This window comes from Labeo rohita, unplaced genomic scaffold, assembly GCF_022985175.1.
Source record: "Labeo rohita strain BAU-BD-2019 unplaced genomic scaffold, IGBB_LRoh.1.0 scaffold_275, whole genome shotgun sequence".
Classification (NCBI taxonomy): Eukaryota; Metazoa; Chordata; class Actinopteri; order Cypriniformes; family Cyprinidae; genus Labeo; species Labeo rohita.
Window position 1 is genome coordinate 54 of NW_026129045.1, and position 72,089 is coordinate 72,142.

Here is a 72,089-nt window from a genome sequence, read left to right on the forward strand (position 1 = left end):
CCACCTACTGTTCAGAAATTATGAAAATTAACATTTTATGATCTTACTTTTTTTCGTGTTGTTGGTTTAAACAATGCTGATTCAGTTCTGGCTTCCTCTTGTGTCTGAACTGCATTAACACACATGTTAAAACAACAGTTTTAATAATATTATATCAAAATTTCTGTCTTACAAAAAGATCAATTTGTATAGATTAATTGTTTGTTCTGCTGACCTGTTTTTCTACATTTCCAGCTGATGCAGCAGTACATCACAACTGTAGCTAAAATCAACAGAGACCCAGCAGCAGTAGAAATCAGCACTATGTAAAATAAAGGTAGACCCTCATCTGTAATGAGCAAAATGAACCATTAGACTGATCGAATCTGTTTGCCTGTCAAGAAACACTATGAAACAATGACTTGATAGATCAGCTTAATTGCTGATAAAATCAATACCAGCATACCTGGACATGGCTGACAGAGTTCAGTGATGTTGAAATGTTGAGTCTGGTTGCTGATGGGATTGTTGATCACACAGCTGTAGGTGTTTTTATCCTGATATTCCACCTCCAGAGGTAGAGAGAGACTGATGCTGAGATCAGACACACTGATGCTGGACAATAAACTGTTTCCTTTGTACCAGGAGAGACTCACATCACTCACATTCACCACTGAACACAACAATGAACAATTCTGCTGTGATGATGATGATGAACAGTCTCTGTTAATGTTAGGAACAGGCAGATGAGCTGGAAAACAGATAATGAACAGAAATATGGATAAATGTAAACAACAGTGTTATTTACAGTGAGAGCATGTCATCTAAAACTATAAAATGATTAAACATTTCAATATGATTATTCATAGTTCTGTAGACATTCTCAACATTTGTGTGTGTTAATCAACCTCAAACCACAAACACAGTCAAAATGTTAAACCCCAAATATTCCTTTAATAAAACAATCTTGAACAAATGGTCTGTACTCACCATAAACATAAACATTGAATGTTTTTGATGACAGTTTTTCTCCACTTATCTTTACTTCATAGAGTCCAGCATGTTCAGTTGTGATGTTTGTGATGGTCAGAGATCCAGTTTGTTTGTCCAATTTCAATCTGAATCTGAATCTCTCATCAGTACCATTATATGTAAAGAAGATGCCAACATCTCTACTGATTTCAGCTAGCAGAGACTTTTCAGCTATAAAATTCCATAGTATATCATCGTCTTCATGTATTTCAGCAACATTAGTTTTTAGAGTGACAGAATCTCCCTCCATCACTGACACTGGTACTGACTCACCAAACACACCTAAAGAACATGTTTATTCACAGATTAGGGCTCCTGATGGTTTACAAAGCCTAAAATCAGATGTTGTCTGTAACCTTTAAATATGAACTCAAGTATAGGATGCAAAAGAAAGGTGATATTCATGTACAGAGAATGTGAACCAGTAATTTGATCTTTAACATAAACATCTGCAGTTACAAGACAAGTCAATTAGTCAATTGACATTTTCAATAGTTTCATATTTTTGTATTTAGCTTATTAAAACAGGCTCACTGAAAACAGTAGCAGAAGTGTTATTACTGTAAAACAGGAAGAAATTAAATCATAAAAATGTGTTTGTAACTTACCAATTAGATGGCAACTACACAAACAGAACAAACCAATTGTCTGAAACATTGTCTTCAATTGTTCTGTGAAAAGTCTGATGTAATAATATGACTATCTGCTGATAAAAAAAGCCTGATGTGTATCCTCCCATGACCCAGTTTAGCCCTCCTAGTTCATACACACTCTCTGATATGTTTAAAAAATAAATAAATGAATAAATAAAGAAATTAATTAATTAATTAAAAAATTAAATTTAAAGTATAAATAAATTAAGTATATTGTATTAGACAACCTGAGTTAAAGATTTTAAAATGGTTTTATAACCATTCAGTTGTTGCAAATGACAAAGATCATCTGATATTATTGCCATTCTTACTTCTTACTGAAGAATGGCACGAGCAGCTCAACATCTGAGTCAAACTGAAAGCTGCTGTGGTTGTATTTCTTCAGAAATCTGATTTGATCTGTTAGATGGACAAATATCTTGTGCATCAATAGCCTTTTTTTTTTTCAGCCGGGTTTATTTTGTAGGTGAAGGGCTTCTTCCTGTGCTGTGGTTATGAGCCTCACAGGCACAGTCTGACTTCCCTCCTGCACAGAATAGATTTACAATCAAATTAAATTAATTGCTGAAAAGTCAGGTCAATTTTTGCTAATCATTAATTACTGAAGCCCTTTTATTGAAAATCTGTATGACTTTGAAAAGTCAAAGACACAAGCAATAGCTATTCAATTTACTCTTTAACATTCATGCAGCAACGCAGACACAAATAAAGCCACAAGCAGTGCTGAAATGACCCGGGCTCACCACAACCTGGTGGCTTTAGGAAAACAGCAAACAGTGAGCAATATGCATTTAAAGCGGTATATAGGAGGAATACATCAAATAAATTATATGTGCCTAACTTCCTGCTGCCAACTGGTGGTGCTATGATTATAAGTGAATTTTGACCTTTAGATGTCTTCAGGTCAGGACTAAAAATCTGAAGTTTGGTGCAGACTGGACTTTGTATGTTTAAGTTTGTGTAAAACAAGTAATTTCCTGTTGCCAGCAGGTGGCACTATGATTATAATGGATATTGGCCTTTAGATGTGTTCAGACCAGGACTCATCAAACATGTGAAGTTTGGGGCAGATCGGACATTGTATGGCTGAGTTACAAAAACCTTTTCCATGGTGAAACATCGAAATTTGTTAAGCCGCTACACCCTTTAATGAAAACTCAAGATGTTCACAATTTAACATCACTAGTTTGTTACAGTGTACAACATGTCACTTCCTGTTGCCAGCAGGTGGTGCTATGACTATAATTACATATGGGCATGTAGATCTCTTCACTTCAGGACCCTTATTAAATGTGAAATTTGGGGCAGATCGGACATTGTATGCCTGAATTATAACAACTTCCTTTTTCGTGGCAAAACATAAAAAATCTTTGCAATTTAACATCACAAAGAGCTTTAGAATACACTGGGGTACTTTTTTGTAGGTACTGGTGTGTTACATGTGTCTACCGAATTTCATGCATGTATGTTTAACGCAGCTCAAGGGGCACTTCTTTGAAATGTTATAGGTGGTGCTATCGAGCCATTTTGCAACACCCACTTCTGAAACCTGTATTAAATGTACATTTTTGCCACTTCTAGGCCGTGCACAAAGTTTCATTCATTTTCGAGCATGTTCAAAAATGTGACGAAGAAGAAACAGCAATTGCAATAGGGATCCTTGGATCGTAATGATGCAGTAATAACCGTCTCATTACATCACAGGTGTACTTTGCAATGTCTTTGATTGCTCCATTATGTGATTAAAATGACAAATAGCACCTAATAAACTTCTGATTGATTAGCTGGGCCCGAGCAGCAATGGTGCGAGAACCCTATTGGAATAGTTTAGATTCTTCTTCTTCTTTTGAATCACATTTTTGAGGGACCCTCTAACGAACTCCTCATAGAGATTTAATGAAATCAACATTATATTTGGTCAGTCTACTCTAAATGTCTTTGCAATGGTAAATTGTGAAGATCTTGAGTTTTCGTTGAAGGGCGTGTCCGTGGCGGCCTGTCAAAGTTTGATGTTTCGCAATGGGAATAGAAGGTGTTGTAACTCAGCCATACAATGTCCAATTCTCCCTAAACTTCAAATGTTTGATAAGAGTCCTGGCCTGAACACATCTAAAGGCCAAAATTCAGTTATATTCATAGCAACAGGAAACATCATGCTTTGCACTAACTCAAACATGCCATGTTCAATCTGCACTGAACTTCATAATGTTTGGTGAAAGTGCTGGCCTCAAGACATGCCAATATCCAATTATAGTCATAGTGCCACCACCTGGTAGCAGGAAGTTTGGTAAATATAAATGACTTAGACATATTCCTTCTATATTTACCAATTTAAATGCATATTGCCCACCGTTTTCCTAAAGTCACCGGGTGGTGCAACACTTTTTCTACATACAATGGACGAAAAAGAGCTTTTAACAACACCTTTCACATTGAAGGATTTTTTTCTTTTTGGAGTTGTTTGTTTAGTTAGTCTAAACTTTAAACTTTATCAATCCATTGGGACGTCACACCTCACTCTGCACAGACATGTTAATCAGGTTTTTAGAACATCTGAGAATTTACATACTGCACTTGTCAGCTGTTGGTGTTGGTCCGTGTCTGTCGGCACAGTGTGAATTGTCCTTTTAGTGACAAAACACTTTTTATTTTCTACATCATCTGCATTCTGTCAGAATGAAGGTCTTTATTTTGTGCACCATATTGTGTGCATACTTCGTGCCTGGTAAGACACATATTTGTACCACTCTTTCTAATAGTAGCTATAAAGTATAGTACAGTAGCTATAAAATATACTTTAATATACAGTAAATAAGTACAGAAATGTATTGTTTCTAACTGTTTTAATTAGCTATAGGCTATTTTTAGACAATACAGTGTGTTTTGTGTGAAGACAAGTAGTGGCATCTTAAGTTTAAAGTTTGAGGAAGCCAATTAAAGTGATAATATTCATAATTAATAATACTCAAACATTAATCTCTGCATGGGTGTATAGTATGTTTATTAAAAGTTCATCCATCACTCACACGTTTGTCTGAGTGAATGTGTAAATCAGTGTTCTTATTCTGTTTTATTTTGCATGTGTCATACATTTTGAGACATATTTTTCTACTTACAATCTGTTATTTATCCTTCAGTTTCATCTGATGTTGGTTCAGATGTAGTGCCATTGTCAGTGATAGAAGGAGATTCAGTCACTCTATACACTGGACTTATTAAATCCCAGCAAGAAAGAATGAAATGGTATTTTCATGTTGATCGCATTGCTGAAATCACTGGAGATCAGAGTAAGATCTGTACAGATGAACAGTGTAAAAGAGATTCGGAGACAGACTGAAGCTGGACAATCAGACTGGATCTCTGACTATCACAAACATAAGAATCACAGACACTGGACTTTATAAACTACTAATTAATAGCCATAACACTGAAATAATCTTTGGTGTTTCTGTCAGCGGTAAGTCTTTAAGTGAATGTAAAAAACAAACAAACAAACAAACAAACAAACAAACAGTTTGTAGAGTTAAAATCTGAAACATTAAACACTTCAGTTAAATCATTCCCATTGGTGAACTGTTAGTTTTGACAGCCTCATGCTGGTTTGTATTTCAGATGCTGAACTAGATAAAATAAAGAAAAGGGAGGGAGAATCCATCACTTTAGATCCTGGTATAATAAAACACCCAAATGATGTGATAATGTGGTTTTTTAATCACACTATCATCACTGAAATCACTGGAAATCACAGTAAGATCTGTACAGATGATCAGTGTCCTGACAGATTGAGAGACAGACTGGAAGTGGATTATCAGACTGGATCTCTGATCATCACAAACACCAGAACCACAGACTCTGGACAATATAAACTACAGATCAACAGCAGCAAATTCAACATCAGTAGGAGTTTCAGCGTTACTGTCACTGGTTAGTGTCATTTAGTACATGTACTATTGCAGATTTAGAATATAATTCGATATTTTGAAGTTGCTTTGAGCTATATCATAATTGAGATCATTTTTAGCAACTTAATGCACACTAAAGTAAATGAACATGAACATTTTAATGATCAAGCCCAATGGCTAATGGGTGTGAAAGTTCCACACATTTTTGGCAAAAGTGCTGCTCCACCCGTTTCCTCTGTATTTTAGTCATGTAGCACTGATTTAAAGTATGCACTGTGGCTTAATATAGCTTGAACCATCCACAAAAGGTTGGGAAGGAACTTTATTTGATTACTTCTGTAATAAAGAGACAGAGGCCCAGAAAATAATGAACAGAGAAAATAGAACTTAAATGCAAATGATGAAGTTAGTGACAAAAAAATAGCAAAATAGCAAATCAAACAAAACTGACTGCAACTATGACAGTTTCTACAGCACTCTTCCAAAAATGGCTTATAATAAGCTGTATGTTTCTTTTTTCAGATGCATTTGGTGTTGATACACATGGTGTGTCAGTGATGGAGCAAGATTCAGTCACTCTGCACACTGATGTTAAAATTAATCAACAAGACAGAATTAGATGGTACTTTTATGATATCCGAATAGCTGAAATCATTTATAACCACAGTAAGATCTGTACAGATGAACTATGTAAAGAGATATTCAGAGACAAACTGAAGCTGGACAGTCACACAGGTGATCTCACCATCACAAACATTAGAAAAAGAAGATGGCGTTTATAAACTTTTGATGAACAGCCGTAACAGTTACAAGATCTTCAATGTTGCTGTCAGAGGTGAGTCATATGTGTTTTATACTTAACTTACATTATGTTTGTATAGAAATGGAATTGAGATTGACAAATCATAATTGTGCATTATGCCTGACATTTTCCAAACACACATTTAAAACGGTTGACCAATCACAACACCCTGGTACTGCTGGCCAATCAGAGAATACTGCACTTTTCAAAAGACGGGGCTTCATAGATACAGGAGCTAAGAGACCAAATATGTGAAAAAATAAGCCTATTCTAGTAGACCCAAATAGAAAATCAAGACTTGGACATAAAAGGACATAATAGGTCCCTCATAAAATAACCTTAATCAACAAGATTTACTACAAATGAAAAAAAAAAAAAAAAAAAAATAAAAAAAAGTTTCTTAATTAATTAATTGCTTATGTATGTATCAGTACATCAAAACAGTGACATTGCACAGTCATTGCAATGGATTGATAATTTACATTCTGGAATGCATTTGTGCCAGCTGTCAAAGATGAGCCATATGAAAGCATCTCAAACAGCACAAGAATTTGGTTAAGGTGTGCCTTGGTTTCTTACTTCATTGCCCTGCCAAAACAGAAAGCATTGTTTTTAGCACTTATATGCAGACTTTGCAATCTTTTAAGAGAGCATTTGTAAATCAGTGAATGTACAATGAACAAAACTCTTATGAGCAGTTTAAACGCATCTGATCTGCAATGAAAATACATCTAAATAGCCATAATTATAACTATTACAGGTAGGATAAGTGATTTCTGGTAGCCAGTGTTTATATTTGAAATCACCAAAACAAACACGCCCCTACCCCAAAAGGGTCTCACCCCTATTTTAATAGCTCTGTCCCACACATACGTACGCAACCCAGGCAGCGATCATGGTGGAATCTGCTGTGCAATCACCAATTGCATATGAACAAACGAGTGAACTGACACACGAGCATATTGAAGCAAAAGGCAACATATATTAGTTATGTGAACCAAAGCAACATATATTAGTTATCACCCATCAACAAGAAACAAAGCAACCTCGTCGCCTGATCGCAGGATTTCCAGCCCCTTTAGTTCTCTCCAGCGCAGGAAAGATGATCCACGGGTCCTACTTCTTGCCTTATCACAACATTTCCCAATCCCAGTCCTCTGCATATTTCTTATGTATCTCACAAACGACGTTTGTTCTATTCATCTGTAAATCTCCTGCAAAGTGGACATCAAATGATATTCCACCATTCAGTTCGAAACGAGTGTATATGTTCCATTCAGAGGGCAGCGTGCAAGACGTGAAATTTTATTTGTATTTGTTTACAGAGGCATATGCTGTCACACTTCTCTAATAGCCTAAGTTTGGTCTGTGTGTGAAGACGCCGCATGAATGAATGTTCCGAAGTGATGTAAAATTCACCGGATTTCCCCTGCTCAGAGAGTAGGGAGCAATGCACACTGTGTAGGGACCATGTCAACAGGAATACAGTTAATGCTCGGAGCTCACTTCTAACGAGCTGGTGATCTAAATCAGGTGTGTTAACTAAAAAAGACATGCAAAATATGCAGGGGGGCGAGGACTGGAATTGAGAATCGCTGCCTTGGCGTAGACTTTTTTGTTTTTTTTAATTCGCCATCTCTGCCTTTCTGTCGTGACTCGGCACAGCTATGACGTTTTGTGCACTGAGCTCTCTCTCCTCCCCATCATGAGTAGACATGCCCCTTACTGATGATTGGCTACAATTTTGTTTTGGTAATCGGCCAACTTTTATTCACACTTATCTTTTTTAAAAAAAAACATTTGCTGTTAAAGTGGAATTTGGAGAGCTGTCTCAGTTTTAATTAAACTGAATAAACAATTTCAACTGCTGATTTGTTAATTCTAAAAGTTTTGGTTCCTGAGATTATGACTTTTAATTTCTATTTCTGATCTTTTTACCTACAGCGTATTATCTGTTTAAATGAGGATTTGATGTAAAATGCAAAAACATGGATAAATGTTGCTTTTCAGACTTATAGTAATCACTTTCTTGTCTAAAGTGTAGTTTTGTTTGTTTGTTTGTTTTTGAACACAAAAAGATCTTCCTCCAGCTGTTTGTTTGTGTTTCAGGTATTTCTTCTGATGAACGAGATGAAATGAAGAGAAAGTCAGTGGAGGAGGGAGAATCTGTTACTTTAGATCCTAGTGTAATAAACCCAAATGGTGTGATGAAATGGTATGTTAATGACATTCCCATTGTTGAAATCACCGGAGATCAGAGTAAGATCTGTACAGATGAACAGTGCAATGAGAGATTAAGAGACAGACTGGAGCTGGATCATCAGACTGGATCTCTGATCATCATGAACACCAGAACCACAGACTCTGGACTATATAAACTACAGATCAGCAGCAGCAGATTCAGCATCATTAGGAGCTTCAGTGTTACTGTGACTGGTGAGTGTCATTTTAGTCATTCAGTGCCTTAACAGTTTTAAATACTTAAATCGTCCAGGAAAATGTTTTTATTGTGGATCATCGCTCATCTTTAAACATGTTTACAATTTTGAAGCCTATTGTTAATAAGAAAAATGCATATTACTCAGTTTTCCTATGAAAGTCTATGTTGCTGAAAAAACCCCAAAAAAAAAAAAAAAGACAAAAAAACAGCACCATGATATCTATATCTATATCTACTAAAATTATTATTATTATTACCTTTTACTAAAATTATTATTATTATAATGAATGTGACAATGTTTACATGTAACAAATGTCTACTGAAATTATTGGTTATCAGTTGATCTCTAGTAATAATGGCTTTCTGTCTTTAGCTTTTCCAGTTTCAAGAGTACGTTCAGATGCTGCAGCAGCAAGTGCTTCTGTTATTGGTGGTATTATTGATTTTATTGTTGTTCTCCTGATTATAGCTGTAGCAACTTAGTGCTTAACAAAAGCAAGTATGCAAGTATTACATAGAAGTGATTGTACAAAATGTAAATATAACATTTGTTGTGCAAAAAGAAATGTACAAATGTTCAAGTTTGTATTTTTATTCTATTAAAAAAAACGTGTGAGATTTTTTACTTTTTCATTGGATTTTTTTCATTCTGATTAATTGATGTATTCACATGAAGGTTTTACAATCCAATTGAGCCGTCAGTAATCTCCATGTAAAACTGACCGTGCAGACCAAACCATAGAGCAGGGGTGGGGAACCTTGATTCTGGAGGACTGGTGTCCCTGCAGAGTTTAGCTCCAACCCCGAAAATCTGTATTCTGAAGACCTTGGTTAGCTTGTTCAGATGTGTTTGTTTAGGATTGGAGCTAAACTCTGCAGGGACACCGGCCCTCGAGGATCAATGTTCCCCACCCCTGGCGTAGTGACTTGAAACATGGAGGGATGGTAGTACTCACAACGCTGACAACGTGACCAAGTCTCACCCTAATTGGCTGGACGGGGGCGCTACAGCAACAAAAGTACAAAATCACTCATAACTCCTAAACTGTCAGTCACAGTCAGATCCAGGCTATGTGAAGTTAATATCATCTTTATCGCCTTCACACGCATGTCAATGTGACCCACTTTTAGCATTATGTGTCAGTGTCATCACATTCTGTTTAAAAATCAGTCTTATTTATATGAAATGTGTGCTGGTGTTTCCAGTGTTGTGATGCTGTTTTAACTTCAAACTCCACCAGATGGTGCCATTTATCAGTTAAATAAATATCATAAGGCAGAGGTCTCAAACTCAGTTCCTGGAGGGCCACAGCTCTGCACAGTTTAACTCCAACCAGCTCCATTTCACACCTACTTGGAAGTTTCTAGTAATCCTGAAGACCTTGATTATCTGGATCAGGTGTGTTTGATTAGGGTTGGAGCTAAACTGTGCAGAGCTGTGGCCCTCCAGGAATTGAGTTTGAAACCAGTGTCATAAGGTGTAAACATCAGTCAAAGTTATCAGTTGCTCTCCAGTAATAATAATGTCTATATGTATCACTGCAAAGTCTTCAGGTCCTATAGCAGGAATACAGTGCATGTTGCTTCTGTTCTGCTCGTGGCTGCAGTTGTTGGTGTTCCTTTATTGATGCAAGTCCTAAATTTCACAGAACAGATCACAAAAGTAGACTGCTTAAAGAAAATGATATAGGATGAACCATGATTTTTGCCAAAGATCTGAAATGAAACTGTTAATTTAACAGATGTGATAACAGAAAAAATTGATATGGAAAAAGCTGTGTTAACATACCTGAAATGATACAGGTTTTATTGTTTAAAGGTTTGTCTACAAATAATGTGTCTAGCCCAAAAAGAACTCATATTTTCATTAATGGAATGTCTCATTATAATAATATGGACAATATTATAACCTACCACACTTGCACACAATAGATGAAAAGACGTGCACGGTATTCCAGAAATACATGCAAGAAATGCACAAAATACATAAGTGCAAATGACAACACATGCTGGTCATACTGTAAATGCAATGAATATACATGCCAAGCAAAGCATGCAAGATAGGAAGAACGAAAGACGGAGCAAGAAGTTTGAAGGAATGAGAGTCGAGTTGAGCAGGATGAATAAACATCATTAAATAACTTTGGACTGTAAAAAAAAAAAAAAAAAAACTAGTGCTAAAGAGGCATGTGTGTCATGTGGTAGTGTAGAAGACTTGGACTACACCATCATATGCAGGGAACTAGGCCAAACTAAAATAACACCTTAAATATGAGTAAAAATACAATTTATGACAGAAACTACATGTTAAATAATTTTATCTCACATGGTTTATTCAAACATGAATGAGGTGGTACTACACCTGGTTAATTAATACAGAACTCAGTGTGAGAAGCAAAAACATCTGTATGCTAATATGCTAATATACCATCCCAGATAGCACCTGTACATCTGCAAGATGTCTGTTAAAGATCTCTTGATATGGAAAGCATCTGCTGTGTACAAACATCTGGCAGACGTCTGTAAGATGTCAGTTTTTCATACATTCTAAATCACAAACATCTTAAAGACATCTAATATACGTATATTTGAAATCTGATAGGAGACATCCAATAGACATATTGCAAATTACAGACACAAAATACATCTTGCAGATGTAAATGCAGACATCAAATAGACATCTCTGTGATGTGCATGTGGTATCAGAGATGGGACCCTGTCTATTTGACGTCTGGAAGACATATTTTTTTTTTAATTGTTTGCTCATCGTCTATAGGATGTTTCCTATCAGATGTCAAATAGTTGTCTATTAAAGGAAAGAAAAATAAAGGACGTGACATGTTGCCAAGTATGGTGACCCATACACGGAATTTGTGACCCATTCAAGTGCACACATACAGCAGTGAGTAGTGAACAAACATGCATACATGTGATTTAGTATGTATGTAAAACAGACATCTTACAGATGTACGTGTGCTATCTGGGGAAAGTCCTCAAATAAATGGAGCAGCAGATTGAAACAGACACTGAAAACCCAGATAGCACATGTACGTCTGCAAGATGTCTGTTAAAGATCACTTGATCTGGAAAGCATCTGCTGTGTACAAACATCTGACAGACATCTGTAAGACGTCAGTTTTACATACATTCTAAATCATAAACATCTTAAAGACATCTAATAGACGTCTATTTGACATCTTATAGGAAACATCTAATAGACGTATTGCAGATGAGCAAACACTCTAAAAAATGTGTTTGCTGAACTGCAATACGACTGTTGGGCACTTCCTATGAATGTATGTAGAATGTATGTAAAAGTGACATCTTACAGATGTCTGTCAGATGTTTGTACTCAGCAGATGCTTTTCAGATTAAATGATCTTTAACAGACATCTGGTTTAGGTCATTTACTGCAATTCATTTGTTTAACAATGAATGTTTTCCAGAAAATGTATTATTGTGGCTTTTCTGTTTAATGACTAAATTTCCTGCACTTTTGTTAGAAGTTTTCACACAATTTTTGAGGAAAATCTATCCTTTTTCTCTGTTTGAGATTATAGAACAAATGTAGGACAGAATGGGGGACAGAATATTTAGTTTGGTAATGCGAAAGCTTTATATTTAATTTTCTAAACTGTTTTAGCAGTGTTTATTGGTTTACCAGTGTCTATCATTGGCTTATTGGCTGCTCTGCTGTGAGATCTGTTTGTAGAGACAAAATGTGCAAAAATTGTACATTTAGGGCAGCGGTTGTTTTAACCGAAAATTGTCTGTCACTGAAGGAAAAATCTGAAGGTCGTCCGTCACTTTGACAGATGACACTGAGGGTGATCTATTGTAAACTGTAGCTGTAATACCCACTCCTGTCCAGTTGGTGGCGAGTGCACTCCCGTGTGGCAGCAGAGCACTCAATCCTGTCATGAAATGGACAGAATTTGAAGTCTGATACTTTGTTTCTTATCAAAAGTAACAAAGCACAGAGCTCAGCCTATTGCGATTTATTGGATGGGAGGCAAACTATGTACTGTTCATTCAACTGAAAACAGCATAAACCAAAAGATCAAAAGGGATTTAAAAATCTATATTGGTTCATTAAATTAGGAATTTATTAAAATTGAGAAATCAAATTTTTTTTTTTTACCAGTACTAGAGTATTTGAGTATTTTGTTGTTTTTAAACACTGCACTATCACCCGGTAGGTTCAAAACAAAAATAAAAGCAATTAAATGTGTTATTATAATTAAAATATGAAAATTAAAATGACTGGTAATAATAGATTATGACAAATTTTTTACAACCATGTCCGTTAAAGTCTAGCATATATAGTCATATTAGAATGATTTCTGAAGGATCATGTGACACTTAAGACTGGAGTAACAGCTGATAAAAATTCAGCTTTTCATCACAGGAATAAATTCTATTTTAAAGTATGTTAAAATAAAAAACATTATTTTATTTTGTAAAAACATTTTGCAATATTACTGTTTTTCTATATTTTTTATCAAATAAATGCAGCCTTGATGACCATAAGAGACTTCTTTAAAGACTATTACAAGTCTTACTGACCCCAAACTTTTGAACAGTAGTGTATAATATATATATATATATATATATATACATATATAATTTTATTTTACTTTTTTTTTATTTTTTCTGAGTGTTGCACATCCTATTGATCAAACGTAGGGTTAATCCATGAGAAGTGAATTACGATTTTACATTCCTTATTCTGAAATTAGAATAAGGATTTAGGTGGTTTGCATAGCCTCAGTAGTCCCTGCTATGATTGATTACACCATTCTGTAGGCAAAAATATCTCTCTCCAATAATGTTTCACCAGTGATTTATTTATTAGTTCCAAAGGTTCAGCGATTCATTTAATAGTTCAAAACAGATGAGACCTACCAGTGAACATCTGCATCACTTCACAGTGCAAAAAGTAAACTTTTACAAGCATTGAAACATACTCACACACAACATGAGTTTTTAATGTCTTCTACAAGAAGGTCCTCTTCAGGATGTGGGATCTAGGTGTGATAACACGCTTCTTAGAAGTGACCTTTGCTAAGTTCTACTGAAATACCACACTGTTATACAATGTGAAATTCATGGATAACAAGGTTAATCTTAATCCAAAGCATGACATTTTATTATTTCACAAAGAAATGTGCTTTTAAATGTCGAACTTTACTTTAATGGTTCATTGTTGCATAGTTAAACTGTTTTGTTAGCTTCATATAAGCAGGAACCAAGAAGAAAACAAAAGGCCCAGATGCAATTTTCACACCTACAGTCATCACATGCACATGCACATGCTGCTTGTCCAGCAGAATCTACAGTTTCATCATCAAACCACATTGTTTTCCAGATCGGACGTTAAATAACAAGTTTCATTTTGACTCCCAACTGGGTTCAAGCATTGCTTGCATTCAATCACAGTCTCAGCAAAAGCACATTTGGACTTCCCATTTGGAGTTTCCCACTTGTTCCTCACACAAGCTTCATTATCACATTAAAATGAGATAAACTGCAGACTTTAATGGAAAGATCAACTTTTCAGAATAAACAGAATCAACGTGGATGAGTATAAAAGAAATCTCGTTGTTATCATAATAATCAGCACTCTTCATGTTTACACAAGCATCAACAATAAATGTCTGAACACAAGGCATATTGTTTAGCTGAGATTGGTGTAAATGCACTTACGCCACTAAGCCAATAAACCAGTCTGTGAGCCAGTCTGACGAACTGTAAATGTAACCGTTTGTGGTGTTTGTGCTTTGACCAGTAAAACTGTCTTTTTTGTAACTCTCTATGAATGTAGATGATAATATACGAAATCATTTCAGCTGGCTTTGTCTGTTTGTTTGTTTGTTTGTTTTTTGTTTTTTGTCAGTAAGAAAGTTCTCATGTCAGTCATTTTGTATGTTCAGGTTAGATCTCGTATCTGTGGAGGGAGGAGGGAAAGAAGCAGTGGAGGAGATCGAACGGTTTCATTGTCTGCAAAACCACAGGCTTTCAGTGTTTTAATCCTAAGCACCTTGAGTGATATTGTTTCAGGGCGCTGAACTGTTGAGGAAAATGTTCGACAAATTAGTTTTGTTCTGTTTGTGCTGTTACTGTCTGGATGGTAAGTTAGACATTTTATGCTTTATGGTAGTAGATTATTTAGTACAAATTAATAATGCTCAACTAAAATCAAACAGATGTCCTGTGACTTATATTCTTAAAGGAAAAGTGCTTTTAAATTTAGTTAAGATGTTACTATGAGATACGATTTTGTAATTTAAAAAAGGTCTCTTCTTATTAAGGCATGTTGGAAAAAAATACGGTAATACATTGTTTGAAAAGAAAGTTCAAAAGAACAGCATTTATTTGAAATATGAATGTTCTGTACCATTAAAAACTAATTTAATGCATCCTTGTAATAGATTCAGGTCTGTTGTCTAACAACGAGTAAAACTTTTGGGGTTTTGCTTACTCTTACTTAATTTGTGTGGAAATCATTTCTCCTTCAATACATAAATAAATAACTTGTTCTCCAGGTGTGTTTGGTGATTCAGATGCGGTGAAGTCAGTGGCAGTGACGGAGGGAGATTCAATCACTCTAAACCCTGATCTTACAAAAAACAATCTGACAATCTGATCATGTGGAACTTTAAAACTAACGGGCCTCTTATTGCGAAACTCAATCAGGCGACCAACGATATCTCGATAATAGATGACGGTCCCGATAACAGATTCAGGAACAGATTGAAGCTGGATCATCGGACTGGATCTCTGACCATCATGAACGTCACAACTGAACATGCTGCAGTTTATCAAGTAACCATCAGCAGCAAGACAAAGACTACATATAGATTTAGTGTTACTGTCTATAGTGAGTAGAGGTTTACAGTTTGCTCTGTTTAATTAAAGCATTTTTTCATATATAATTGATACTTACTGGTTCTTCTCTCCAGCTCGTCTGCACGTTCCTGTTATATTAAGTGACTCCCCACAAAATTCATCATCATCATATTGTTCATTGGTGTGTTCAGCATTTAATGTGAGTCATGTGACTCTCTCCTGGTACAAAGGAAACAGTTTATTGTCCAGCATTAGCATGTCTGATCTCAACAACAGTCTGACTTTACGTCTGGAGTGTCTGGATGATTCCTACAGCTGTGTGGTGAGCAATCCCATCAGCAACCAGACTAAATATGCCAACATCACTGATTTCTGTCAGCCATGTTCAGGTATGTTAGTTATAAGTATCTTTTGGCTGTGAAATAACTTTTAACATTTTTATTTTATTTTATTTTTTGCACTGTTTTCATGTTTTCTCAGACTGCACATTCTGTTGTCATGCATCTGAAGCTGTCACCCGATTGGCCGCCTCTGTTCTGGTGGGCGTGGCTATGGTTGTTATTGTAGTTTATGACATCATCACATCCAGGAAAGGTGTAAAAGAGAGACAACCACCTCATTAGTTAAAGTGATGACATGATTTGTGCTTCTGTATATTATTACGAACAAAAGCAACAAATAAAATGTTAGCTTGGTAAAAAAAAGGTAATTTTTTTAAAAGGGGTCATCGGATGCCCATTTTCCACAAGATGAGTCTTTAGGGTCTTAATGAAAAGTCTCTAACATACTTTGATTAAAAATTCTCAATGGTTTTGTAAAACAACACCCTTTTTACCTGGTCAAAATGAGCTCTACAAATATCATCTCATTCTAAGGGGTTGTTCCTTTAAATGCAAATGAGCTCTGTTCGCCCCGCCCCTCTCTTCTCTCTGTGGAGTGACGAGTTTGTTTACTTTAGCCCCATTTAGCCTCTAAACTTCCAAACTACCACATTATAAGGAAAGGCGATCACAAAGATTCATAAAAAAACCCTTATACTCACTTCTGCTGTAAGTGAAGCTGGATCACAAATGATTCGTGTGAACATAGACGGACATATGTAGATCGGGAGGTGCATTCTCTTTACAAACAAACGTAATCTACTGCATCTTCAGCGGCTCAGATGTCGGGAGTAAATAACAACCACTATGTTCATTATTACATCCAGCAACACAACACCTCAGTCGCTCAATCGGAGATATTCTTGTCTAACTCAACTATCATGGGAGCGGCCTCTGTTGGTGTGACGATTTGAAAAAGGGGATATTAATTTTACAGATTAATTAAAACCACTGCATGGATTTTTATCATTGTAGGGTAGATTTGTACATACACTGCCAACACATGTTAATGTTCAAACAACATGAAAAAGTTTGCATCCGATGACCCCTTTAAAAGTATTATTTTAGTTGATGGGTTTTCATTTATTTATTTATTTTTTATTATTTTTAAATTTTCCTTATATTCATTGTGAACAACGCAAAAAATAACCACGTTTTTAGAATAAGTTGCTCCTCGTTGACTGTTATTTAATAAGATTTTTATTCCCTAAACCACTTTTACATATTTTCATATTTGTTTTTTAGCATATGAAAAAAATGAAAGACATATAGAAAATTGTTCAAATAAACAAATTAATGAATTAATAAAATAAATGGGGAAAACCCTAAAGTTCATGGTGATTGTTACTGGACTAAAACTGTGGAAATTTGTCATTACCATATGGTTACCATGCTAAATTGCTTTATGGCTTATTAATGCACCATTTTTAATAAGTGGTATACCACAGTAACCCTAATACAAGCAATAGTACCATATATTATATTTATTGAAATTATGACGCATCCCATAGTGAACTAGCATGTGGAATTGCAGATCAGGTTATATGTTTACAGTACAGAATAATTAGGTGTAATTATGTGGAATAAATTGGTTGAAGGTCTCACTATGGTAGTCATGGGAGAAACGAAGCTTGTCGAAGCTCCGAATCAATTGCTTCGTAAAATGATGCAATGTTCTGAAATGCTCCAAACGTCTCAGGTGGGCGGCATCTGCTGGTAAAAAAAATCTTTCATGTTGAGTAAAAGGTGATTAGACTTACACATTCTGAATGATAAGACACGAAAAAGAAGATCCACCAGGACCCAACCAATATGGAAACATAAGAAGATCAAATACATTTAAGTGCGAAGTATTTGACAAGTGAAAAACCACCTCGCACCACCACATAGCATGGTAAACTAAATCACATTTCCTATTTTAGTATTAATACCACTTAAGACTTCATCGCCTGTTTGTTTCAGAATATTTTTCCTCAAGTGGCCGTTCAGATATCATCACCACTACCTCTACCGCGAAACACCCTGTCAAGCCAGCCGCCACCTGGCTTTTCTTGCACGTCTCTCTGTGGAATTACGGTGGTGTGATACGTGGAGCTTCCAAACAACGTCTTCTCGGCTTTCAGGCCGAGCCCCGCATTCTTACCGTAATTCCAAAATAGACGAGCATCCAAATTCAAATGGTGGCTGGCTTGACCGAGTGTTCGCAGAACACCACTGAGTTTGAACATGGGCTTTGTGGGCACCATCAGGTTTCCTTTAGGTGAGATTTTCAGTTTATATATTTCTTTGACTCAATGAACTTTAGCCTTTAACAATTTTGCCTTTGCCAAAGGCTAGGTGTTCAATTGCTGACCATGGTTAATGATGGTTAATGTCAGTGAAAAACGTGTTGGAGCACGTTCTTGTGTCTGTTTTCTTCTGTTTGGTGTTACAAAAGAACAATTTGCTTTAATTCATTGTAAGAATTATTGTACATAAGACTTTCTGGACAGTAACATATTACAAAGAAATCAATTTTGCTTGTGTTTCATGAAGGAGGCCCTGTCTGTTAGTTTGTAAACTGGGTAACAGTGATGACTGCAAATCATATTCTGTCGCCAGTAAATTCAGTTCTTGACCACTAGGGGGCCTCATTAAACTTCCAAGAGTGAATTTCTGAAGTTCAAAAGGTTTAGAAATGACTCCAAGGTGCCCTTTGTCCAAGGCTATATTCAAGTATTCAAGGCAGGGGCGTAGCACCAAATTCTGGGCCCTATGCACAAGCAGTGGCCATGGGCCCCCGTACTTCATGGTATTGAAGTGTTTTGTAACCACAGCAGGAGTTCATTTGTAGACTATTTGCTCTCACATTTTGGGCTCACCTTTCTTGGGAAAGAAGTCTGTTAGCAGTTGCTTTCCCTCATTTCTTTTTTTATCCCTTTCTTGCCTCTCTTTTCTTTTCTGAGAACCAGATTTAGCTTTCTTAGACATCATCTTCCATAGCACAGTTATGCACTGCCGTCTGCCACTTCAGCAGGATGAACGCTACTTCAAATGCGCCTAGTCATAAAGCCCGGTGAAGGTGGACTAAACCATTTCGTGCAAGGGAGAGGGTGCCTGTCCTCAGACACTATATGTACTTGGACACCATTTAATACATCAATCCACTGATGCATTTTCCCAAAATATTAGCATTTACATTAGTTAACAACATTTATTGTGATCTTAAAATTATATTTAAAGGAAATGCCCAAGAGAAGGATGCAAAATGCAATACTAGAATTTGCAAAGTTAAGGCATGACCATTGGACAGAGAAATGCTCGATGGGTTAATGCTTTAATGAAAACCTAATTTTGACTAAAAAATTACATTCAACCTATTTTTCGAATTTCCTGAAAAGGTCCCAGTGCAACATCCGAAGGGTTTTCCCAGATCGCATTATGACTTTATTCATGCTTTCAGTATTTCACAGTAAAGTTGTCTGTATAGAGCAATGTTGAACTGAGCTTTATTTAAGCAGGAATGGAAAAACTGACATTGACCACAAACATCCTGTTCAAGCTGATTTTCTACCCAACAGCTCCAACCACATCTTTTATAGGTGTAAACAAATTACATCAGAGCAGGTTTTATTTTGACTTACAAACTAAACTACTAGTATTTTATCTGCATTTGGTTCAGTGGCCTTCAAAGCTTTCAAATCCTCAGGCTTGGTTTGTACAGGAAGAAGTTTAATCAAACTAATTTTTGAATATGTAAGTATGTACAGAAATATCTGTGCTCTAACATCAGTCCCAATGAGGAAACAGTTATGTGTTTTTTTTTTTTTTTTTTTTTTTTTTTTGGTATTTTTCATTCATTACATATTTATTGATAAAATTACATGTATGTCACTCAAATATTTACAATATTTTCTTTTTTAAGTAGTACTACAATCAACAGTGCTATATGGTTACACTATACATTATGCTCCCTTCAGTTATGAAACTGATGCACTGTTCTGAATTATGTTAATATTGTATTAGAAATATACTTACAGAAGTTAGCTATATAATGCTGCAGTGATGATGCGTTTTTGTAGACCAAACCAAATGTTAGCATCACTGTGGCTATAAATAAACTACACCACAGCCACAATAGTTTCTGTCTCTGTTTGTCTTTTTGCATTATTGGAGAATGTGCCATTATGTGTGTTCCATTATTTTAGAGAAAATTAAATTTGTTTATACAATCATCTCTTTTGGCTATTTTTTTCTTTGTGACCTAAAGATGCATTATTTGGCTTCAGCTTTTATAAAAGTTTAAAGAATTTATTTGTTAAATGTGCTTCCAGGAACTTTAAAACCCTACAAATATAAATTAATACTAGCAATAAGGCAGACTTAAAACAACTCAGCTCAAAACAACTGCAATATCAGATTACAAAACTGAATATATAAATAAGCCAGCATATAATAATGACAGACTAGTGAGTAGATGAGTTTATTTGGTCAAGTAACAAAGTAACAATCAAATGAGGCAAATCCAAATTCCACTGTAAAGCAGCTCTAACAAGACAATAGTGTCATTAGAAGACAATAGTGTTAGTACCACTCTTCTAACAAATGCTTAAAAGTGTACATCTTTAGACTGGGTGGTGCAATGCTGACAAAACATCTTTCTGAAGAAAACAAACTTTCAGCAAACAAAAACTCTGAAAAAAACTCAACCTCATTTTTGTCCATGTTAAATTCAGTATGGCATCTAGGCTGACTATCTATAATGAGATTTATTTTAAGTAAACTGAAAAATAAAGTGCAATCCCTATGTCCCTGAAGTTGCTCGTGCGGAGTATAACCAGCATTACAGTAGGTAACAGAAATATTACTGGTGTGTTATTAGATGATGATTTTGGAGGCTGTTAAGTATATATCTCCACCCTCTCATAGCATTAGACAGTTTTACTGCTGCTACTTCCTTTCTTGTCAACACTCTTGGAACTTATGGGAATAAAAAAAAATCATTCTGTCAAAATTTAATGCAACAAAATTCTGGTCCTGATGTAAGATCACAGCTGGATCTTGTACATAGATTGAAGGTCATATTCAAATGACGACAGATGCATACACTACATTATCTTTCTTTAACTTTCTGTAAAAAACAAACAAACAAAAATACAAGAATGTCATAAAATATAATTTTTTTTTTTTTTTTTTTTTTGAAGTTTGGGGTATGTTTTGGAAGCAGCATCCATCATAAACTTCATCTATATCAAAGATATTGTTTTACATTGGACTTAAAATTTTAGCAAATTGTCCTTTTAAAGGTAAAGCCATTTCTTTAAAACCAAATACTGACATTTTGTAATAACACAATGAACATAGGCTTTACTGTAAACTAAATTATTACATATCACAAACTGAACAGAAAAACTGACAATTATATCAATGCATATATGACAAACTTTGGCCCAATACAGTATTAATATAATATTATTATTTCTTAAATTGTGCAGCAGCAGCTGAGAACCACCGGTCTTTAATGTGGCTTTCTGACACAATATGTCAAACTTGTCACATTTTCATTTCACACAGACTGTTTTCAGTCAGCATTGTTTTTCTCTTAGCATAAGAGAGAATCCCGGGCACGTGTTGTCAAAAATATGATTTATTGCCCGTCATAAAAATTCCTTCCCCCCTCCCACCACTGGACACCTGTTTGGACACCTGTTCTTGTACACCCCCACCCCCCCGAACTGGCCACCTGTTTGTACATCTGTTTATTCACCTCAGTGATTCAAAGGAATTTATGACCGTTATCTTATTGTTTGGGAAAGTGTTTTTGAAGTGGGGGCATTGTAAAATGTTCAAAACTATGTGCTTTAAACTTTAAAGTGTGAAACGGTTGGGTAAAACGGGTTCAAGGGGATAGTTTTTATTAAAGTTTTCACATTCAATAGAAACACTGTGACGACTGTGTTTTCCAGAAAAACAGTCAAAGGAGTCAAGATGAGCATTTATGTATTGTTAAACAATTTTTGTGATACATTTAAAACAAAATGAATAAGTACTAGTATCTAATAAATAAGTACTAGTACTTAAGGGAAAAGATACTAGTATCTAAAAAATAAGTACCAGTAACATGAAAATAGATACTAGTACGGGAAATAGATTAAATGTTAAAACGGCTTGCCATAGAGGATGTATTGTCGCGGGACACTGTGTAAGATGCTCGACTCTTTATTTTCTAACTTGTAACAAACACTACCTTTTAAAATTGTAATTCTAGACTACAACATAGATTTTGACAAGTATCTTATGCTGTTGCTTAACGATCACGTCTTATACTTTTTTTTGTTTTGTTTTGTTTTAAATCAACGTAAGATGCACAACTCTTTTTTTTCTAACTTGTAAAAAAACTACCTTTTTTAAAAACATTTAATTTTGCAATATTTTGACAACTATCATATGCTTTTGTTTTACACAGACGTGTCTCGCTGCTTTTTGTTACTGGTTAACGATCGTATTTCATACATTTTGTTTTAAATGTATCACCAAAATTGTTTAACAATACATAAATGCTCATCTTGACTCCTTTTTAAACATTTTACAATGCCCCCACTTCAAAAATACTTTCCCAAACAATAAGATAACGGTCATAAATTCCTTTGAATCACTGAGGTGAATAAACAGATGTACAAACAGGTGGCCAGTTCGGGGGTGGGGGTGTACAAGAACAGGTGTCCAAACAGGTGTCCAGTGGTGGGAGGGGGGAAGGAATTTTTATGACGGGCAATAAATCATATTTTTGACAACACGTGCCCGGGATTCTCTCTAGCATAGCTTGTTATTATGGACACTCATTAGTTTCAGATGTGCACTCTCAATTATCTCCTTATCACCTCATTTGATTAAGTTCCTCTGTTTCAGTTCTTGTTTGTCTTTTCTCGTATCGACAGTGTGTTGCGGTGCTTACTTCTCTGTTGGATTCACCTTGTTTGGGTTATTATTACACTGACATTTGCTAATTTTGTACAGTAATTTAAAGTGCCCCTATTATGCCATTTTAAAGGTTGCTAATATTGTTTTAATAGACTCCCAAAACAGGTTTACATGTATGCAAGGTCAAAAAACACTTCAGTTTTCTCCAAAAATAGATTTAATTTTACCCCATTTCTAAATGATTTCTGAACGACTCGTGTGAAGCAGTTCGAAGAATCAGTCTCTCTAAACCCCTCCTTTCCTTGAGCCCTCACTGCTGTGATTGGTCAGTCCTTTATGATTGGTCTACCGCATACGGCGTGTCGGAGAACGAAACGCCCATTGCCATAACTGACTGACAGCCCTGGATACTTGTCAATACATAGAAAAGATGGCATCGATTTTGCCATAACAATTCCAGCCAGAGTCTGATGATGAAACGGCTGAAGTGGCTCGACATGTTAACACGGTCTACCGTGGAAAGTGCTCATAATTTGCTTATGTAACCGAACCGGGCACACCTCTATGTTGTAAACTTCAGCAATGTATAATGCATTAAGCGGTTTCACACCGAACGCGGAAAGAGCGCAGCGGCAAAAGTTTATTTGAACAACTTATTTGAACTTTGTCCGCGGCGTGCGCGCTCCGCTGCGGGTCCGCTTTGGTCGAGACTGAAACAAGCCGTCCTCGCAGGGCGGAAGGCACTGAAATTAAGGGGTTTCATAGCACAACTCTTTCCGCATTCGGTGTGAAAGCCGCTGCTTGCGCCATCCTTACTTAAACTAATAAGACAGACAGACAGTCAAGCTGCATCAATCACAAATTGTCACACTACAGTGGGTCCACAGCTGAACAACAGAACTACACAAGCGTGATTTGGCTGGTTATGCAGGGTTGTTACACAACATAACACAACTACGTATTTTGAACGATCGCCAGAAAATACAATCTTTGTAGATTCATCATCTTTTGGAAGTGAATATAAAACAGTTTTACTCACAGCGTAGGATACAGCGTCTTCCGTATATTGTACGTGTAAATTTCCATGTGAACTAAACCCCATGGAAATGTATGGGCGGGCAAGTTGTTCGCGATGTAGAACGTGGGCGGACATTATGCAAATCTGTTACTTCGTGACGTGTGGCCGTAACAGAAAAAGATTCGAAATCCTGACGACTCGTTTAGGCAAATGTGAGTCAACTCTTTTTTTTTTTTTGATAGACAATAACTTAATGTATCGTGCACTGTCGGCTTCACAACTTTGCAGATCGTTTATGTTCATATACAGCTACATGACACACTGCATGAAAGGACATATTTGAAAAGGCATAATAGGGGCACTTCAAAGAAATAACTCTTGCATGGTGTCCACTAAATTGGCCTAGAATGTATCAAATGATCCATAAGTCAATGAGTTCAAAACGAATATTGCTCTCTACCCATCTAAAGCATTTGAACAGTGATGTAATTAGTTGATACAGGAAATATATGCCAAAATGCCTCATGCTGAGCAGTATGGGAGATCATGACAAATGTCCTTTCAGTAGACACGGGCATTATGGGATATGAGGCACTTGCTCTCTGATTGATGGTGTTAAGGCTTTTATAAATGTTTGTGTGTGTAATAGTGTGTGATGTATGCAATCAATTATTATACAGACATAACACACAAGTGCAGGCAAATCTAACTCCCTGATGAAATGATACACAGACACAACATATAAAGCCCTCTACACACTGCACGATTTCCGGCTGTCCCAGACAAAAAAAATGGCATCGTGAAACAATCGTGGTGATTTCTGTGATTGTGGCTCATAATCTGTGGTCTTGTGTCTTACATTAGGTGCATTTCCATTACCCTTCAAGATGCTCAAATTTAAATTGCGAATTGCAAATACGCCTAATGGAAACGCGTCAATTTCGCAAAAACTCCCGTATATTCACAAAAAAAGTTTTCACGCTCATATGAGGTGGTTTTTCAGGCAATTCGAAAAAGGAATATTCCGCAAAACTGCAATGGAAACAGCTTTTTCGCATTTACAGGTCACATGGCACATGTATAAAAGTCATATGATTATTCTTCAACGTACTATAATGCTGTGTTCACGCCATAACGTAGCTAATCACCGTAATTTCGAGATGAACCATGTTTCATATACTGCTTAATACAGTGCCATCTGAACAAGAATAATGATAAACATAAACATATGCTATTTAAATACTACTAAAGTGGGGTTATATATGCTTTTGTCAGTGTTTTGTGAATAAATGTGACTCAATATAACATTGCGACTACAGTAAAAACACTCTTAATGTTCTAAAAACACAGATTTGTCAGTATTATCAGACTTGAGGATGTTTAGAATAAACCCAAAACACACGTGATTGTTGTCATGCGGTGAATCTGGCCAATTGTGAAACAGCCATGTGGTCATCAGAGCTCCTGCAGCCGCTCTGAAGAAACTGCGCCGGCTCAGTCAGCCGGCTGCTCTCCAATCCCTATCGCGGTACTTTGATGGCACACGTGACAGTCACGAGGCTTCGGCGCCTCCTCAAGTCGCACAGAATTTCTAACCGGCATGCACTGCTTCAAGTCAGAATTTGATCGAGCTGCGCAGCGCTGCGTTAAGTCGAACACACCTATAAACTCCAAGAAACACTTCATATGTAGCCGTTCTCAAGTATAAGGGGCTTTCCCTGATATTAATGCTTAGACTGTGTACGCTGCACGCATCTGCGGCGTGTAACGGCTCCGATGCGGTCACCGGAGCTGATGTTATGTTAAAGTGCATATTGCAGGTTAAAAATGTTTTTCAAATAAACATATATCCTTGTATAAAAATACCATATGAATCGTTAATGCAGGATATGAAAATGTTTTACGAGACGCAAGGGCACAATTTTAGAAGAAAAAGTGACGATTTCCTTGACCGTTCTCAAAAAGCGCTTTTTTTTTTTAACATCGCGTCATATGACGTCACAAGAGGGAGTCGTTTGCTGTTGTCTATTGGTTTTCAGTAGGAGCGGTCTTGAGTCAGTGTGTTTTCTGTAGTTATTTCCTTATTTCAATTGATTATCGTCATGGTAAATTATTGTGTTTTTGGAGGTTGCACAAACTCCAACCTGTCAGGACAATTAGTCCACAGGTTTGCTAACAAGAAAAAGGACGGCGCTATTTTCCATGCCTGCGTGCGTTTGTGCAGCTGAAGAGACGCGCCTTTACTAATGGATTTGCTTTGAAAAACGCGGTGGTGTGTAGCATTCAATTTACACCGGAGGATTATTGTCCCGGCGATATGATGGAGTTCAACATGGGATGCCGAAGCAGCTCGGAGCTGGTGCGGTTCGTTCAGTGCACACAGCGCCTTCACCAGGTCCACCGTCAGCCAGAGATGCAGCTCGACAAAACGTGAACTGTGCACCGTAAGTCTTGTTTTATTATTATTATTTATTAGTATTCTTATAACATGTATTAACTACCAAATCAGTGGACATAATTATTTAATGATGAGACGCAACGAGATGTGTATACGTTGTTGTATAGCACCGTGGCTAGCTTGTAAGCATTAGCAATATAATAAAACCGTGTAAAAACGTTACCATTTGAGAAGGCAAAACTGGTAAGTTAACCTCAGTTTGTTAATATTGTAATCATCAGGTCTAGTTTCAGCTTAGTGACATTGTTTGCACAACTAATTGGTAATTTATTGTCATGTGGTGTGTTTATAAGGCTTTGGGAGACATTGCAAGACATGGGGGTGTGTGAAGATCTGAAGCAGTAGAGGCCAGCTGTTATTAACCACCTCTGGACTTCAGCTTTCACGCCTAATGGAGATGCAGATGTGATGGAGGCCAAGTGGAAAAGCATGGTCAGCAATGAATGATAGTGGAATACTGCAGGTCACGAAAGGCTCTATGAGAACGCAACACTTTCTTGTCTTCCTCTACACCTGCTCCCTGTTCCAGATCCCTCCAGAGGATCAACAAGATGAAGCTGTTGGCGTGTATCTAGCACAGCATTCACATTTTAACATGTTAACAACACATTAGTGTGATACCCACACTGAAAGATTGTTAAATGTTTTTTAAGGGTTAAGATGGTATATTTTTGATTCAGTAGTATATGTTTGGTACATCTACATTTGTTATATATGTGTGTGTGTGTGTGCAGGCCCGGTTCCAGAACCAAATCACTGAGGGTGCTTCTGAAAACTGTGAGGGTGCTCACAAAAAATATGCATGGAACTGTATGAAAACGGTACCACCAAATAGGACTGAGTAATATAAATCGTCTACACTAGTATCGTAATTGTAGTTTCAACAAATGCCATCTAACATCAAGAATACACTGTGAAGGTTATTACTGCATGCTCATCTAGGAGCAGTTCACATGTCGCGCCTAAAAACGCGTTCTTTCCAAAGCGCTAAGTTACGCTCCCATGGCGTCTGTCGTTACTAGGCAACCATGGCCTACGCTCTCCATGAAGACAAGTTAGTTTCAGCAAATGATAAATGGCTTTCTAGCACTGCCCTGCTACAAAATGTATTTTAAAAATGTCTATCCCTGTACAGCTATGATCAGCTGTTTCACCATCTTGGCTGAGTTTTCAATGTTGTTTCTATAAAGGATGAAGCTGATTGGTTGGTTCGTGTCACATGACCCGAGGTGCGCTTTTAACAATTCAGCTTGTGTATTTACAGTATTTTTTACAGAATTTGCAGCGTTAAAACTAGTACACGTCAGGCGCGGCGCCAGGATTTAATCTTTGGATGGGCCGTAGTAATTTTGGGTGGGCCTTAATTTAACGAGTCAATATGTTCAGTATAAAATGTATATAACAAGCAGGTATACACAAACTATACCAAAGTTAAACTCCTTTTCCTTGTCTTTGGATTGTGAATATTGTGGGCAGAGCGATAGAGAATATTTGGTAAACTCCATTTACAGCAGCGGCGCACGCACTGTTAATTCCCTGACCGTTCCATTCGGAACACGTAATCTTTACCGGAATAAAATGAAACAGGAAGAAAATTTCAGATCCACTCCTCAACGTTTTTTTTTTTTTCCAGCTTTCAGTACAAAATGCAATTAAAACAATCCGATGAGACAGCGAATGAATTTGCATTTTAAACACTCGGAACATGTTAAGAGGCAGGTTATGATTAATCGTCTATCTGCTTCTTTTGATCATGAAAAAAAAAAAATGTATTCGCTGTATAGCGCTGAATGAAACTAACATGAACAATTTTGAATGGAATGAATGTTCAAAGTTAAATAGCATACGTGAAAAACTGAACTATTGTGGGAAGTAACCTACCACATTGTTAAAACACAGGTGAAGTACATTCATATTCAAATCATATAACGGACTTTGTGTGTAGCTGGCAGTTACTCAGGGTGGGCCCAAGCGCAAGTGGGTGGGCCCAGGCCCAGTAGGCCCACCCACAACGCCGCGGCTGGTACACGTTTAACATGATAGCAAGCAAGATATGGAATAAAAAAATGTCCCATTCCATGTATTAATTTTTGTCTTTTATAAATCATATAGTTTAGCAATATCACAGGAGTATTGTATTTCCCCATAAAGAGACAGCGTCACACGTCACTTACGCTTCATGATCGCAAACTGAGAATGCTCACAACCAATCAAATGCCGAGGCATTAAAAGCATGATGAAAATAAGATAATTATTTATAAGCTTGTGTGTACGTATTAATTTGGCGAATTTATGTATGTGTGTGCATCTGTCTGCGTGTTCATTAATTTAAAAATTAATATTATTAATTATAATATTATTAATAATTTTATCTGAGAGTGCTTTTGCTTTTGTTTGGGGGTGCTTAGCACCCTCAAGCACCCCCGTAGAACCGGGCCTGTGTGTGTGTGTGTATATATACATATATATAAAAACAGTTGCAATGTTGTTTTGAGTTTGATTTAGTATAAATAAAGCTGAATTAAATTAACCATAAGTGCAGATTTGCTTGATATATATGTGATGTAAATTTCATAAACAAGTTTTTATACAGTAAGACAATTTGTGATTGTGATTATTGTTTATTGATTGTCACCAAAATGGGGCCATTCAGAACCTTTATAAAGTCACTCTTCCTCTGTAAACTGTCTACTCATGACTGACACAACACATGAAGGTAAGGGTTTCTCACACAAGAATATAATGAAACACAAACGTGTTTATCTCCCTCTCTGTCTTTGATGAGAAACCGCTATATCACGTAACATTAGTGTCGGATATTAACGAGTTTGACACGCTTGATTAACGATTATTAGTTTCTGTTACGGGTAAGTAGTATGAATACTTGTAGATGAGCAATATTAGCTTTGCTTTAGCCTGATTATATATCGTTTGCTAACATGTGTAACGTTATATATAAGCTAACACTGGTATCTTCCCTGTTCTCCTCACACCACAACTCAATTCGTCTCATCTGACCGTTGTTCTGTCTAACCCTGGCCTGTCCCTGCTCTCTTGGCCACATAGCAGACTCATAATTGTATGTGTGGTCCGTCATAGGAGTGTAAATAAACATTTAAAATTTCCTCCGCGTCTGAACGATCATTGCGATCCATTGTTTTTCTATTGTTTACATTGACCGCACTCCCTCTCTGTCACACGTACCAGATCACGTGAGGTCACGAGGACCCGGAAGTAACTTCACGCAGGTATTTAAGCAGGAAGCAGGTGTTGTTTTGCACCAGACATTGAGTTCATGATCGACTCCACGTCAGGTCCCTTCTCCAAACCAACTCACGTGAGTAATCTCTCTGCTCTTCGGAGCGCTTATCTACCTGTCTGTGTGCGTGTGAGAACGCGGATTTCTTGGTGGAAATCTCAACTCCTTATTGGAGCGTTCTCAGAACAAACTGCGTGATTTACCTGCTCACTCGTGCATATCCGCGTTTGAGTCTTCCGTCACGCTACAAGGGGACTTATCTCGAACCTTGCATTTCTTGTCCAGCCTCCGTGACACTCTCGTGACGTCACTTCTGGTTTTGGCGATTTTCAGATGCGGAACTAAAATTCTCTCACAAAAATGACTCAAAAAGCCTTAATATCGTGTTTTAAAGTATAGTTTCAAGAAAATCTAGCTCCTACATTATTTTTCTATACATCAACTCACTGGGGTCGCTAACCTGGAATATGCACTTTAATACCAGGAGCGCAGCACACGTTTCTGAAGCGGCTCTCCACGCTGCTTCTGTAAAGATACATGCATACGCCTCTTTCAATTAAATAAAGCCAAAATCCGTTCAAATCCCACCAAAATCCATTGCCCTGACTTATCGCGAGATGAACATATTCTGTTTTAGTCGCATAATAATAGGCTCCTTTGAGATGAGCAAATTCTGTCATATTTCTATAAAAATCTAAAATACACGTTTGTATTAAAGTAAAAATGGATGATAAATACGCCTTTCATACGGAATTAAATAGCAAGCACTTTGAGTGTCTTGTTCATCACATTTAGTTTCATATAAAAACAACAGAGCTGAAATTATATCATGTTTATCAGCAACACAGCACGTGAGGGTGATAACGCCATATCCGCCTTTGATCTCGTAGGTATCTGTTCTACTTCGACATAGATATATATACTGACTAGATGTCGCCTCTGACGCTGCTGTCCATAGGAACGATGCGTCAGCGCGGCCGCCATCTTGGGTCGGGGGAAGCCGCGTCTACTCTGCATTAGTTAACATTGGCAGAGAACTATCAACGATTAAAATCACCTTAATTTGCTTAATTTTCAACCGATTTTCAAGCCGTTTGGTTTATTATAAATGTCAGACATATATTTATGATAGAACATAGATTAATTAATTATTTTACTTATATGATATAAGTAGAATAATTAATTAATCTATGTTCTATCATAAATATGTGATATATCATATACAATACAATACTTAGACACACGTACATAACTAATTAATTTGTTCTACAATGCACAAAACAATTACAAGGATGCTGATAGTGATATGAAAAAAACATGAATAATATAAAATAAAGTATATATAAAATATAAATAAATAGATAAATAATAGAGCAAAATTTAAATTAATAAAGGCATGAGTTAAACAAACAAAGCAGAAAAAAACAAAAAAAAAAAAAACAATTATGGACTTCCTGACCAACAGACCTCAGAATGTTAGGATGGGGAACCTAACATCTGCATCTAGGCAGAAATTAAATCATCAAAAATCATCCAAATCTCAAATGAATTTTTTTAGTTTTTTGGTTTGTTCCAACTGACAGACATGTATTTATGATCGAGTTCAGAGAAAATTGAAGCTTTTGATATTAATCTACTTCAAAACTAGGTGTAAGTTTATTATTCTTCCACTTCAGTGAACTTAAAATTAACTATTGTTACTTACCTTAGCCTAGTCTACTGCACACAAAATGGCTACACAGGGTTGCTGCAGGATTTTTAAGCTCAAATTTAAGACTTTTTAAGACTTTTTTAAGACCTGCACAAATAAAATTAATACCATATGAGCAGGGTAAGGCAATGACTATGGTTAAATATTAAACTGTAAAATGACTGTAAACTACTGTAAAAAACGATTTACAGTTCAGATTTTTCACAAAAACAAAAGGTTTTATAAAGTGATACATTTCACATTTCTTTAAAGTGTCAATTTAAGTACATAGAAAAAAGTATTCCTTTTATTAATTGAAACAATTATCAATAAATTATTATATTAATTTAAAAAAACATACAAATACATGTTAGTGTTTAGATTTTTATGATGAATTATCTTCTAACTGATCCACCAGTTCACATTTACAGCTCTGCATGTTTGCAGGGTAAAAACATGGGTCATTTTTCGCTTTGGTCTGAACAAAAACAACCTCAATACTATGTTCCTGCAAAACCACATTTCTGGGACCCTATTTTTTGAGACAGCACCATCTAGCAATTCCATTTCAACAAAGAAATATCAAACAGATGCAAAGACTAGATCCATTGAAACTATTTTTTTTTATTATTATTTATTTATTTTTTAATATTTCCATCTTATTTTTAATGTAAAAGCTGACATAAACTTGAGTGTTCAAAGGGGTGTCAGCAATCTCCATTTAGCCCATTAAACTGTCCAAAACAGTTCATTGTGCTGCTGGATGTTGTAAATTAGTATTTGTATTCAAATTATTTTAAATTTATTAAAGTACTAATAAACACACTAATTTGTACAGCAATTGTTTTACTGTTTACTTCACTTTGTTAAGCGGGTCACACGTCAGACATGAAGCGCAGCAGCTAATAAACTGAAGTCTAGAATATATTGAAATAAATTAGGCTAAATATTTCAGGGGTAAGTTTAGGATTAGGAGTTGGTTAGGACAATAATTAAGTGTATACAATTAAACAACTAAATTCAGTATTTCCTTAAAAATAGTAATATACAGAATTGAATAGCTACTGCTATAAATAGTATGAGCTGTTAATGCATACATAATACAAATAAATAAATACAATAAAATAAAATAAAAATAAATAATTTAAAAAAAAATACAGGGTCCTAAAAATGCGTTTCTGAAACTACAGCCTCCTGTACTGTAAGAATACCCTACTCAAAACAACAGGCATATTGAAAATGCATATTCAATCTCTGCCAGCAGATGGCGCATTCGGAACTGCGGACATGTGTTTCCCCTGTAACCGCAGTACACAAAGCAGCTCAGCACCGGACTTTGAACGTGCAGCGCTCATGTTTATTTAACGAAATCACAGCCTTTTGAAGTTTAATTGTGACCCTAAGCTGTATCGCAACAGTATATAACCAGGTTAACCATTCTTTGAAAACATCCAGTTTGAAAAATTTCGCTTCCCTCCCCGACCCAAGATGGCCTCACTTAGAGGTAGGCGACATCTAGTCACCCTATGCTACTTTGAGAGGTCAGAACTATCCGTCCTGACTGCACATTTCAGCCGTCTACTGGCATTTCAGGCGAGGCGCATCTCAAACGAGCCTGTTGGTTAATGGAAACGTCATTTCGCAATAATTTTTTATGGACATTTATAAATTATCGCCAGAGTTTTGCGCAAATCTGTAATGGAAACATGCCTAATAGCAATGATCAGCAATGATCTTACAGGATTGCTAAAATCGTTCAATGTGTAGATGACTTAATAGAAATAAATTATTACCACTTTCTGTGCTTTTCTTTTGTAGAACGTTGGCTCAGCGTAAGTGATCTCTCCCTTATGAGTATCAACTGTTTTAAAAAAAAAAGTAATGACAGATGGATTAAAATAAAATACTAAGTAGCTTAGATTTCCCCCCACACAATATGTATTATTATTGCCATAATTTGACATTTATAAGTTTCTCTTTCACACACTCAGAGAGAGAGAGAGTCTCAAGCAGCGTATGTGCTTATAAAAATGAAGAAAGACATTATTTGCAGATAATTTACTTGAAACCCAGGTGAGATGTCAAACAGTCATTTGCATTCTTTTTATGGTGAAATGCATTTTTCTTTGAAGCTCAATAAGGAAAACATCACCAACAAAGGCAAAAGGGTCATTCATAGAAATCATCTGAACACCAGCAGAATACTGCAAGAATATGTTCATGTGAAGAAAAATTGTTTTATTATTAATTAATGCCACTTTGCATTTCTGATGCATATTGAGAAATGCAGAATCTGTCTTTGTGCAATAGAAACAAGTAAAGTTGACCAAAAATGACAAAAATTGCCTAACCCAATAAACTACACATTATTATTATACACATAAGTTATGTTTTTAAAATAAGATAACTCTTGCCTTTTTGATCAGTTTTTGTGCATTTCTTGCAGATCCAAAAGATCGGCTACAGCTACAATCAACAGAGATCCAGCAGTAGCAGAAATCAACACTATGTACAATACAGGTAGGTCCTTATCTGTAATGGACAAAATTTAATTGTTCTGTTTTATCCACAACAAACACTATGAAACATCAGAACTACTTGATAGATCAGCTCAGTTAATCAATGGTAATATCAACACCAACATACCTGAACATGTGTGACAGAGTTTGCTGATGTCCAGACGTTGAGTCTTGTTGCTGATGGGATTGTTGATCACACAGCTGTAGGTGTTTTTATCCTGATATTCCACCTCCAGAGGTAGAGAGAGACTGATGCTGAGATCAGACACACTGATGCTGGACAATAAACTGTTTCCTTTGTACCAGGAGAGACTCACATCATTCACATTCACCACTGAACACAACAATGAACAATATGATGATGATGATGAAGAACAGTCTCTGGTAATGTTAGGAACAGTCAGACGAGCTAAAAACACAAGAGAATTGAGAGAAATGTGGATAATAGTGTATGTCATCTCAAACATAACATTTTTTTTAACTATTTTGCAGTATATATTACTTAACAATTAGATTTATACTCACCATTGACAGAAACACTGAATGTTTTTGATGACCGTTTAGCTCCACTTATCTCCAGTTTAAAATCTCCAGCATGTTTAGTTGTGATGTTTGTGATGGTCAGAGATCCAGTTTGATTGTCCAGCTTCAGTCTGTCTCTGAATCTCCCATCAGGACCATCAGATGTGTTGAAGATTCCAGGATCTTCCTAATTTCAGCTATCAGAGACATTCCCACTCCAAATTTCCACAGTATGTCATCATCTTCATGTATTTCAGTATCATCAGTGTTTAGAGTGACAGAATCTCCCTCCATCACTGACACTGAGTCACCAAACACACCTGATGAACATGAAGTGATTTTGATAATTTATAATGCTTTTTTTTTGTTTTTTTTTTTGGCTTACAAACCCTGCAGTCAGTTATAGTTTGTCAATTTAAAATGTGAACTGAAGAACATCCAGAACAGAAGCCCAGTAACATCTATACTAAAAAGATGTGTGAGCAGGTGTTTTAAATGTACCTGCTGTAGAGCAAAATAAATATGTGCAGTTTCAAAACCTGTTTATTCTGCCTTTAAAGTTTAATTCTTAATTTATTAATTTTTATCTGTACATCGAGTGAGCTTCATGAAGTCAGGTATATAAAAGTCTTTTATAACTTACCAGTCAGACTCCACCAGCACAAAAAGAACATGTGAAACATTTTCTTCTGTGGTTTTGTCTAAAAAAAAAAGTGTTTTACTCAACCTCCCCCAGCAGAGTTGACCCTCAGAATGCGCACGTACCTGAATGTGTGTAAAGATTATATTAACCCTTTAACTGTCACTACCATTTTTTAACACAGAAAAAAATTTTCTTTATAATTCATGAATGAAAACATTTTGTAATATGATTTTAATGTATGTTTTCTGTGGCAATGCAATGTCTGATTTTAAAATGCCTTTCAAGGGATGAATTTTGAGATTTTAAGTTTTGAGTTGATATATAATTTCTATGATTTCTAAAATGTGATAGGGAAAAAGCAACAAAGAAAGTCTTTTGTGACAAACATCAGAACTCATGTTATGATGTAAATTTTTTGTAAGTTGTACCCTTGACATATATTAACCTATTACTTTTTCTACATAATTTGTAACACAAAAATATGGCACAATATATCTATTTAGGAGTCTTAGACCTTTCCAACGATGTATAGTTTGTCATGATTAGATTAGGATTTATTTGTAATATGGTGAAGTAAACTTAGGCCACCCACAGGGTGGACGGTGATAGTTAAAGGGTCAATATAATGATCTTCTGGCTCTTTTTAAGACTTTAACTGTTGTTAATGGTGGAAAATGGTCTTTATCAAACAGAATACATTGTTATAATTTAACATTGATAGTTTTTGAAAGGTACATGTCTGACTTTGTTAAATAGTAAAAAAAAGTGTGCAGTTGTGTTTTTATTAGATTCAGTGCTAAAATAAATCTTATGGATTTTAAATTGGTTTTATAATAAATCAGTTGTTGTAAATTTTAAAAGCAGTCTGCAATCTCTCATTACCAGTCTTGAAGTGTGACATGAGCAGTTCAACATCTGAGTCAAACTGAAACTGCAAACTCAGTTCTTCAGAAACATGGTGTGAACTTTTGTTTGGAAAAACTGCTTTTGCAGGAAAGCGGACATTTTTTTTTTTAGATGTGTGTTTAGTTTGTGGGTTAAGGGGTACTTCCTGTCTATGGGGTTATTTTTGTGTCTTTATTATTCAAACAAAAATACTGTGTTTGAGAGTAAAACTAAGTATTTTGTAATTAAAAAATAAAAGTTTGCAAAAAAAGTCTTCTTAAATCTCAAAAATAAAGAAATTGATAACAAAAGTATTTGCAGTGCATGTACTTTCTTTACAATCTTTATTTTTCTTTGCGCACTTCAAACACTTTTCATCGCGAAACCACAAGTTTTGTCTTTCTTTTTTTTGCGAGTCTAAAATTTTTGTTTGGAGTTAAAAAGGGTAAGCTGTATCTCAGTGGGCGGTCTCTACCTACCAGGATGAAAGGCCTTTTTCTATTGGTGACTCTCTATTGAAGTGACCACGCCCACTACGTTTTGTTTACTGGGTAAGATAACCAAGTTAACGTCTTAAACTCAGTGACAAGTGAACTTATGTAGTCTCTCTTCTCATGCTCACATATTTAAATATGTAACGTTAGCTAAGCCCGCCTGTAGTTCGGCGATACCGTTAAATAGAGGGGCACGAGATGACTCGGATGACGATTGTAATCAAGGTAAAGACCATTATGACATGCAAGAGTCGTACAGTAGCGGTATTAACATTAAGTGACATGGCATCTGACGCAAGGAAGGCACTGGCGCATGCCACTGCTCAGTGCCAGTGACACTTACGGTTTTCTTTGACATATGCCGATGGACTGTGTCACTGCTGAAAGTGTCACTGCTCCCGCACCTTCCGCGTGTCAAATTAAGACGGTATTTACTATTACTATTTAACGGTATCGCCGAACTACAGGCGGGCTTAGCTAACGTTACGTATTTAAATATGTGAGCATGAGAAGAGAGAGTCACCAATAGAAAAAGGCCTAGAGACCGCCCACTGAGATACAGCTTACTCGCAAGCAAAACTTTTTAACTCGCAAACAAAAATTTTAGACTCGCAAAAAAAGAAAGCAGAAAGGAGAGCAAAACTTGTGGTTTCGCGATGAAAAGTGTTTGAAGTGCGCAAAGAAAAATAAAGATTGTAAAGAAAAGTACATGCACTGCAAATACTTTTGTTATCAATTTCTTTATTTTTGAGATTTAATAAGACTTTTTTTGCAAACTTTTATTTTTTAATTACAAAATACTTAGTTTTACTCTCAAACACAGTATTTTTGTTTGAATAATAAAGACACAAAAATAACCCCATACCTGTCCTGGTGTCTTAGTGATCCAAGATGTAGGTGACTTTGTTTCTTCTGTAGAACACAAATGAAGATTTTTAACTCAAACCGTTGCAGTCTGTCATATGTTGCAGTCATATAATAGCAGTCAATGGGATCTACAGCTTTGAGAGTCAAAAACACATACACAGACTAACCCAAATTAAACTCTGCGGCACGTAAACGTTACACTGATGTCTAAAGACAAGAAACAATCGTTCTGTGAATGGTATTTATATCATTTTTACCTCTGATCCAATGCAATGTCCAATGGTCCTAAGCGCGTTCACAACAACCGGCACGTGACGCGTAAGAGTATCAGTGTATGGTCACGAGCCGCAGGGTTTAATTTGGTTTTGTCTCTGTATGCTTTTTGGCTCTCAAACCTGTGGATGCCATTCACTGCCATAATATGACTGACAGACTGCAACCGTTTGAGTTAAAAATCTTCATTTTTGTTCTACTGAAGGAACAAAGTCACCTACATCTTGGATGCCCTGGGGATAAGCAGATAAACATCAAATATTCATCTTTGGATGAGCTATCCCTTTATGTAAATATGTTGAAATTAACAGATAGTCTGTCGATTAGGGATGCAACAATACAGTTAGTCCATGGTTCAATACGTACCTTGGTTTTCAACCACGGTTTTCGGTTCAGTTCTGATATCTTGCAACTTCAGTGTGTATTTTATTTATTTATTTATTTATTTTTTGCAACAAATTAACAAAATACTCCCGTAAACCTTTGCACACTGGAAAAAGTATGATTTTGTATATGTCTGCTTATTTTTCTTTTGAGAGAGTTTTTTTTTTTTTTTTTTTTCGATTTTTACGCAAAATAGAATGGGTTTCATTCATACTGGATGCTAGAGGGTGCCCTCGAGCAGAAAATCCACATATGCATCAAAGAAGTAGCACCGATGATGTTCAGTTCCAGCTTCTCTAATATGGATAAAGACATCGCTATTGCTGTAACTGAATAAAAACTAGATATAACGGTAAACGTTTTAATGATGAAATGTTAGGACAATAAACACTCGTATACAATAATATATGGTTTATCTGTGTTCTTCAGGCCATCTCTTGTATTTTCATAAGCCATTGCTAATCGACATGCATAGAATATGAGTATAGAATTTATTGTCTGCCTCATTCTGTGATAAGAATCCACATAATATCACATAAGGAAGTTATTTCAAACACTTGACTGATGTTGTGAATTAAAAACAAGTTATAATGTTTTTTATAACTTTTGTTTTTATAACCCTTTTGTTGGTTTAAAACAGGTTTAAAAAGGCTTATCATTGCATGTCATTAGAATGGAAGATGCTCTGCGTGTGTTGCTTTTTCAAATATGAGCGGGGAAGCATTTCCTCATTTCAGCTCTTCAGGACGTGCAGGAGGGGGAAGCGAGCCAGCGCGCTCGTGAAGCTTACCCTGTCCACTACAGCGTAGCGAGTGGAGCGGAACGGAGTGTTTTCCATTCATTCCTATGGAAGCCGAGCTTAAACGCTTGCACAGTGCATTATGGGATTGAAAGTAGCGCAGAGAAAGTGTTGAGAGCGCTCACTGCCAATAGAAAACAATTCAAAAAAGCAGTGGCATTGTAGCGTTGCCGGCGGCACAGAGCATAGTTTTGACGCTGTATGTCCACTTAGCATATAATGAAAGCATGCAAAGTGCATTTACTTTTGCATTTCTTGTTCAATATGTGATTTCAGCTTAGTAATTCCCCAGTTTCCCAGCAAATGCTTGGAAGCATATGTCAGAATCTACTTTTTAAAGCGATGGGATGACGCCCGGCATTTGCGCTCAAGATCTGCATAAAGTTCAGGAATGCCCCACCTTCTCAACGCTCCCAGCCACTCTCAACGCTTTCTCTGTGCCACTTTCAATTCCATAATGCACCTCAAGAGTGTTTACGCTCAACTTCCATAGGAATGAATGGAAAACGCTCTGCTCAGCTCGCTACGCTGTAGTGTGTTGTGAATTTTTTCTTAGAGACCAGGAGACGTTTTTGGATATCTTGAAGCAGAAGTTTCTCTTTATTCAGATACTCGCTGCTCTGCACTGCAGTCTTCAAAAAGTGGTCTTCTCAAAGCTCAGCACAGCAGAGTATATAGGTTTGAAGGGGGAGGAGTACATACAAAGCATGCAAATGTGGTACAGGAAAACAGCTCAGTTAAAGATTTTTCCCAGCCTTGATCTATTTAGCATACAAGTGTCATTCAAATGCATAGGTGCTTAAACAAAAGGCACAGTTGTACCTTGAGATTAGAATTCACACTTAACTTGGGAAACCTGCCAGATGTTCAGGAACTGGAAGGTTACTGTCTCAGGGCCTGGGCTGCCTGCTCTTAGACTATCACAATATACATAACCTTTTCAGTTCATGTTGTTGTATTGGAACCTATATCAAATATGCATAGGATCAGCATATTCTAAACAGATTCTTAAATTTGTAATCCTTCAAGTGGAAACACATGGTTACAGCGTTATGCCATATATCCACTACAGCGTAGCGAGCTGAGCGGAGCAGAGCGTTTTCCATTCATTCCTATGGAAGCTGAGCGTAAACGCTCACCGAGTGCATTATGGGATTGAAACCGGCACAGAGAAAGACTTTTCAAACTCCGCTGCTCTGTGCTTCACAGAAACCTGGCTGAATGGCACGATACCGGACGGTGTGCTCCATCTGCCGGGCTATCAGCTGTTTAGAGAGGATCGCGATGCAGAATCAACTGGGGCGACAGGACATGCTTTTACATCAGTGAGAGGTGTTGTACAGATGTAACAGTGTTAAAGAAGATGTGCTGTTCCGATCTAGAAGCGCTTTTCGTTAACTGTAAGCCGTTATATTCCCCGGAAGAGTTTTGCTCGTTCATTTTCATAAGCGTCTACATTCCTCCGCAAGCTCACGTGAGCCTGGCTTTACAGAAACTCGCTGATCAGATTGCAGACACGGAGCAAAAACACCCGGACTCTGTTTTAATCATTCTTGGGGATTTTAACAAAGCAAATCTCTCCTGTGAACTGCCCAAATACAGTCAGCATGTTACATGTCCCACCAGAGACAGTAATATATTGGATTATTGTTACACCACAATAAGGAATGCATATCACTCTGTCCCACGGGCAGCTTTGGGACTCTCTGATCACTGTTTGTTTCATCTTATACCGACCTACAGGCAGAAACTGAAAACAGCTAAACCTGTATTAAAGACTGTAAAGAGATGGACTAATGAAACAGAGCATGTTTTACAAGCCTGTTTTTGGCCTTCAACACCATCATTCCTACACTCCTCCAGACCAAACTAAACCAGCTCTCTGTTCCTAGCTCTATCTGTCAGTGGATTACCAGCTTTCTGACAGATAGGCAACAGTTGGTGAGACTGGGGAAATTGATGTCAAGCAGCCGCACCACTGACACTGGCGCTCCTCAGGGTTGTGTTCTCTCTCCACTGCTCTTCTCACTCTACACCAACAACTGCACCTCTGAAGACCCCTCTGTCAAGCTTCTGTGGTGTCATCAGTTTGCAGATGACACCACACTCATCGGCCTCATTCAGGATGGTGAAGAGTCTGCCTACAGACAGGAGGTTAAAGAGTTGGCTGTCTGGTGCAGTCATAACAACCTGGAGTTCAACACGCTCAAAACTCTAGAAATGATAGTAGACTTCAGGAGAACCCCCCCTGCACTCTCTCCACTCAGCAACATGAACAGCACTGTGGCTACAGTGGAGACATTCAAGTTCCTGGGATCTGTCATCTCACAGGACTTGAAGTGGGACACTCACATCAATTCCATTGTAAAAAAGGCCCAACAAAGGTTGTACTTCCTTCGCCAGCCGAGAAAGTTCAACCCACCACAGGAGCTGCTAAAACAGTTCTACTCAGCCATCATCGAGTCTGTTCTCTGCACATCAATAACTGTCTGGTTTGGCTCAGCTACAAAATCAGACACCAGAAGATTACAGAGAATGGTTCGGACTGCCAAGAGGATTATCGGTGCTCCCCTGCCCACCCTTTAAGAACTGTATTTATCCAGAGTGAGGAAGAGAGCTCAGAAAATCACTCTGGATCCCTCACATCCAAGCCATCCCCTATTTGAACTTTTGCCATCTGGCCAGTGCTACAGAGCCCTAAACACCAGGACAACCAGGCACAAGACCAGTTTTCCCCCCAGGCAATCCACCTTACAAACAGTTAAATGTTGCCCACATTGTGCAATAAAAATGTGCAATAACTTTTATTTATTAGTTACCACCCCCATCCTAGCACATCCCTGCATATCTTCCTCTTTCTATTCTGTTCTATTCCATTCTATCATCTATAGTACAACTGTACATACCACTTATTTATTTCCCAATTTATTTTTCTAATTTTTGCCTATTCATATTTACATATGTGTATTTTATTCTCATCTTATTTTTGTTGTCTATATGTTGTTGATGTCTCTGTTTACTGGAAGCTAATGTCACTAAAACAAATTCCTTGTATGCGCAAACATACTTGCCAATACAGTTCTTTCTGATTCTGATTCTGTTGGTTCATGGGATTATGGGATAAATTATGGGATAATGTCGCTTTGTCACTGATGGTATGACCTAGGCTTTTCAACTTCTATGCCATCTGGTGGTCAAAATAATGGATCACAACCACTGGGGTGACATTTGATTCTGGAATTTGTTCTTTTTGAAGTTACTGTGTAAGTGACTAAGTAGGTGTATTAAAATAAGTAAAATAAAATAAACATTCATTCATAAATTCTACAATAGGTCTATTTTAACAATGCCTCAGTCCTTTGACTGTTATTCCATATGCAAGGTTCACAGGGGCATCATGCACTCATTATTTTTGAGGGGCCTAGTCATGCTTGTCCATATCTGTGATAAACAGCAGCCACAATAGTGCTGTATAACTGATTTAGGCTTAGTAGTTTTATTTATTTATTTAATTTTATTTTATTTTATTTGTAATATTCTCAGACATATTCAAGCACTCTCAAAAACTTCCATTATAGTCACTTAAGCTGTTCATACTGTGAAGGAATATCTTACAACGTATGTACATCTGCGCTTTGTTTTTTCTAATGAGATAATTCTTCAGAGAGCAGCAAGCGCTGAACAATTGAACAAAAGACCAGCATTTCAGTGATGACTTATCTGAATGCCTCTGATTGGCCATTACTTTCATAAGCTCAAACAGGATTTTGTGTGGTTGGTTATAATGCACAGCACTGTAAAATAAAAAATAAATTAAAAAAAAAAAAAAACGCTTCTGGCTCAGCGACAGCCAAAGTGCAAACACAGAAGCTAATGACGTGCCACACTAAAAAAAAGATTATTTGGCTTTTTTTTGTTTTTTGTTTTTTTTTTTTTTTTTTTTTGAAGGGGCGTGACATCTCTGAAGTTTCAAGTGGGCCTCGTGTATGAATGTATTTTCAGAGTAAGAAAAAAGTTCTGGGACTTGTTCATTTTGCAACAAATACTGAAGCAGTCACATGGGAAAACGTAGGCTACAAAGAGCTTACAAAGGATGTTGTGGTATGCTATTAACACTAGAACCGCCACGGGGTCAATTTTACCCGTACCTGTTATTCAAATGTACATAACAGATTTTCAATAAAACACTCAAGTCTCCCAGTCATTGACTTTTACTAAAATTGTGTAATTTAAAACCCCCTGGTGTTAGAAAGTGTTTAGATATATTTATACCTAAAAGCGCCAGCGCGGGTCAAATTTACCCAGTATAATGCGTGTATTTTCGCACTGTCATAATCTTGCCGGTTATGTTTTTACATTGTACATTGCTAGGCAGCGCCTTTTACTCACTAAATTAGTGGTTATCAGTTTCATAAATAAAGTCAATATGAGTAAAAGAAGGCAGTTTATTGATGCGGAAGAGGTATTAGAAACACTAAATACCATGATTATTGGAGGCGTCCTGGGTCGCTCAGCATCTGACGGCTCATCTGACAGCGATCTCATATTTATGTTTTAGCCTAACGTTACACATATTGTTAAAACTTTGGATTATTTATTTAATTTTTGTTTTGCAATTTCTATTGTTTATTGTTCGTTACTGTGTTGCTATTTATTCTAGTCTGTCCGTTTCCTGAAAAAAAAAGATCTATGTAATGAATACAATTAACCTTTTTTTTTAATTACCGTTTATTTGTGTTGTTCTCTTATTCAAATTATAAATTATATAAGTAAACAAACTAATCAATCATTAGGTGAAGCTCTGCACTTGAATTTGACATCGCATCATCATATGCAGTGTGCGCGAGTTATTATTACACATTGTTGTCTATGGGCTATTTTCGTGATTTAAATAACATGAATTGTCTTAATTTATTGAATAATGACAATGAATTATAATATACTATACATATATATATATATATATATATATATATATATATATATATATATATATTATATATTATATATAAATTACCTTTGTCAGCGCAGTCTTGTTTATGCTAAATTGGCTGTTATGAAAACGGACTGTAGCCTGCATAAAAATGTATCAACATAAAACAACAGGGCAAAAATATAAGTTGATGACTAAACAATCATTTTTTTAATGACACTAGACACTTCTTTATCAAGACAGTGGCATAATACAATGAAATAAAATCTTCTTTAGCCATATCAAAACACTTGTTTGCGCATGGGTAAAATTTACCCGCATGGCGGTTTTAGGTATACAGCGACCTCTGGCGGTTCTAGTGTTAAGATATGAATCATGAGATAGAAATCTCGCGAGGGGTACAAGCATATTTACAAAACATCGGCTGTGCTGTGAGACTGTAAGGCGTCACGATGGCATTTCAAGAGCTATCAAGATACATATGTGTCAGGGTTGTTTTTAATATTGCATTTATGGTGTAAAACATGATTTGTCATGATTTATCTTGGATAACTTTTTAATGTCTCAAAATGTTGCAGTTGTGGAGACTTTATATATAGGCAAAAGAGCATTGCAGATATCTTTTGTGTATTTTATGACTAGTCATAATTATGATAAGTGAAAAAATTGCAGAACAGATATCTGGAATTGAAATCTTGACTACTTCCATTCTCGAATGGAAGGATGCATTCTATGGCAAGTTCTTCTATAACTTCAAGACTGGAGTCCTGCTCAGCATTAAATGCTAGAATGAGACAGTCTGGTGAGTCTGAGGTATGACTATGTGATAAATTAATATATTGGAATACTATTAGAATTGTGATTTGAAGAATATTTTATATAGACATTTTGTGTATTAACTGGCTTTCTATTAATGCAGTACAGGTAATGTTGACAATTGTCTGTGGTCTCGCTTTGGTTTACATTACACACAGTTAAGCATTATGCGATTCATTAACAACTAAACAATGACTTAATCTATTTTTTTATATATATATATATATATATATATATATATATATATATATATATATATATATATATATATATATATATATATATATATTTCTTTTTAACAGGCGTGTCTAGACTTTATATATGACTAGGTCAAAGAACATTGCTGATATATTATGACTATACATATAATACGACCACTCATAATTATCAGAATATTCTCAAAGTTGCAGAATAGATATATGGAATTAAGATTTTAACTAGTCAAAACTAAATGACAGAAAGAGAGAGAGATTAAATGCAAAAACGGCTTGCCATACAGCGACGCAGCTCTTATAAATCACGTGATTAAAAGGAAATCTTGGGTTGCCAAGTCCTTTGAAAGTGGGTGACTTTTTAAACTGTTTGCCTAATGTTTATTTCCCCCCCCCCACCCCCTAAAGGATTAGAACATTCCTATAACTGTATTAGACTAAACATCTTGTATTGCAATATCAGAACCAATTCTAAGTAAAAACTGTGGTAGATTATGTGTTTCAGGATTTTGTGGAAAAGATATGGCAACATAGAGGGTGTTTTTCTTTGAAAGGAGTATGTTTACATCTGACTTGGTTTCACAATTACGGAACTCTTTATCTGGATGGAACCAGTGGTTAAAATGAAGCTCTTTATTTTGAGTATTTTGCTTATGCATGGTAAGACATTTTGTTTACTGCATGAGGATTCTCTTTTAGTCAACAGTAATTCTTGTGCATGTTTGCATAGTTTTGCACCAGTTTAAAGCATGCGCGATTTATATAACATATTGCTTATATAACATAAAATATAACAGTGTTTTATTAACACTGCGAAACAGATCTAGTGAAGGCGAAGTGAAGCGTTCTGAACCGGTGTTATGGATCAACTGGGGATCAAGTTATCTGGGGATATGCGCGTGCACGCAAATAGTTTTACCTGAGATTCCAGCAGGTGTTGCACGGCCACAGATTCGTCACATGGAATTTTCCACGGAACAGATTTCAAAGCTTTCCACATTGTCTGTTTGTATCATTATTAAACTCTGTTGTTTTCCCTTTCGCTATTCCAATGTATCAGACGCCGTTTAAGGGAAGTTTTCATGTCGCGTCTCACAGACCACGCCCAGATTGTTTTGTTTAGGCTACATTCGTGGATTGAATGTTTTTTTTTTTTTTTTTTTTTTTTTCTAATAACAATTAACAATAAGGTATTTACATTGAAAAAAAGCCTGTATGTGCAGTAGTTTAAAAAATGTTTAATTTGTGTATTCATTTTATTGCTGTGGTTAAAGGGACGTCAAGCACTTCACAAGCTTTATTTCTTTTCTTTTTTAAATACTGATATAATAAGTGATAAACAAGCTATAGATTTGCATCGTGCCTATAATTTCGATTTAATGACACAGATAGGCTGCAGTGAATTATCTGTATTTAAGTTCAACAAATTATTTAATGTTTAACGAACATTTAATGTTTATCAAATATATATATACATAGGTGTTAAAGCAAAATCACAAAAAGCACTTTTATCAATACATATACCGTAGCTTTAAAGCAGCATTACATAAAATGCATGTTACTGTTACTAGGAAGAGAAATCTGCTATGTCAGAAATGACACATGTCAGTGTAATGTCCATATGTGATCCTGGACCACAAAACCAGTCATAAGGGTCAACTTTTTGAAATAGAGATTTATACATCAACTAAAAGCTGAATAAATAAGCTTTCTATTGATGTATGGTTGTTAAGATTGTTATTTGGCTGAGATACAACTATATTGAAATATTGAAAAAAATACAGAAAAAAATGCAGTTAAATCAGTTCTTAGCAATGCATATTACTACTCAAAAAACAAACAATATATTTGATATATTTACAAAATATACAAATATACCCGTGCTATTTAAGATTTTTTATTTATTTATTTATTTTTGTGGTCTAGGGTCACATATGGCAGAAATGTTTTTTTAACAAAGGTCTATCAAGTCAAGTCGCCTTTATTTATTTTTGTGCTTATTACAGTAAGAGCAGCTTTACAGTGCTAAACAGGAAAATAGTGTCAATAATGCAAACAAAATTGAATTATCCTGAAAAGCAGCTCTAAAAAAAGAACAACAGTAAACAGTAATTTTTTTCTGTTAAAGTCAGCTCTTCGTAGAGTTAGTGAAGTCATCATCCAGCTCAGTTCAGTTGTCAGTGGCTGATTTGTGACAAGGTGGATCTGTCTCTAGGGCACATCTAGTTGTCATGGTCTCAGCTGACATTCAGAGAGGTTGTGGTCATCTCTAGGTTCTGATCCACCATCTGGTCTGGATACAGACTGGATCTGGTTAATTAACATCATTCATTTAAGCAGAAACATTTTAAGGCATTGATTACATATTGTGATTTTAATGATAGTTTTGCAGTTTCGCATGCTAATTCAGAGTTGGGATCATGTGAAGTTTTTGCAGAGGTTGTTGTCATCTCTTTACAGGTGTTAGTGAGGTTGTTACCACTGAAATGAGATAACTGGCATAATTCAAAGTTATATTACATGTAAAGAGGCCCCCGCTCATTACATTTCATTTATAAAATGGAATATGTGACATATTTTCAGTTTAATAAGTCTGCAATAAAGTACATAATAAAGCTTATCCTATTCTAATTGATGTTTAGGACAGAGGTATCCTATTCATGTGAGGTGCAACATGATTATGAGGTTAGTGATGTGTACTGTCTCTTGGAATATTAGCCATATATGTAATAATTCATCATATGTTCAACATGATAAAGTTGTGGTTGCCACTGAGTGGTTGTCACAGGACGAAAGACAGTATGGAAACTGGAAAAGGAACCTGAGTCAGTAAGAAAGATCCTACAGCATGGTTCTTTTTTAATAGTTAAATACTTGTCAAAAACGTTGTCACCTTGTAAATGTAAACATTCCACAAATGTTACAAACATATAGCTAATATGAATTGTATAAAAATGCCTTCCTGTGTTTATCACACATATTATATTTGGCTTTTGAATCTGTTCATCATGTTTTCTACTGTTAGAAACACAAGTAGTCTGGCGAGAGCCCAGTATGTAGTATGTAAAAAATGAAAAGCAGGAGTCATTAATTGGTCTAAATAGAGATCTAAGCCTATGCAAAATGTTGATTTCAGATCAGTCATAAATCAGTCATATATCCAGGGAAGAGCATCCAGAGGCATCAGAGCAATCAAGTGATCTCAGAAAATAATAATAATAAAAAAAAGAAGTGTAAAATCACTTAAACTCTCTTTTTTTTATAATTTTCTTTTCTTTAATATTAAGTAATAACTCAGAACATTAATAATTTGATTAGGAACAATAGTAAACTTAAGATCAATTAACAAGACTTGCAGTTCTTGTTTGCTTTAGGTAGCCTACCGCAAATTTTAACTTAATCTATATTTGTTAATTATAGAACACATATGACAGCACACTACAGACACAATGCTATACAGAGATACTAAAAAGACAATACTTACAATTTCACTTAAGTTCGTTGAGGAGTTTGACCATTCATTGCAACGATTGTCCCATGTTAAGGTGGGTGTGGTTTGTGAGCATGACATGGGAGGATGGTAAACTTCTTTAAAACTGTGTGACATACGCAGACACGAACACGGCAAAATCAAAGCGCTTTATTTTGCATACCAAATGTATACTACTGGTGAAACATGTTTTCAATTCTATGATCTGTGCAATTTGCATGTGACGAATCTGTCGTCATCTAACATCTGCTGGAAATCCAGGTAAACATACTTGCGTGCACGCGCGCATCCCCAGTTAACATGATCCTCAGTTGATCCATAACACCGGCAAAGCTTTCAACACAATTGTATAGGAAAAAGATTAATTACTCGAAGCTTTTCAACACGGTTTATGTTGTGGTTATCTAATAGGCATAAAAATGAATAGCACCTTAACCCTTTCACACGTGAGTTTAAAATATTCTAGCTGAGCCCCCAGAGTGAGTTTTTTTAGGCGACCGTTATTTAGAACCTATAGCCTTATTGTTTCCATGGCGACGCGTCACGTTTGTCACGTGACACAACGCAGCCACAATAGCGCTGTTATATATTTCTTGTTTTTCTAAGAAATACACGGACAGGAGTGAGCGTTCAACTAGTGCTTGCCATTTATTTCTCTCTTAAAGGCACTACCCAAAACTTACGGCTTTTGCGTACTCATCACATATCATAGGAGGGTATAGAAACACAGAAGGGACAATTTGCATTTCGTAAATACACAACATATTTCCTCCCTACTAATTTAAAGCAGTAAAGAAAATAAACAGTACTTCAACAGTAACACATTTTTTTTTGTTTGTTTTTTTTTTTTTAACTAGGGAAAGAGGGTAGACTACCTCTATTCCCAGACATAACCCTGAGGATTATTCTGCCCCAATGCTGTGGGTTTGTCACTAACTAAAGTGTCAGTCTATTAGGAGGTCGACGTTCTCTCTGAGGATACGGCCGGGCCGTCGGTACACTCAGAGTCACATTCTCTTTCGCGGAAGTTTGATTCGACGAACTTGTACTTGAGACAGTCTCTTTAACCTGACTTGGTGAAGTCTCAGTCAGTGCATTTTCAAGGGTTGGGGCGGAAAATTGCTCAGACAGCTGATGGTAATCTGGAGCAATTTCTAGGTATGGATCTGTCGTCATCGGATCTTCTGAATTGCCACATGAATTTGCAGCTAGTAACTGGTCTACATGTCTTTTCCAGATGAGATGACCTTCAGCAAGTTCGACAGTGTAAGATACAGGCCCAGTTTGTGCAATCACAACTGCTGGTAACCATCTGGCACCTCTTGCGTAGTTACGAGCTAGCACTTTGTCTCCGGGTCTGAAGAAGCGATGTTTTGCCTTTAGACATCGTTCCCTCTGGATATTTTGTTGTGCTTGAACAGTCTGTTTTGTTTTCTGAGGTTTCAACAAATCCAGACGTGTGCGGAGCTGTCTTTTGAACATTGCAGTGGCAGGAGACACTTTGGTGGTGGCATGGGAGTGTTTCTATAAGAGAGCAGAAAAGTGTTGAGACGTTGATTGAGTGATCCTTCACCCTGAGTCGACTTAAGAGCTTGCTTCATTGTTTGGACAAACCGCTCAGCAAGGCCATTCGTGGACGGATGATATGGTGCTGAACGAATGTGATGAATCCCGTTTGCCTTCATGAAAGCCTCAAACTCCTCTGAGACCAGCTGAGGCCCATTGTCACTGACAAGTGGCTGTGGAAGGCCAAAACGACCAAAAATCAAACGAAGGGCTTCCACCGTGTTCACAGATGATGTGCTCTTCATTATCTCCACCTCTGGCCATTTGCTGTGGGCATCAAGAAGAACTAAAAACATATGGTCTTCCAGTGGCCCTGCAAAGTCAATATGTACTCTCACCCATGGCTCCTCAGGCCATTGCCAGGGGTGTAATGGAGCTGGTTGAGGGGTATTTTTTAGCTTTTGACATGCACTACACGATTTGGCTTTCTCCTCGATCTCAGAGTCCATGCCTGGCCACCAGAGATAGCTGCGGGCGATTTCCTTCATCCGAACTACTCCGCAGTGTCCCGAATGAAGTTCCTCCAGTACTCGTTGTCTCAATGGTGGTGGAATAATGACCCTGGAACCCCACAGTAGACAACCAGATTCAACAGTTAGCTCACTTCTCCTACTCATATAAGGCCTTAGGAGGGGTGACATTTCTCCCACTTCCCCTCTGAACACGAGATCCAAAACCTTGGACATCACTGGGTCAGTACGTGTGTGCTTTTTTACTTGAGCTGCCGTAACAGGGGAATTGTCTACCTCTTTGAAATAGAAAATTTCTGCCTTTGCTGGTTCTGGATGGGTAGTGGGCAGTGGCAGTCGGGAGAGCCCGTCAGCATTAGCATGATGTTCCGATCGCCTGTATTTAATATCATACTGATGCGCAGAAAGAAGAAGAGCCCAACGCTGCATTCTTGCGGCTGCAAGTGAAGGAATGCCCGAATGTGGGCCAAAAATGGAGGTGAGAGGTCTGTGATCTGTTAGGAGTGTAAATTGTCTTCCAAACATAAATTGATGAAATTTCTTCACCCCAAACACGATAGCAAGTGCCTCACGCTCAATTTGGGCGTAGTTGCATTCTGCCTTGCTCAAAGTTCGTGAAGCGAACGCGATGGGTTTTTCCTCACCCGATGGCATGATGTGTGACACAACTGCCCCCACGCCATAGGGCGACGCATCACATGCAAGCTGCACTGGCAGAGCGGGGTTGAAGTTAGTGAGGGCTTCAGAGTGGGCTAAGGCTGTTTTTACCTCAATGAAAGATTCCTCACATTGTTTGGTCCAATCCCACTTTTTGTATTTATTCAGTAGGTCTTGCCACGGTTTCAGCCTGGTAGCTAGATTTGGCACAAATTTTGCGTAATAAGTCAACAGTCCCAAGAAAGACCAAAGCTGACTCACATTTTGTGGAGCTGGTGCTTCCAGAATCGCCTTCACCTTCGAGGGTGCCTTACGCAGCCTGGAACCATCAATCACGTGGCCCAAATACTCAACAGCAGGGCAGAAAAACTCACACTTGTCCTTTCTAACTTTCAGTCCAAAACTCTGCAGTCTCTGTAAGGTGGCTTCCAGGTTACTCAGATGTTCTTGGTCATCCTTTCCAGTGATAAGCAAATTATCAAGGTAACACTGCACCCCAGCCAGCCCACTGAGGATGCGGTCCATTGCTCTTTGAAACTGTGCCAGCGCTGAGGTGATCCCAAACGGAAGTCTCTGATATTTATACATTCCTTTATGTGTCACGATGGTAAGGAGATCTTGAGAACTTGGATCCACATGCATCTGCAAATATGCCTGGCACAAATCTATTTTACTGAACCGTTGGCCGCCAGCAAGACCAGAAAAGAGATCCTCTATAAGTGGCAGGGGTACTGCTCTGGGGTCAGAACCGGATTTACGGTCACCTTAAAATCTCCACATAACCGAAGGGACCCATCCTTCTTCATGACTGGCACGATTGGTGTAGCCCAGTTGCTCATGTTTACTGGTCGCAGAACTCCAGCCTTTACCAGTCTCTCCAGTTCAGCTTCAACCTTGGGTTTAAGTGCGTAAGCTACAGGTCTGGCTTTCAAACACTTTGGTTGACTTCCTAGCTTCAGTGTCAATTTCACTACAATGTCCTTCATACTTCCGAGTCCATCACTGAACACATCTGTGTAGCATCTGGACCAATCAGACATACAGTTATTTGTTACATTTAACAAATAATCTTTAAAACCAACAACCCAGCTACATGCTGGAGTTTGAAGACAACCCCCAAAGCAAATAACACCCCAAAAGGGCTTAGTTGCCACGGTGACTATCTGATAAGAGGTTTTATTGCTTCAAGGAATGCACATCTGCCCATGCTACATTTGCCATAGGAAAGACACAATGCCTATAGACTCTTTCCTATTCATTCCCAGACAAACCTTTCTTTGACCTTCCTATCACACATAGCCAGGTCATTGTGTACAGTATTACTGCATTGTATTTTAATTTTGTCTGTTGTATTTTTATTTGTCTTTCTACTGTTTTATGCATGCGTTATGATAGATGACTAGTTGTATAAAGCACCTATGTCATGTTTGGTCTCTTTTAATTCGTATGTTGATGATCTAAAAGATGGTGTAAATTAGATGTTGATACCTATGCAACATATTAGTGTTTTAAGAAACCTAGTAGTTTTTGCATCAACACCCAGTCGAATTACATATGCAAAATACCATGCTCACGGACAAAGAGCCATAAACTTTCTCTCCAAAGGTGAAAGTTACCATTGGTTCACGGACCTCCTGGAGGCGCAGCCTCCAGAGAGCTTAAAGGCAAACGGTTGACCGCCTCCCTAGCTCTTCCTTCTTCTTCACTTTCTCCTTCGTCTGCAACATCTTCCGATTGCTGCCCGTGTGAAGGAACCCACGGGGAGCCGGAGCCGGCACAGGGCGTGCCCGGCGGGCCCGACAGGCCCAACATACAGAGCTGTGGCTCTCGACCACAAAGAGCCAGACAGTTCGACTTAACCCTGGAATTCATCTTCATGACTCGCCTCAGTCAGTCAGTGGTTCTTGGAGAACCTAAGAAGATGAGCTAGAACTCTTCAGGACTTCCCTAAGCATGCGCCAGGCCTTGCGGCCTTGTCTTTCCATTCCCCAAGGATCACAGGACTTCAGCTGAGTCCCTCTCAGCTCTTGGTTCTTCTTCACTTTCACGTGGGAAGAAACTCCCAGTCACCATTGAGTCAGAACATCGTTGGAATTCATCACTCTTCAGACCCGGAAGAACGTGATTGCATGTCCAAACCCACCACTGCTCCAAACCATCTTTCACCAGAGACTGCATTCGGACACTTGTTCGACGACCAAGGCAATGCAAGTATCGTACACTTAACTAAACATACAGAGGTTTAGTATAAGCTGTAGATAACACTGATGGTTTCACAGCAGGTGGTTAACTGACTCTTTCATAGCTTCATTTCCGTGTTTCTCTCTCTAACTGCTTCTCACTGACCATTCCCCCATGTATGAGTGACTTCATGTTTGTTTGTTTAGATTAGTTATGTGTTAGTCCTTCGTTAATAAACTATTGTGCACAAATTACATGAGTTTTGATTCTGATTCTGCCTTGCAAATTAATGTCCCTTTACGATTCCGATTCGAGCTACATGCTCTAATGCACTTTAAGAAAGTTATTTTCTGTGGCCAAGAAAGTATCATTTCTTAGAGTTGATTTTACAATTTTACTGAATGTTCGCTAAGCGAACAGATTAGTTGATGGAAAATTGATTCTGCTACAGTTACTACTGGCAGCTGATATAAATAATTGTAATTAATCATAATTAATTGTAATTATTTTTATACAATTCCCTTTGAGCTAAAATCGCAACATCTGGGTACTTGTTTAGAATCCCTTGGAGTTTTGCATTTTCGCAGACTAGATGGACCTCTTGCCAATTCAACTTAATCTTCTCCAGCCAAGTCCTTCCTAACAAAGCTGGATGATTGCCCTCAATAACATACAGTGGTAGTTTTCTTTTTTGCACATTGAGTTCAACTGTCACCTCAATTACCCCTTTAACAGGAACTATTTCACCTGTGTAGGTCTTCAATGTGACATTGGATGGCTGAGCGGTGCGATGCGGCAGCATTTCTTTAAATGTCGTCTCAGACACCAATGAAACCAATGATTCACATTCTTTTGTTTAAATTTCTGATGGTGTTTCTTTTTAGGTTCAGTGTTTTTATTTGGTTGTGTCTTTTTGTTTTTGCAGGCACGCTCAATGTGACCTCTCTTGCCACAATTTCTACAGTTCATGTCCTTACACCAACAATCTTCTGGCTGATGTCCCACTTTTCCGCATCGATAACATGCCTTTTCTGATTTTGACTTGTTCCTTGTGTCTGAATAAACCTTGTGCACTTGGGCGGATGCACTTAGTTGCTGTGCCTCTTTTGCGGCCATTTCCATAGATGTGCTGATCTCTATGGCCTTCTGTAAAGTTAAATTACTTTCAGTCAGTAGTCGTTTTGTATAGCCTCACTTCGAAAACCACAGACAAGCCTGTCACGTAGTGTCACTCAGTGACTAGCCAAACTCACAATGTTCAGATAACCGTTTCAACACTGCCACAAATTGAGAGATAGATTCGCCAACTTGCTAATTTCTTTTGTGGAATCGAAATCTCTCAGCGATAATCAGTGGTTTAGGTGAATAGTGCTCCTCACTATTTCCTGATAGGATTTGTCACCTGGTTTGTCTGGCTGTGTCAAACTCCGAAGCAGATTAAACGTTTTCACACCCATGACACTCAGAAAGGTTGGCACTATAGCTCCCTCTTGATTTCGTTTGCCAGCACAAAGTAGTCAAAACGTTCAGTATAGGCACTCCACTGTTCTATTGATTCATCAAATGATCCAATACTACCGATTAATCCAGCCATTTTGTTTTACTCACTCCTCCCTTTATGTTTCTCTGTTCGTCAGCTCTTGCGATTCCTCTCCCCCTCTTAATCCGCGTTCCGTCGTCTGCTTCGTTTCCGTCTTTCACTCGATTTTCTTCCAGCGAAGACAACTCGTTCTGCTCCGACCGTCGCGACTCTCTATGGGGTCGCCGTGCATTCACTCTGCATCACTCTCTTGGAGGATAGCGTGGTCGATACGAGGAATTCGCGACGCGAACATCTATATCTTGAAACACTGACTATCTTTACGAAAACAACAACTTCGCGTGGTACGAAACGTCCTCGTCGCCAGTTATGTTATATATTTCTTGTTTTTCTAAGAAATACACGGGAGACAGGAGTGAGCGTTCAACTAGTGCTTGCCGTTTATTTCTCTCTTAAAGGCACTACCCAAAACTTACGGCTTTTGCGTACTCATCACATAACATAGGAGGGTATAAAAACACAGAAGGGACAATTTGCATTTCGTAAATACACAACAAGCGCTGTATGACACATGTACCACTTTTATATAGTTTTTCCCTTTTTATTATTAATATTCACAAACATGCTCACTGTATTATGAAATATCATATATTCCGATTCTGAAATATGTGCAAGTGAATGTATTTGGAGGTTCAAACACTTTTATAATGAGCCTGTTAGTTGATATATGCCGAGTGATGGGCGCCGCCATGTTGGTTCGCGCTGAATCCAAGCTGTGGTATTTACAAAACGCAAATTCATCCTCTCCTCCCAAAAAAACATTAAAGTAAGTCTCTGGTGAGCTTGGAGAAGAGCAAAGTAAACTTTATAGTTACCTACACAATGTATATATGATATCAATAAAACATGTGGTCAGATTACATTTGTAAGGATCATTATTGCCCTTGCCATAGACATCAGCGTGTATTTTGCTAACTATAAATGCATCCTTTTACTAGGATGTATGTGTATGTAAATGTCTGGAACCTAAAATAAGCTTAATATGGTTGAAAACACGGAATAGTTGCGATAATATGACAAGCGCTCAGCGCGTCCGATCTGGCTCAGAGAGCCAAAGCAGATTTGAATTCAGCAGTTGATCACGTGACGCGCTGAACGTTCGAATCACACCGGTGTGATTGTACACTCCAGGGACCAGCAAAGAATGATCACACCGGTTTGATCATGTGCGTTAAAAAGGGTTAACATAGCACCACAATAAACGCGTTAATTATTCGTTCAACTGCAGCAGCTGAGGATTATTATTCTGCGGGAAGAACTGACGGGGGTGTGGTTTGATCTTCGGCTGACCAATCGGTAGAAAGGGGCGTTTCGTTTCGCCAACTTGTAGAAATCGAGTATTTAAGCTGTTTATTCATTTTTTCACCCCTGAACGAAAACGAAAAATCAAGCTGAATTCTTGTTTTTCGTTTTTCTGGAAAGAATGAAAAAACGAAAAAGGAGCCGTTTTCTCATGTGTCTTCTTTCAATATTAAATCAAAAAACGAATGAACGGAAGATACCCTGATTGTTCCATTACAGCCCATGGTTTCACATCTGGTTCTACAACTGATTCTCTGTTTTATTTTATTGTATATAAGTAATGTTCATTGTCAAAGTCATTTGTGTCCGTGTACTGGGACTAAAATAAATGAAACATAAATTCATACATCAAATCTGTGATCTGTCGGAATTTGTCGTATCGCGCCGCCCAGCAAACACAGAACGTTCCCTATCCCGTTTGGTTATTTTTTTGGGAACCAAATGAGAACGTTCTTGGAAAGTTCCCTGTAGGTTCTCTTTTTAATAACCTACAGGGAACGTTCCCAGAACGTTCCCTGCAGGTTATTTTTTGGTTTAATTTTGTAACCTAAAAAGAACCTTCCCAGAACGTTCCCTGCAGGTAATTTTTAGGTTTTGTTTTTATAACCTACAGAGAACGTTCCCGGAAACATTCCCTGCAGGTTATTTTTAATTGTCATATCCATGTAAACTAATAAAAACTTGGCAGATCTTTCTGATCATTCTTATGCTGAAATGTTTACTTTTTCATCATAAACAAACAATTTTTTTTTTTGCAGAATTTCATGTCTGAAATAAGCGTTTAAAGTGTAGACATCAAAGTGGTCAAATTATAATTATAATTTAATTCCAGTTTTATAGCTAAAATTAAGCCAAGGTTAAGCGTAGTCAGAAAATCATATCATTAACATTTGGTTTGTTTTTATATTTATTTTCTTCGAACCTGCACGCGCTTCACTAGCACGTGCTTCTCTAGCACGCGCTTAATCCTGCCTTCCACAGAAAGCCGCGCACTCGCGCAATTTAAAAATTAACGGTCATTTCGTTTTACTGACTGACTAACATTCGTTGATTGATCTCTTTAATGAATAATTACTTATAATTAATATATATACAAGAGTAAATATTGTGATTTCAGGGAAATTTGACACGTCTAATTGAAGAGAACATGATGTTAATGGAGAAGTTTTTGTGTACTGACCAAATGAGAGAAACATCGTCGTTAATTCAGTGGTAAGAAACGAATGTAATATTATTCTAAGTAAAGTCAAGTAAATGTTTTTCGTTATTCGTTTTCAATGTCTGTAAAAATAAAATTCACATTTTTAAAATCCAATATTTTGTTGAAGTCAGTGTTATTTGGTGCTTTAATAAAATTTGGGTTATGTTGGGTTACTTCTAATCTTATATATTAACGAATAAAACAAATCTAGCATATTAAAGGATAATTTAATGTCATTTAATGCGCCTTATGATGGCTAAATGTGCTGTAAATATCTGTAAGAATTAAACAATAGTTTAAAACAAGACATGGTTTGTAGTAGTGATTATTGAGGTCCACATCCGTCCGTCTTCCATGCTGCTTACTACGGGATGCGGGAGTGCTGACATAGGCAGCGGTATCGGAATGAAGAGGTTAGGAGAACGTTCTGGGAACCTTCAGAGAACTTTCAGGGAACCTTCTAGGAACATAAATAGAACGTTCCCTATTGGTTAGCCGGGAAAGTTGTCTTCGAACGTTCCACGTTCCCGATAGGTTCCAAGAACGTTCCTAACCTACAGGGAACGTTCTAGTTAAGTTAAGAAAACTTTCCTGGCTAACCAATAGGGAACGTTCTTGGGAACGTTCTGAGAACCCAAAAATTGTTAGCTGGGCGACCCGCGCCGCATCCAGTGTAGACAGCAGCTTCATTGATTACAGTAGGTTCTACTGTATTTTGTCGCGTCGCGCCACGCCGCTCGCTTCCGGTGTAGACACGGTGTAATGTGATTATGATTAAAAAAAAGGAAACGGCGCTAAAGGTTCGTTGAAAGTGTGACCAGGGTAGCAAGTTTAATGAATAAACAGAAGACCTTGAGTAAAGAAGACTTGCTGAAATATCGCCGTTCAGGGCTTTGAGAAAAAAAAAAAAAAAAAACATAAAATCCATGTAAGTAATCTAGGTATTATGTATGCTTAGACTGGCATAAGTTTAAACTGTGTTGGTTTCAGTTAACTATGTTTTTGAATACATTTAAACAGATAAATCAGTCTGGTTTAATAAAGACACATCACATACAGCTGTTATTGTTTCATTTACAAAATAAACCAGCAGTAGCAAATATTACATTACATTATATTTTGAAAAGAATGTGTAATTTCAGATTCAATTAAAGTTTAGCTTCATTGACAACATGTGGCCACAAAAACTTGTTTAGACTCATCCCTGTGAATATGTCTTTACCATAGCATTTTGTGGCAAGTCAAGGAACAATTAAAACTTTAATCAGTGTAATCACTTTAATCAGCGTCAGGCGCACTGTACGCTGTCCCTCGTGTACTCGTAAAAGGTGAAGTATACTTTGGGCTTAAGTCCAGAAAATACCTCGCCTACGCTGCCAAAAGCAGCATTTAGATAAATATATGTGTTTCTCGCTTTGCTGTCAATAGCAAAAACTTCAATTTCTACTATAGTCACTCTCCAATCAGGGGTGGGTTACCAATTTGGGGGCTGGGGAAATGCATATAATCACTCAGAAGTTTCCTTTATATTTTGTTCCACTATCTCAGATGTGATTTATAATTAACTCTTCATTTCTTCTTCAGATGTATCTGGTTTTGAAGCAGACATATTGTTTGTGATGGAGGGAGAATCAGTCACTCTAGACACTAATGTTAAAACAAATCAAGGAGACAGAATTAGATGGTATTTTAATGACACTCGTATCGCTCAAATCAGTGGTGATCTCAGTAAGATCTGTACAGATGTTCAGTGTAATAAAGATACTGAGAGATTTAGAGACAGACTGAAGCTGGATCATCAGACTGGATCTCTGACCATCACAAACACCAGAACCACAGACTCTGGACTTTATCATCAAGAGACCATAATAAGTGGAATCATCAGTGAAAGGATCTTCACTGTCACTATCACTGGTGAATCATTATGTTTAAAAGCAGTTTGTATTTGTTTGAATCACATAATCAATGTACTTTTTAAATTTATATTATGTTTATGCAATCACAGTCAGAGCTGTTATTTTTCTTTATCTGTAAATGTATTCACATTTGATTGATCTCTTTTACTCTGAAATTGAATTTGTAGAATTATCAATATTGTTTGTATTGCTAAACAGAACATTTTGATCTCAGACATCTTTGAAAACCTTCTATTATCATAAGCATACATACAATGCAAAATATGTTCAGAAGCACGCAACATAAAAATGTTGTCAAACCAAGATAGACCATGTTTAGTAACTAACAACTTTCATGTTGTATAGTTTTTTTGTTGGTTTGTTTTTTGTTTGTTGAGCAAAAGATTGTTTCAAGCAGCTGTTGGATTTGTGTTTCAGGTCATCCTGTCTCAGAGGCAATGCAAATAAATAGACAGATGATGATTAAGGGAACATCAGATGCTTCAGACAATGGTGCAGTAAACAAACCAGTTCATTTGCTGACTTTTTTTTTCATGATAGTTACATTATTTAACATAAAGATAATAATACAAATGACAGATTTTGTCAGACTTAAATCAGCATTTAAGTGCAGAACAGCAGCTTGGAAGGGGCAGCTAGTTAAAATATAGTCTTAATCTAGTGGTTTCAGTCACTGTTTCATAATCATTCCATTTTTTAACAACAAAAACAGAAAAACATGTAAACAAGAACAACAGAATTGGCAATATTTAATTACAATATGTGAGCACAAAGATTAAAAAGAGAAACATGCAAATGCAAAGGGCTGACACTAGACAGAATGCAAATGACAACAATATTATGAAAATGGTAATTACCGCATGACATCATCTAGTGGCTTTAGGTACCTTTTCAATGAAAATAGATAGCACCAATGACTAGGCAATACAGTGTTTGCTCATTGTTCCATATTGTGTTGTTATACAGTGTAACAAAGCTTGTTGCTCAGTAACTAATCTCACTCTTTTTGATTAGGAGAGGCCAATACCAGTGGCTCTGATGGCAGAGAGGAAGCTCATGTTTCATCAGGTAATAGTTACAGGAAAAGACACAGACACAGATCTGCTGCATTTTTTATGCTACAGATGCTGACTTGACCAGGGGTGGTGAACATCGGTCCTGGAGAAAACAGCTCAGAAATAGGGTGTAAACAGATCTTTTGTCAGGATATAATCTGACATCTATTGTCTTAGGCAACAATATGATATTTGCTGATGAAGAGTTGGGAGAAAATCAGACGTGCGTCAGATCTGCATCATGTTTTAAAGAGACAGCACTGCTTTTAAAGTGAAACTGCAGTCTGTCTCATTATCCCCTTTCCCCATACAGTCTTTACTGATAAATGACCAGTAAGTTACCATTAAGAGATCATGTGTAAACAGGATTTTTACAATGAGCAGTTGTAACATTAGCAGTGCACAGCTGGTAATTTGCTCTCTGTGTACATAGAATAAAAAATTAGAGGTATGAACATGAGTTCAGAACATGCTAATGTAAGACATCTAGTCTGGGCCAATCATAACATTCTGCAGCAGATGATGCATTTATTATGTGCAACATTTTTTTTTTCTATAGTACAGTTCAGTAGTTTGTTTTGAAGTCATACACTCTGCGATTTTCCTCCAATTTTGAGATTATTTCTTGTCATGTGACTCTCTTTTTTTAAAAAAAATCAGGCAGAATTTTATTGTGCATCTTTTGACATGCAGTGAACAGCAGGTAACGAGAGATGACTAGCCTCTTCTGACCAGCAGTCGGATGAAATTCTGGCATTTCAGAAATTTTGGTCACCCCTCATGAGGGTATCGCACAGTTGAAGCGGAGCTATAAACCGACTGCCCTAAAATTTAGTGTTTTTTTTTTTTCTTCACTGCACCTGCATGAAAACAGAAAAGAAACCAAGACAGCATGACATGTAATTTGGACAGAAGTGATGGAGGCTACTCAGTTCCATGTTCAGAGGGTCCCACATGTTTATTTCAACCATGTAGTGTGAGCATGTAAATCCTAAGCTTTGGCTTGACTTTGCATGCAATTTACTTGTACAGTGAGTGTAGGTATTTACCAAAAACAATGCTAAAATCTCTGTGCATCTGACAAAAAATGTGAATGTTTGACATAAAATTATAACATCAGCAAAAACACTGACTGTGTATAGATGAATGACCATGAAACAACAGGGAGGAACACATAGACTGCAGGATCTCTAAACGTCATACAGGGTGAAAAACACTTTTAACAGTTAATTTCTCAGTTTAGTGCATTTTTGCTAAATAAGCACTGTTAAACTGTCCTACTAATAAATGAAAGAAAATCTGCAAATATTTCTGCTGATTTAGGCAAGTATGTGTGGGAAAATCCAAATGTGAGAAATATGAATTAGAGAAGTCTGTGAAATAGCAAGGTTGTTAAATCACCCCTCCATATTTACAAACACAACAGCAGGTTTGTCAGCCATCGTCATTACCAATTAATGATGTCAAAGAATTTACCGGTATTTTGAAACTGATGTGTGAATGGTGCTTTTACCACTTTATCATTGTTTTTTCAAGTCTATTAAATGTTAAAAATTATGGTTTTTAATTACAGTCTTAAATGGCTATAATTTATGGCTAAAATGCATTTAAAGGAAAAGTCCACTTTCAAAACAAAGATTCACATATAATGTACTCAGCCCCTTGTCATCCAAGATGTTCATGTCTTTCTTTCTTCAGTCGTAAAGAAATAGTTTTTTGAGGAAAATATTTCAGCATTTTTCTCCATATAATAAACTGATATGGTGCCCTGATTTTGAACTTCCAAAATGCAGTTTAAATGCGGCTTCAAATGATCCCAAATGTGGCTGTAACAATCCCAGCCAATAAAGAAGGGTCTTATAGAGAAACGATTGGTTATTTTCATAAAAATAATACAATTTATATACGTTTTAATGTCAAACACTCCTCTTGTCTTACTCTGCCTGGACTGTTTTTTTTTTTTTTTTTTTTCCAGTTCATGACAGTTAGGGTATGTCAAAAAAACACCCATCTCATGTTCTTCCTCAACTTCAAAATCGTCTAATATCGCTGTTTTACCTTTTTTGTTAAGGGTGTTTGATCTTCTTTGCATGTTCACTGTGTCAGTACTTCTGCAGTGGTGTAGGATGATTTTGAAATGATTTTTGAAGTTAAGGGAGAAAATACGAATGGAGTTTTTCGACATACCCTAACTGTCTTGAGCCAGAATACACAAAGTTCAGGGAGAGAAAGACAAGATGAACGTTTGAGAATAAAAGTATTTAAATTGTATTATTTTTTGAAAGTAACCGATCGTTTCGCTAGATAAGACTCTTCTTCCTCGGCTGGGATCATTTTCAACTGCATTTGGGATTGTTTTGAGACACATTTTTTGGAAGTTCAAAATCAGGGCACCATATCAGTCCATTATGGAGAAAAATTCTGAAATGTTTTCCTCAAAAAAAAAAAAAAAATAATTTCTTTACAACTGAAGAAAGAAAGACATGAACATCTTGGATGACAAAGAGGTGAGTACATTATATGTGAATCTTTGTTTCGGAAGTGGACTTTTCCTTTAATAGAAACATCAGTAGCAGTATTGATATCAGTGATACTGGCCTTAATTAATAATTGGCTACTTTGTAAAAGGATGCCATTGAAATGTAATTTAAAACATATAATCTTATGTTGTAATGAATGTGGAGCAGGGGCAGTTCTAGACCCCTTTTAGGTGGGATTTAACCTCAGACCCCGTAAAAATCAGCTATCTGAACAATCGTGCCAGTGCTGCTTACTCAAGAAAGTTTATCATTTGCATGTCTTGTTTAAATGTTAAAGTGATTGTGATTCAAGCACAACGCATTAATAAACACAGACACCACACAAGTACCAAACTGAGTTTCTCTTTTCCATCTTGTGCAAAAATTATGTCAGAATTACTGTCTTGAGTAGGCTATTCAACACAGTTGGTTATGTCATACAGTAAGTGAGTGTAAGCAGTTAAGAAAGTATCGGATGTGTGTCAACGGTATAACAGATCTGTGCATTTCCTGTGTTACAGTTTATTTTATGCATCTTTGTTCTTAATGTTTGAAATTTGTGTTATTTAGGCTAGTATTGTTTTTTTTTTTTGCTGCTAGTAATATAGTGGTGCTGATTTACAAAGATAATTAACTTTTGCTACACAAAATGATGAAATCCTGCAACCACCCCTGGATAAACAGTTTGAAATTAGGACTATAACTATTAATATAATATATTAATATTTGATTAATCATGATTATTACAGAAATGTGTGATTAATTTATTAATCAATTGACAGATTGTCATCATGCCAACTTGCTCAAAACTACATAGAGACTTAAAGATAAAAAGAAAATTAAATAAATAAAGTTGGTGTGTTGAGATCCGAAATGATCAAGAACAAAAGTTGCACAACTGGTTCTTTGACCTGCAGCAACTTTATAAGGATGCAGTTTATCATTTTGCAGTGCCCAAATGTATCAAACCAGCAAATTTTAGACCTACAAACCTGGCGCAGTGGCATCATTTTGCTGATGCCAGTGAAAATGAATATTATGGTAAGTCTTGCATCTTGCTAAAGAACGAAAAGGGTAACAGAGTTTTTTTTTTTTTTTTTTTTTTCTTTCTTCTGATGGCAAAATAAAACACATACTGTTAACTGAGAACATTTAGTTTAAGATTTTTGTAATTAATCATCCACTAGTCATTAAAGAAATAACCAGCTCAAATCAGTGGATGTATGCCAACACAATGCTGAATCCAGCAGATGATGCTTCAAGAGATATCAGAGAAGAAGCATTCATCTAATGTGGGAGTTGGATATAAGGACCAAATAATTTTTTGGAAGGATAAAAATTAAAGGCTGAAAATGATCTAATGATATTGGTGAGACTGCTAATGATGATGTTGAGATTAAGAAACCTGCTTTAGTTAATGTTGTGATTGTGGATGAGGGTGTTGATGATGTGAACAAGCATATCGACTGCTGCTTCAAGTGCCATCAGCTGAAAAGAGCAGCAGTGTAGCTGCACTGAAATAACAGCCATGCTTCATACAGATGTCCATTTATTTATTTTTTTTTATGATTTTTTAAAGGTGTTATAGATGTATGTAGCAAATGAGAATCAATAAAATTACAGAATATATTTTGAGACAAAGGTCTTTTTTATCTTTTTCAGTTTTGTCCAAGGCAATTAAAGCAACAGTTTTTTAATAACTGAAGTATATGTAAAAGTATGGCATTAAAGGCACAGTAATGAACGTGATAATCAGATGACTGACTTTTCAAACTTGTGATACAAATTGTTAGATTCACATGGTAAACATCATATATTAAGTTGGGTGTTAACATTTGTGAGAATCACCATGCTTATAATGAAACTGTAATTTTTAAATTATTATATTAATCATACTAAATAATGAAATATATTTATTGTCATAAATATATTTCTAATATCATCTATGTTAAATAATTATGAGCAATGAAGCAATGAAGAAATATTAGAACATTAGAAATATACATTTTTAATATGAACATATATATATATATATATATATATATATATATATATACACACACAGTTAGTATGTATATATTTTTATTTATGATGTTTTATTAATTTTATATATTTTTTATTTATATATATATATATATATAAATAAAAATATATAAAAAATGTATGTATATATTTTTATTTATTTATTTTTATTAATTTTATTATATATTTTATTGTTTTAATTTTTATTTTATTTTTTTATTTTATTTTTTTATTTATTTTTATTTTAAATGTAAATGTTAGTCCCCTCTCACCACCTCATCTGCTTATGCTTATAGGATTTTCAAACAAAAGAAAACACTTTTATGATTATTTTTTCCGCTAAATGTGTTCCATCGATGTTCAATAGAAAGAAAAAAAATAAGAATAATTGTTGTATATATTTTTATTAATATATTTATTAGTGGATCTATGTTCATTACTGAAATATACCATATTACAGAACAGTGGCACATGTCTACATGGGTGATAATAAAATGATTTAAAAAAAAAAACTAAGAAAATATGCTAAACTAATTGTTTAGAAAGTGTGAAAACACTAGATGTCTGATCAAGTATGTGATTAATAAGCGTTTCTTCATCGAAATCATGTATGAAGTGCGTTGTTCTTAAACTGAATGATTCAAATGAACGTACATACAGATTTACAGGTGTTTTATAGTGTTGATTTCAGATAAGACTAATAACTGTCTTGCTCTATTACAGCTTTATCATCGGAGGCTTCAGGTAATACAGATGTAACTGTTGTTATCCTGTTGGTCGTGGCTGCTGTTGCTGTTGTTGCTGCTGCTGCTGCTGGTGTGATTTGTTTCTACAGAAGGCATAAACCAAAAAGAAGTAAGTATAAGTATTACAACTGACACCGCAAGAGAAAAATAATGAGCTTTACTGTGTTACTTTGGAGTTTGTAAAATGTAAAATGTTTGTTCATAATCATGTTTGTATGTGTGTGATGTGTGTTTTCTCTGTAATTCCTCTTTTTTTCTGTGTGAAAACCAAAGCGAACAGTGAAAAAGGAAGATTATGTTACTGTTACTGTTACACTGTTACTGTGGATGTTTACACCTTTAAATTCTCTTGTAGTTAAAATCAGAGGAGGGCCCAGTAAGAAATGTGATGCAAAAGTCAAAGACGGGCTGATGCCGGATCAGAAGAATGGATCAGACTAAGTTTGAGGTTGGGGTTGAAAAACACACAATTTGTGGAAATGTTAAATATGCATATATGCAAATATGCAAATATGCTGGTAACATGGGTCAGAATGCACACAGGCTAAAAAGTAAAAAAAATGTTTTTTTTTTTTTTTTTTTTTGCAAAAATTAGTTCATTAAGCCATCATCTAGAAGCTTCAAACAGTAATTAAACATCTGAAATTTGTTTTCTTTGTGAAAATTCATAGCAAATTCTTGATGGCATGAGTCTCAGACAGTTAATGGTCCCGATATGCACAGAATTACTACAGAATTGTCTTGGCGAGTATTCATGCAAACAGAATCTGTTATGTCTAATAATATTTGATCACCTATTTGAAAAACTGTTGATGTTATATCCATGCAGTACAGTAGGTCTTAATATAGCTATAGGCTGTCTCTTTAACTCATGTTAATCTAACAAAAAATCACTCACTGCTCAAAAAGAGTCACTCACTGCTCTTGATAGAACTTCTGTATTAGTTTTAATAATCAGTTTATTTGCAATGACTACACTAAAATGATGTTTACAGTTGATTATCCTATTTGTTTTTCCTTGCTTGAATGTTTCTGTGTATCCAATAAAAAATCTATATTGTGATTTTTAGTATAGCAATTATGGTTTCTGATGTTTTCTTTAACTAGTTGCTTATTAGCATGCATGCTACTAGAATATTAGCCATTTATTAGTAATTAAGCACATATAAATGCCTTATTCTACATGACCTTATTCTACATCCCTAATCATACCCAATACCTAAACTTAACAACTACCTTTTCGACTATTAATAATCAGCAAATTAGGAAATTATTGAGGAAAAAGTCGTAGTTAATAGTGAATATGTGCACCCTATTCTAAAGTGTTACCATAATTATTATTTTAAAAAGAAGTGGAGGAAAAGATGCAGCATTGCTAGGTGATTTTGAAGCTGTGTTTTTCTCAAAATTGACTATCAGTTTCAAACGGGTGTAGCTCAGTCATATACTGTCTGTGCAAGAAATTTAGAAAGTTGTTAACAAATTGTATAAATAAATTAATAAATAAATAAATGTAATATTATTATTATATTATATTATTTCTAAAACATTTGTGAAATGTATTATTTCTAAAACATTTGGTGTGAATATAAGCATTCATGAATAAAAAATATAAGATATGCTTCATTTAGAACTGTATTCATTTAAAATGATAACGATTGGTGTCTGTCTTAAATATCTTCTACTCGTGAATAATCTTTTTCACTGTGAAATGATGGACTTCAAATTGTTTGGAAATGTCCATATTACCCTTCCGTTGGCAGCAACAATTGCTTATCTAAGATCATTGCTGATGTCTTTCCTTTTTGGCATTATGCTTACACACACCTGAAGGCTCCAGACCAGCTCACACTGGTTATTGATTGATTAGCAGTGCCTGACTGCTACTTTGTCTCTTAATTCCTATGTTAACAGTAAGGGTGTCCTTAGTTCAACCCTTAGCTTGTCACACATGGCTTTTCCATAATGATCTAGCTTTTGTTAAATAAATAATGGCATGGTGTTATATGTCATGTGTTGTTGTTGATCTGAGGTTTTACTTTCCAAATTTTAAGACAAGGCCAAGGACCAGATTATTGTTATATTTTTTTATTATGTCCTGATACGGAGAGCCATGGAATACAATAGGGTTGTACATACTGATGTAGTGAATTTTGCTTTCGCCAATCAAGGGAGGTGAAATAGTGTGGTTATGAGCACATCACATAAGAAAGATTGGTGGGATCTCTAACTTGTAGAACCTCTTCTGTATTATCAACACAAGGAAGACACAAGTGTAATAAAATAAGTTTATTAACAAAAGATAGGCAAGAGTAATCAACAACTACTAAATGAATACCATGAATGAAAAAGGAATTAAGTATGTAAGATGCATAAAATGCAAGTGGTTATGTTGGGTGTTGCTATGTTAAAGCTATTGCTAAAGCTATGTCATCTGGAAAGATAAACTGTTGCTACTCTGAAACAAATAAGGTGAATAACCTTACTATGCATCACACAAATAAATAAGCAATAATTTGTTATCCACTGCAATCAGCTATACAATATCTCATGTAAAATAGAAAATCATATACTGATAATATACAACAATGCCAAGGTCTCTGGAAGAGGTTTGGAGGCTGATCTCCTGGAGCTGGAACACGCATGGAAGGTTTGCTAGGTGCTGAAAGTCTTCTGCCTCTCTGGGAACATGCAAGTCTTTATAAAGTACCTTAGGAAGTGATGCTGCATCTGTTGCTGTCTCGTTGGATGAAGACTCTGAACGTAGACTATCTCTTCAAGGTTGAGGCTCAGAATGTCTGTGTGTCTTCTGTTGCATCTCCTTTGGGTTTACTGTCTCACCCTTGCAGACTGGAGACTCAGAACGGGTTGTTTCTGTTACAGTCCTTTTCTTGACGGTACTCAGACTCAGAACTTCGTTGCTCTGTTTGTGTCTTTCCCCTATGGGACTCAGACTCAGAACTTTGGTGTTCTGTTTCTTTCTCTTATCTTATCAGACTGAGACTCAGAACGGGGTTATTCTGTTGCTGCCTTCCTGGTAACAGGCCAGAAACTGAAGGGTGAAGGGTGTTTCAGTTATTGTCTTATTCTCGCAGGGCTAAGACTCAGAACTTTGGTCTCTGTTTCTGTCCCTTGGACATACCAGAGACTCAGAACGGGAGTTGATCTGTTACAGTCCTGTCCTTGACTCAGACTTAGAATGAAGGTTGTCCTGTTAGTGTCCTTTCTTTTACAAGTAGAAGACTCAGACAAGGAGTGTCTTTCAGATGGGTACTCTCTTTCCGATGAGGAGGAGATTCCAATTTGGTGCTTCTCCATTTCTGTGCTGTGATTGGCTGGTTCCATTAGAGCGGGGGGACACGTGGTGGCCCACCCTTCTTTCTTTCTGTGGAATTTATTTGCATAGTCCAAACACACATTCAGAAAAGTGTCACTAAAGTTTTACCGGTGCATTTCTCACTTTCCAAAGCACAACCAGAATGCATTTGGCAATATTACGAAGACATTAAGTCCAAACATGATGTGAAAAGATTGAACTGTCATGCATGCATTCATATGTCCATTAACAGCTGAGTATGTGTTGCACTACAGGAATTTTTATGGTCTGTCACAGGCCAAAATCCTTTAGGAATCAGTCTGTAGATGGGTAGAGGGCAGAAACTACTTTTTGACCAATAGGAAGTTCCGTCCTTCCCGGGCTTTGTAGGTCTTTTTCTTGCCCTCTGAGAGATGTCTGGCTGTTGTCCTGGCATCTTTATCTGATGGCGTTGAACAGGTTGCTTATGTTAGTTCACCAAGATCCAATCAAAATGTAGCAAACGTTTGTCCACTATTGTGGACAAAGAGGGGTCCCTTGCCATAAACTAGGCCCTGAAATGTGCTGTCCACTAAAATGAATAATATATACATATATTCATACACACACATTTGACTCATTTCAATGCTATATTGTTCACCATTCTGCTTTTATTAAGAAACTGACAAGGTCTACAGCTCGATCTTGGATGTTTGACATGTATTGTTATTCTCACTCTACTAGATAATTCAGTAAAGTATAACTTACATTTATGTATAACTTTTTTATTATTATTATGCTTAATGCTGTACCTCAGATGGTTTGCTACTGATTGTATTATAATATTAATTCAGCCTCTATTCAGCTCGGATGTCTAAATAAAACTTATATAAATATTAACAAAGTCTTATCAAATTATAATGTTCTTGATAGAAGATTCAGAGACAGACTGAAGGTGGATCATCAAAATGGATGTCTGACCATCACAAACATCACAACTGAACATGCTGGAGTTGATCAAATAGCCATCATGAGCAAGACAAATATTGAACAGAGTGCTAGTATCTATGGTGAGTAGAAATTTATATAATACCGTTTTTAATATTATGGACATCAGTAATATATTGGGCCTGTGCTGATGCAGGTGTTGTAATGCTACATTTATTTTAATTTCAGTTTGTTGTCCAGCATCAGTGTGTCTGATCTCAGCATCAGTCTCTCTCTACCTGTCGAGGTGGAATATCAGGATAAAAACACCTACAGCTGTGTGATCAACAATCCCATCAGCAACCAGACCAGACAACTGGACATCAGCAAACTCTGTCACACAGTTGAGTTGGCTGTGAACAAGAAATAACTTTTACTAATGTACAATTTGCCATCAGTGTTTTTGCTTTGTCAGATTGTGTTGTCATGCATCAGTACCTGTCACCCGACTGGCTACTGCTGTTATTGTAGCTTATCACATCATCACATATGCAATACAATTTAATAAAAACTTCAGTACCCAATTTTCATAAATAAGGCCTAGTTTAAATATTAAGAACAAAGTCAAGTTCCAAACAAAGAAAAAAAATGTTTGGTCTTAAATTAATTAAATTAATTTCAACTTCAAAAGTTTTGTATCAGCTTATTTTAGGCTGACTTAACAAGCATATTTGCCAGTTTAACTGAGATACTGAATCTATTGGATTCAACATATAAACATTTGGTTGTTTAACTTCATAATCACTTAATTTTTTTGTAAATGTGTTTTAGTGTTGAGAAAATGTTTTAAATGAATTGTGCTGAACATTGTTAAAACTAGGACTGCTGTGGTTTCATTATATCCTAGTAAATTATAAAACTAGCGGGAAAAGGATTAACAGCGCCACCTGCAGACTGTTATCATGTACAACAGCCATAAACCTGACGTTATTATGGATACACTATTTTATCAACTGAAAATATTCCTAAACGAAGGAACTTTTTCAATTAGATTTAACATTTAATCCATAGGAATATAAGCATTTGCTTTATCACCCCCTCAAGCTTGATCGTCCCTTCACTAAACACCAACACCAAATCACAAAACCCCAATCACATGACTTTCTGAAAACGATGCAATTCTCTATACGGCTGTTCATTGTAAAATGCGTTGCTCGACGCACAGTGGATCCTCGGTGTCATCGTATCAACTCATTATGAAGAACCTTGGTTTAATCTTTATTTTCACATTATTCGTAAACGGTAAGTTGTTGTATTTAGTTATAATTTATTTATTTATTTATAATTGTATTTTTAAAATGTAAAAATTATTTACGTGTTTTAGGAAGTTTGGTTGCGGCTTCCGGGCATAGATAGATAGATAGATAGATAGATAGAAAAAAAGTTTAAACACAGCCTCGTTATGTTTAGTCTCAATTAAATCCCATTCATAATGTTTATATATAATAGCTTTAACATAAGTACTCAGACCCTTTGCTATGACACTTGAAATTGAGGTGCATGTGATTTCCAACACCTGATATCTATCTACACTTTATTTGGAGTAAATGTATGGTCTGAATGGGTGAATTTGAATGTAAAGGACTTTCTGTTCTGCAGTGGTGTCTGGCATTGAGACAGATGTTGTGGAGTCGGTATCAGTGATTGTGGGAGATTCTGTCACTCTACAGACAGATGTAACTCAGATACAGAGCAATGATGTGATTGAGTGGAGCTTTGAAGGATATGTCATAGCTAGAGTCAACAGTGACTCCAGTAACAGTGTACAGGTTAATTCTGCTGGGAAATTCAGAGACAAACTGCAGCTGGACAATCAGACTGGAGATCTCAAGATCAGAGACATCAGAACTGCAGACTCTGGACTTTATGAACTTGATATCAACAGCCCCACAGGTTTATCAAAAAAGACCTTCAATGTCAGTGGTGAGTGTGTTAGATGTTCAGGTGCAGTTTTAGACTCAAGGTGAATGTGTTTGCTGACTGACAGAACATTTCTCTTCATTAGGTGTGATTGATTTGGCGTCAGATGGAGTGACGGTCGTGTCGGTGATAGAGAGAGACTCTGTCGTTCTACCCTCAGGCCTTACTAAAATACAGAGAGAAGATCAGATAACCTGGAAGTTTAAAGACACAATCATAGCTGAAATAAATCCAGCAGCTGGACTCTTCTCTACATATGACAATGTTGTTGATGGGAGATTCAGATACAGGCTGCATCTGAACAATCAGACTGGATCGCTCATCATTACTAACATCAAACCTAACATCTCTGGACTTTATGAAATAAACATCAGCAAGAGCAGCAGCAGATACACCACGCACAAGACATTCAATGTGACATCTGTCGGTGAGTCGACTCAATAGTGAAATGCA

The 72,089-nt window shown here is 36.5% G+C and overlaps 3 protein-coding genes, 2 long non-coding RNA genes and 1 pseudogene across 5 annotated transcripts; 4 read left to right on the forward strand and 2 right to left on the reverse strand.

Moving 5' to 3' along the window:
- Positions 1–445: 445 nt before the first annotated feature.
- LOC127160007 (SLAM family member 5) lies at positions 446–4,195 on the reverse strand (the record flags this gene model as incomplete). Its single annotated transcript, XM_051102695.1, has 3 exons — positions 4,183–4,195; positions 970–1,293; positions 446–730 (listed from the first exon to the last, which is right to left on the reverse strand). Coding segments are annotated over exons 1-3 (622 nt in total), but the record flags the coding sequence as incomplete, so codon positions are not given.
- Positions 4,196–4,278: 83 nt separating this feature from the next.
- Positions 4,279–9,291, forward strand: LOC127160001 (uncharacterized; annotated as a pseudogene).
- Positions 9,292–14,848: 5,557 nt separating this feature from the next.
- On the forward strand, positions 14,849–16,280 carry LOC127160002 (hepatocyte cell adhesion molecule-like). Its single transcript, XM_051102693.1, has 4 exons — positions 14,849–14,938; positions 15,354–15,688; positions 15,771–16,046; positions 16,138–16,280. Exons 2-4 carry the CDS (start codon positions 15,457–15,459, stop codon positions 16,278–16,280), a joined length of 651 nt encoding a protein of 216 aa, XP_050958650.1. The 5' UTR covers positions 14,849–14,938; positions 15,354–15,456.
- Positions 16,281–33,776: 17,496 nt separating this feature from the next.
- Positions 33,777–35,104, reverse strand: LOC127160006 (uncharacterized). Its single transcript, XR_007826625.1, has 4 exons — positions 35,047–35,104; positions 34,407–34,723; positions 34,009–34,290; positions 33,777–33,894 (listed from the first exon to the last, which is right to left on the reverse strand). It is a non-coding gene; the product is annotated as an uncharacterized LOC127160006 (long non-coding RNA).
- Positions 35,105–59,508: 24,404 nt separating this feature from the next.
- LOC127160005 (uncharacterized) lies at positions 59,509–61,209 on the forward strand. The gene is made up of 3 exons (XR_007826624.1): positions 59,509–59,584; positions 60,107–60,160; positions 60,841–61,209. It is a non-coding gene; the product is annotated as an uncharacterized LOC127160005 (long non-coding RNA).
- A 9,339-nt stretch (positions 61,210–70,548) lies between these two features.
- On the forward strand, positions 70,549–72,080 carry LOC127160003 (V-set and immunoglobulin domain-containing protein 1). Its single transcript, XM_051102694.1, has 3 exons — positions 70,549–70,958; positions 71,316–71,639; positions 71,722–72,080. Exons 1-3 carry the CDS (start codon positions 70,862–70,864, stop codon positions 72,078–72,080), a joined length of 780 nt encoding a protein of 259 aa, XP_050958651.1. The 5' UTR covers positions 70,549–70,861.
- Positions 72,081–72,089: the final 9 nt, after the last annotated feature.

Excerpts from the sequence above, each read along its gene's own strand:
- LOC127160002 (XM_051102693.1), top strand. The coding sequence starts at position 15,457 with ATGTGGAACTTTAAAACTAACGGGCCTCTTATTGCGAAACTCAATCAG. Across the intron at positions 15,689-15,770 it reads ATTTAGTGTTACTGTCTATA|CTCGTCTGCACGTTCCTGTT; the intron begins GTGAGTAGAGGT and ends TCTTCTCTCCAG. Across the intron at positions 16,047-16,137 it reads TTTCTGTCAGCCATGTTCAG|ACTGCACATTCTGTTGTCAT; the intron begins GTATGTTAGTTA and ends ATGTTTTCTCAG.
- LOC127160003 (XM_051102694.1), top strand. The coding sequence starts at position 70,862 with ATGCGTTGCTCGACGCACAGTGGATCCTCGGTGTCATCGTATCAACTC. Across the intron at positions 70,959-71,315 it reads TTTCACATTATTCGTAAACG|TGGTGTCTGGCATTGAGACA; the intron begins GTAAGTTGTTGT and ends TCTGTTCTGCAG. Across the intron at positions 71,640-71,721 it reads AAAGACCTTCAATGTCAGTG|GTGTGATTGATTTGGCGTCA; the intron begins GTGAGTGTGTTA and ends TCTCTTCATTAG.